Source organism: Chrysemys picta, chromosome 5, assembly GCF_011386835.1.
Source record: "Chrysemys picta bellii isolate R12L10 chromosome 5, ASM1138683v2, whole genome shotgun sequence".
Classification (NCBI taxonomy): Eukaryota; Metazoa; Chordata; order Testudines; family Emydidae; genus Chrysemys; species Chrysemys picta.
The window spans coordinates 56,129,062-56,201,150 of record NC_088795.1 but is presented as its reverse complement, the minus strand read 5'-3'; the positions used below and the strand labels follow the sequence as shown (position 1 = coordinate 56,201,150).

At 39.8% G+C, this 72,089-nt stretch overlaps 1 protein-coding gene and 1 long non-coding RNA gene across 12 annotated transcripts; one reads left to right on the top strand and one right to left on the bottom strand.

The window, feature by feature from the left end:
- Positions 1 to 16,001: 16,001 nt before the first annotated feature.
- LOC101944074 (uncharacterized) lies at positions 16,002 to 26,408 on the bottom strand. The gene is made up of 3 exons (XR_254985.5): positions 26,269 to 26,408; positions 25,201 to 25,357; positions 16,002 to 17,783 (listed from the first exon to the last, which is right to left on the bottom strand). It is a non-coding gene; the product is annotated as an uncharacterized LOC101944074 (long non-coding RNA).
- OTUD4 (OTU deubiquitinase 4) lies at positions 26,149 to 71,394 on the top strand. Of its 11 annotated transcripts, XR_010601796.1 has the most exons (23): positions 26,412 to 26,549; positions 28,401 to 28,911; positions 29,838 to 29,921; positions 32,219 to 32,269; positions 37,320 to 37,366; positions 40,219 to 40,291; positions 40,949 to 41,030; positions 42,021 to 42,156; positions 43,726 to 43,783; positions 44,155 to 44,269; positions 44,551 to 44,615; positions 46,738 to 46,838; positions 50,111 to 50,235; positions 50,326 to 50,494; positions 58,019 to 58,181; positions 59,821 to 59,938; positions 60,852 to 60,949; positions 61,308 to 61,363; positions 61,951 to 62,034; positions 63,222 to 63,357; positions 63,946 to 64,209; positions 65,142 to 65,182; positions 68,699 to 68,844. XR_010601796.1 is itself a non-coding variant. In XM_005284290.4 (22 exons), the coding sequence occupies exons 2-22, from the start codon at positions 28,747 to 28,749 to the stop codon at positions 69,944 to 69,946; spliced, it is 3,381 nt and encodes a 1,126-aa protein (XP_005284347.2). In that variant the 5' UTR covers positions 26,149 to 26,549; positions 28,401 to 28,746; the 3' UTR covers positions 69,947 to 71,394. The 11 variants fall into 11 exon arrangements, 9 of the variants coding, with proteins under 9 accessions (XP_005284347.2, XP_042706209.2, XP_042706211.2 ...); XM_005284290.4 differs by lacking the exon at positions 60,852 to 60,949 and having other exon boundaries at positions 26,149 to 26,549; positions 68,699 to 71,394; XM_024103421.3 differs by lacking the exons at positions 26,412 to 26,549; positions 60,852 to 60,949 and adding an exon at positions 26,563 to 27,380 and having other exon boundaries at positions 68,699 to 71,394.
- The last annotated feature ends 695 nt before the right edge of the window (positions 71,395 to 72,089 follow it).

Sequence of the window (72,089 nt, the reverse complement as noted above, 5' to 3'; positions counted from 1 at the left end):
TGTTAGCTATAGGTTGACTATAGAGCACCAAACCATTTGTATAGTCAGCAGTGTACTGTGGCTTACAGATGTGATTCCTAATAATAGTAAGTGAGCTCATCCACAGTGTAGAAGATTATTCATTAGGGAGAGAATAATGTAAGTGATATGATCATTACATCACCTTTTCCTGTACATTATTCTCAATTGAGCTGACAGGGAAAACATCTCCCAGTTTTAAGTTACATCATTTTCAAATTTTGTAGAATAATGAGTCTAGATACAGACTGTTTTGAAACCACATAATTTTTTTAAAAGTTTCATTTGATAACCTTTAGACAATGAAAACCTAACGCTACAATGTTGGACTGCCTTTATCTGTTTTCTTAGATAATTTCGTCACAGTATTACAGCAGACTTGGTTTTCCTTTAGCACCCTTTTCTTAACAACTGTCATTTTTATTCTCAGATGACCACTTTGAAGAAAACATTTGAGTTCTGTATAATGAAGACTAGTGATTAAAGAGCTATATATTTTAAAAAGCACTGTGAAGGGATCACGCCTTTCAGATTAAAGTGAAATAGATCTTCACAGTAAGATATATAAGGGGAAATAATACCATTTTCCATTTCTAGGAAAATCTGTTTGGATTACATCAAGTGCAGGTTTTATTATTTTAAAAGGTGTCTATGAGAATGGAGCCAATGAAGGAGAATAGGTGGTAGCTCATCTTTCCTTTCTCCCTGCTTTTAGAAATGGAAATTTACATCCCTATACTCAGGGATAGGAAGTAAAGCATCCATTAGGAGCACAAGAGGTTGATCACGATAAAGGGTGTGGCAGATCTGAAACCACCATATAAAGAGGTAAATAATGTCAGGTAATGGATATCCCCCTGGTTTTCAGATTGCCTGGCGCTTCAATTTTTGATTTTGCCACTGTTTCTTCTATTCAGGCCCCTAGTGCCCAGTGTACTAAGCACCTCTTAAAACTCCCATCAGAGCTGAAATCATTAATAACCTATTTTAAACACTTGTTGCCTATGGAAGGAGGGGTGTGTATACATAGATGTATATTCATGAAAACAGCTTGACTGTCGGAAGCTTTCACTAATTCTCAGTGCTGTGTTTATTTTAGGGTGCCCAACTAGAAATGTCTAGTGCCAAATTTTCAGAAGTTGGACCCTCAGCTCCCACTTAAACTTTTCATTTATTCAATATTTGGAAAAGAAATAACAAATCCAGGAGATTCATAAGCACAAACATTAAGCATGTTTGATGTAGACAGCTAAAAAAAGAAAAGCCTTTACATTAACATGTTTAATATAACTGATGACCCTCTATTGCTCAACCTCATATATTTTTATCCTGTTATTTTCTTTTTCAGATAACTCAGGATTTAATTCTGCTGCTTGAACCTGTATGTCTATTTAGTACTTCTTTGAATGACCATTTATCATCATTAATATATTTTTTTAAAATTACTCATTTTTTGGCTTATCATTGGAAAGTGAAATTAATCCAAATATTTAATAAAGGGAAACCATCACTAAATATTTGTCTTCTTTTTGTCTCCCTGGCTGTGTACTTACGTAGCGGGTGTATTATCTTTTCCATCACCTCCAATACTTTTGAGAACCAAGTTGTTCTAGTAGATGGGGCCTTTTGGTTCAGTACCATGCTGTTACTACCATGTGAACTGCTATCAGCCAGTGCAGTATCAACTCACTGTGCTATCTAACTGCCACAGCATCAGTAGGCAATCCACCAAACAGACTAAGTGGTGATCCAAATTGTATGTGGATGTCAAGGTCTATCTATTTATTATCATATCACTAACCACAATTCCCAGTTGCATGGAATAGGCAGGTTTTTTTTTAATGCAGACAAAGTAGGCACTACTATACAATCACCCTTGATGACTATTGTCAGTTGTCTTTCAAGCTGTATATTAAATGGATGTAAGATACTCATTAACTGAAGGTATTATTACAGTGTACGAGGTTTATGACTAAAGAGTTGATACTCTCTAAATGTAGGTTTACATAATAGGCCAGTGGTTCTCAAAGTTCCAGTGGTAGAGACAAAAATAGAAAATATGGTGGGGAATGTTGTGAGTATAGGTGATTCATGAACTTCTCTCCTCCCTACAAAGAGATTTTCCAACTACTGAGATAGATGGTGTGCCCCGCCCCCTAAAAAAATCAAACAATTGGGATCCATTTTGTTGAATTAGAGCCTAGACTAAAACATATCATCCAGATCATGTATATTCCAAAAAATTTCTAGACATTTGTATTTATATAATAGACCAACAGTTAAAAATACAGGACCAAATTCTATCCTTCAAAGCATCCAAAGAGAGAATTTGGCCCATGGCATTAAAAAATTGCTCATTCCTCATACTTTTATGAGTAGTAGTTTTATACATACTCTGACATTATCAATGTATATAAGGAAATAAAAAAAACTTGCACCAAAATATCAATCCTATATGCTACATATCCCCCTCTCCAGCATGAGAACAAAATTCAACACATTTCTTCACCTCCTTATGTTTTTAAAAGTTGTTTTGCAGTCCTGCTTGCTGGCTATATTTTGACACCCCAGAATTAATCAAATTGTGATTAAATGGCTTCTAGAATTCTCTGAAGGAACATACAGGCAGTCCACAAGAAATTAGATAAATCCATCTTTAATATAGATATAAAATGCAATTTTCAATTTCTTTTTTTATTAGTAGGACATACAATAGATTGACTAATGTGTAAAATCAATAGACACCAAGTGAGAACAAACAAAACATACAAAGTAGCTTTATCATCCCATTTTAAAACTCTGACAGTTTAATTTAGAGGAATTTAAATCTGTGGTAGCATATAAACAAATAAAATATTAGTTTTCAAAGTGCACCAATACAATTACAGGGATGGCAGAAAGGCTGTGGTACAAAATATGCAGAACCTAATTTAAGATAAGATTGCAACACCTAGAAATACCAGGTGAGCTGGCAGGGCCTACCTTTGGGGCTCACCCTGAATTATGGGGGAGACGACCCTCTGCAGTGTCAGTGCTGATCAGCATTTCCCTTTTCACAAGAAAGTTTGATTTATACTTTGAAGGCTATCACTAGGATTGAAAGTTTGTCACTGGAATTTTTCCTTAAAAATTATTGGTTATTTACAGATCAGTCCCCCAAGGCTGTTTTTTTGGAATCACAAAGCCACATTGCCATATGTCTTTGGAGGTTTTATTGGTGTGGGGAATTTGTAGGGAAGCTTCAGTTAGGCTTGGTCTGGCAGCGTTAGGGCCATCGGTTATCTGAATTCTCAGCCCTGGTCTACACTACGTGGTTAGGTCGAATTTACACGCATTAGGTCGATTTTATAAGCAATGCGTCTACACAACCAACCCTGTTCTGTCGACCTAAAGGGCTCTTAAAATCGATTGCTGTACTCCTCCCCAGTGAGGGGAGTAGCGCTAAAAATCGATCTTGCTGGGTCGAATTTGGGGTAATGCAGATGCAATTCAACAGTATTGGTCTCTGGGAGCTATCCCAGAGTGCTCCAATATGACCGCTCTGGACATCACTTTCAACTCCGATGCACTAGCCAGGTACCCAGGAAAAGCCCTGGGAAATTTTGAATTTCATTTCCTGTTTTGTCACTGTGGTGAGCTCAGCAGCACAGGTGACCATGCAGTCCCAGAATCGCAAACGAGCTCCAGCATGGACCGAACAGGAGACACTGGATCTGATTGCAGCATGGGGAGAAGAATCTGTGCAGGCCAAGCTCCAATCAAAAAGAAGAAATGATAATATATATGCCAAAATTGCACAAGGCATGGTGGAGAGAGGCTACAACAGTGACACACAGCAGTGCCGCGTGAAAGCTAAGGTGCTCAGGCAAGCCTACCAAAAGACAAAGAAGGCAAACGGTCGCTCTGGGTCAGAGCCCCATACATGCCGCTTCTATGATCAGCTGCATGGCATTCCAGGGGGGGACCCTACCACTACCCCACCACTGTCCATGGACACTGCAAGAAGGGAGTCTCACGCAACAGGGAGGAGGATTTTGTGGATGAGGAAGAGGAGGAGGAGGAGAATGTGCAGCAGGCAAGCGGAGAATCCGTTCTCCCTGGCATCCAGGATCTTTTCATCACCCTGAAGCCAATACCCTCTCAAGGCGGGTTCCCGGACCCTGAAGCCGGAGAAGGAACGTCTGGTGAGTGCACATTTGTAACTACTACAGTACAGGGATTAAAAGCAATAGTGTTTAATGTTTGATTTGTCCTGAAGACTTGGGATGCATTTGCGGACAGTACAGTTACTGGAAAAGTGTGTTAACATGTCTGGGGATGGAGTGGGAATCCTCCAGGGACATCTCCATGAAGCTCTCCTGGAGGTACTCTGAAAGCCTTTGCAGAAGGTTTCTGGGGAGGGCTGCCTTATTTTGTCCTCCACGGCAGGACACTTTTCCACGCCAAGCCAGTAGCAAGTGGTCTGGAATCATGTAGTGAAATGGTCCTGGGTTTTGATCGCATTCAAGCAACATTCGGTCTATATCTTTCTGTGTTTGCCTCAGGAGAGTGATGTGATATTCATGGTCACCTGGTTGAAATAGGGGAATTTTTGTAAGTAAAAGGACCCCATTCATGCTGGGCTGTTTGCGCTTGGCTAAAAGGGATCATCCCTGAGAATAGCCACGCGGTGGGGGGAGTGGTGAAGGGATCATCCCAAATAGCCACGCGGAGGGGTTGGGGGAGGTGTGTGCTGCACATCCATCCGAAAACCTCAGCCCCTCCTTTTAAATGGCAAACCCAACCGGCATTGCTTGCTATTGGAAAGGAGGGCACTGAAGTTTGAAACCATTCCCACATGTTATGAGGCGGAAGAAGCCAACCCCGCGTACCCTTTGGCTTACCATGGCTGTCTGGAAACTGTATTCTGTTGCCCGGCCGTGTGTGAAGTGTCACCATACCGGCAGGCACTCAATATAAAAGGCAAAATGCGACCTTGTACCTAAAGCACATGTGCTGTCTCCTGTGAATTGCTTGATTCACTGTGAAAGTCTCCCTTTTGTTCTCAGAAATGTATCTTCTTAAATTCTATTCTCCCTTTTTATCAGCCCCCCCCCCCCGCAGGTGCAAATGTTTCTATGCTCCCCCTATCATCTCTGTCCCAGAGGTTATCGCAGATTAGAAGGTGAAAAAAAAAAACGCACTCGCGATGATATGTTTTCCGAGCTCATGCAGTCCTCCCACACTGATAGGGCACAGCTGAATGCATGGAGGCATACAGTGACAGAGGCCAGGAAAGCATACAGTGAGCACGATGAGAAGAGGCAGGAGGTGATGCTGAAGCTAATGGGGGAGCAAACGGACATGCTCAGGCGTCTGGTGGAGCTGCAGGAAAGCCAACAAGAGCACAGACCGCCGCTGCATCCACTGTATAATTGCCTGCCCTCCTCCCCAAGTTCCATATCCTCCTCACCCAGATGCCCAAGAACACGGGGGGGGCTCCGGACACCCAGCCACTCCACACCAGAGGATGGCCCAAGCAACAGAATGCTGTCATTCAAACAGTTTTGATTTGTAGTGTGGCTACAATAAGCAATGTGGCCTTGTCCTTCCAGGAAAGTGGCCTTATGTATGCGAAAGTTTCGCAGCCACTGGGAATCATCCCATACCTGCAACACTATGCGGTCCCACCAGTCTGTGCTTGTTTGCTGGGCTTAGAATCGGCGTTCCACTATATCAACCTGCCCCACTGCCGCCATGTTGTCCCAATTGCCACATCCCGTGCTTTCAGGAACGTCTGTGTCCGTGTCCTCCTCAGAATCGTCCTCGTGCTAGCGGCTCCTAGCCAGGTTCTGCACATACTGCAGGATAATGCGTGAGGTGTTTACTATGCTCACAACAGCAGCGGTGAGCTGAGCAGGCTTCATGCTTGCCATGCTATGGCATCTGCACGGGTAAACCAGGCAAAAAGGCGCGAAATGATTGTCTGCTGTTGCTTTCACGGAGAAAGGAAGAGAGGGAGGGAGGGAGGGGAGACTGACAACATGTACCCAAAACCACCTGCGACAATGTTTTTGCCCCATCAGGCATTGGGAGCTTAACCCAGAATTCCAATGGGCAGCGGAGACTGAGGGAACGGTGGGATAGCTACCCACAGTGCACTGCTCCATGAGTTGATGCTAGCCATAATATTGAGGATGCACTCTGTTGACTTAAAGCGCTTAGTGGGGACACACTCAATTGATTATATAAAATCGCTTTCTAAAGATCGACTTCTATAAAATTGACCTAATTTCGTAGCGTAGACATACCCTTAGTTATCAACATGCCCTACAGCCATCGAGAGGGGAGGATAGTGGAGGTGATGGTTTATCTTCAGGTTGCTAGTAAATGGGGTGAAGATGTAGCATGAACCATTGTAAAAAAAGGGTGGAAAGAAAGAGTAGGTTGACAGTCATCCACAGATCTTTCCTTTAGCCTTTTTTATTTAAAATGAGCCAGTTAATTTGATAGGATCCCCAAAATGTATCTTGCAAGGCAGGCCTAATAGAATTTGGGGTTCCTTTAGCATCAGTGATAAAACATCTCCATGAGAAGACATGAAATAATGTAATTGTGGAATAAAATTTAATTTGTAGAGCACTTTCAAAATGAAGAGCTAACAATGATAAATACTTTGTTCTTTGCACTGTGAAAAACTGTGAAACAAGCAGGATTCTGTGGTTTATGTGGGTAAGTTGGTTACTTTCCTCAGCACTGAAATGAGTGATTTACTCCAGCATACTTCTGGAACAAAGTGTGACATACAGGAGTACTAGTAAGAAACTGATTTTTATTAGCTGGTACCAGTCATATGGGTCAGGATTACAAAAGGCTATACTCCTGGTCAAATGGCAAAAATTAGCATCCACTCACTCCAATGGTTACTGTGACAGATAGGGAAACCTGAGGAAAGATATTCTGTATGAGAAAATTGTACCAATTTGTCTAAATTGGTTAAGAAACTGTTTTAAATAGGCGCAACTCTGTTGTTTGGCACACTTATTTCAATTTAAGAGTGTCATATCAATTTAGTTTAAGTTTTCAGCTTCAGGAATTTGGGCCTTTTAAAGCACCTAGATATACTGGATTGATCCACACATTAACCACTACAGTGGGCAACCATTTAAAACTAGGTTGGGAGCTTAGTTACATCTACAATGCAGAGAGAATTTAAAACTGAAAATATTGTAAATAAAATAATAGCTTGCAAGGGTGGTTAACCAGTGGGTGATCCAACTACATGTCTACCCTGATATAACGCGGTCCTCAGGAGCCAAAAAATCTCACCATGTTATAGGTGAGACCGCGTTACACTGAGGTAGGGAGAGGAACCGCTTTTACCGCTCCCCGCCCCAGCTTCTTTCCTCCTTCCCCCCCAGGCTTGCCATGCCAATCAGCTGTTTGGCCCGGCAAGCCTGGAAGGGGGGGAGAGGGGAGAAGTGGCGGCGGTGCGCTCAGGGGAGGAGGCGGAGATGAGCTGGAGCGGGGAGTGGTTCCTCTGTGCCCCCCCCCCATTACTTGCTGTGGCCCTCCCTGCCCTCCCCCCCCCCCGCCCCAGCTCATCTCCGCTCCATCTCCTCCCACGAGCGCGCCGCAGCTCCGCTTCCCCTCTCCCTCCCAGGCTTGCCATGCAAAACAGCTGATTGGCACAGCAAGCCTGGGAGGGAGGAGAAGCAGAGCTGAGCGGCACACTCACGGGAGGAGGTGGAGGAAGAGGTGAGCTGAGGCAGGGGGGGGCCGCAGCAAGTAAGGGGGGGGTGCAGAGGAACCGCTCCCCGCCCCAGCTCACCTCCACTCTGCCTCCTCCTCCCACGAGCACGCCACTCAGCTCCACTTCTCCTCCCTCCCAGGCTTGCCGCGCAAAACAGCTGACTGGCGCGGCAAGCCTGGGAGGGAGGGGGGAGAAGCGGAGCTGCGGCGCGCTCGTGGGAGGAGGCGGAGCGGAGGTGAGCTGGGGCGGGGGGGGTGGGGAGGGCCGCAGCAAGTAACGGGGGGTGGGGGGGCGTAGCGGAACCGCTTGCAGTAACACAAATTTGGATACAATGAAGTAAAACAGCCCCCTCCCCCGGAGTCCTGCTTTACCGCGTTACATTCGAATTCGCGTTATATCGGACTACATTATATTGGGGTAGAAGTGTACTAAAGGAAATGATGGATTCACCATCTCTTGCTGTCTTCAAATCAAGGTTTTTACATATTCTATAGTAATACAAATAAATAATAAGACTGGGTGCCTTGCTGGAAGATATCAAACAAACTATTGAACTCAATATAGGAGTAACTGGGGGAAATTTAATGGTCTGTGATATATAGGAAATTAAACTAGATGATCCAATGACTCCTTCTGGTCTTAAAATCTCTAATCTCTAATAATAGATCTGTGTAAAATTTGACACTTCTGATTTTCAGTGGATTTAAGCATCCATTTATTTTGCTTATTTCCATCTGCATGGGTTTGCATCCCAGAGAGTCCCGTATTATACTTTTTGGATTCTATCTAGCTAAGTGTTTATAACATGTACATCATTGTGGTATAAAAAATATTTAAGGCAAAACTTAGATACACATGTTATGCCTCATTTAGGATTGAAACCATGAAAAACCAAAGGGTTGCGGGGGAGCAGAGGAAATGCAGATTGAGAAGAAGATATAAAGTTAATCATGGCATCTGTTGGGTCTTTCATAGGTCTTTCATGGTAAGAAGAATCTAAGCAGATGAATGCTACTTTTTGTCACAGAAATAAAAATAAACTAGATTATTGCTAACCCCATATGTCCAAAAATCATGAATCAGGTCCCAAAATAAACATAAAATTGGTGTAAAAATAATGATTGAAAAAATATTTGGCATTCTTTTCATTCATCTTTTGTTTTTATCCCTCAGGGTTCACATTTTCAAGCTTTTCTCCACAGCCATGAGAGCCAGAATCTTTCATTTAAAAAATAAAAGTAAGCTGAGATTCTCTTGTAATCACCTGATACCATGATCCTGGCTTTAAGAAAAGCATCAAAAATTTCGAGATTCACGATAAAAATCACAAGAGGTGACAACAGGGAAACTACTCACAAAAATATTTAAAAAAATAAATTGCTGGTCATCTTGATATCTGGGTTGAAATACATTGGTTACAAAAATAGGCTTCAATCATATAAATCTTCACTCATGAGTAATGCCACTGAATTCTATGGACTTCAGGATTGGGCCTATTATTTAAATAAAAAAAGACTGTACTCAATCAATCCCCTTTTGTCTGTTTAGTGTTTAATAATGTGTAGTAAGGCACTTATAGGGCTTCCTTTATTGTAGCAGCAGAGAACCTCCTAATCTTTAATGCATTTCTTCTTGTGACACCCTTGTCAGGTAGGGAAGTATTATTATCTCCATTTTATAGACAGGAAACTGAGGCACGGAAAGACTAAGTGACTTGTTCAAGATTCTAGCCTGGAACCCAGGGTCTCTGGGGCGCTCTAGCCACTGGACCATCCTTCCTCCCTCATTCATTTAGTGAGCTGTGTACACACACACACACACACACACACACACACACACACCCCATTCTGACTAGTTATATCTATTTTGTTAGTTCAATAATAATATTAACAATAAAATTACTAGGAAACCATATATTGATTTAAGCCCCAGCACAAAGATTTTCAGTTGCAACTGTACATTACAAATACTTGGATTAGAAATTGATTTGGGTGTGCACATTGCCTTCCATACAGCCTACCTGTCTCTTGACTTCCTTTCCAATTTGCCCACCTTCTTTTTCCCAGAGACTTAAAATGTTTCTTCCATTCCTCTGAGACAAAAGGCAGTGATCAGCATTAATTAGCCACCTGCACCCACAGCAGAAAACTAAAACTTGTTTGCCTTACATGGTTTGTTGAACCTCAGGGGACCCACTGCATGTGTTGTTTTAACACGTCAACTCCAGTTCCTCCAAGAGATGTTTAACATCTTATGCAATGTTTAGCACTATTAGGAGAAAAAGTCTCTTTTTCCTTGTGTACACAAGTAATAAGAAGGAGGATATGCTCTACGGATTCCATGGAAGAATGAATAAATACCCTCTTATTTCCCTTCTTTTTTTTTAAACTTTTCCCTTTGATTTTCTCTTTTCCTATCGTCTATCTGCGTTTATAATGCTAAGTGACATATATGCCATGAAGGTTATTATTTACACCACTCTTCCTTCAACTGGAACTGTTGCCATGAAAATATGGGCCTTTTGCAGATAAAACTAATACTTAACATTTATGTAGCTTTTTCCCTCTTCAAAGAGCTTTACTTATGTTAATCAGATGTAAACACTGCACTTTATTTCCTATTAAAAACAGTAAGAAATAATAAAACAAGTGTCCTTTTAAATCTTTAACAGTGACATTTAATCAAGTTCTTTATTGTCAAATAATACCTTTTTAATGAATAACTATCTAACAAAGCTTATTTGTTGGAATATTTATAAACATCATTTCACCTGGTTTGCCATTTCTCATTACTGCAGCAGGTTAAGAATGATTTAAAAAAAAAATTTATTCTGCAGGGTTTCTCTCTTAAGGGCCTGATCCAAAACCCACGGAAGTCATTGAAAAGACTCCAATTGACTTCAACAGGCACTGGATCAGACCTAAAGTGCAACAATTTACTTGAATCTGGGGCAAAAGCTATAGACATGAAAACGAATTATTTGTGTGTTACTGGATTACTGGAAGTGCAATTTATGATGTCAGTGTGACACTGGCAGACCAAGTGCCAGCTCCTGCCAAGGCTTTAGGCCTCAGCCAAACACTGACAAATTCATTGCTGGAACCCAGTCCAGCTCACCTGTGTGTTAGTATGGTTACGATGGGTATTGAACTTATAACTATGTTTAGACTTTTTGAAATGCTTGAAAGTTGCTACATGTATTAATCCTACTTATAATATCTGTAGCCCACACTATAAGGTAATACTTAAGTGTTTGCTATATAGCTGTAAAATGAACTATGTAACTCACCAAACAAGAAAAAAAAAAAACATTACCTATACAAAATGCTAAATCCCTATGGACAGGTCTACACTATGGGGCTATGTCGACCTAAGTTACGCAACTCTTGCCCATCGGGAAGGACTACCAAAATTAAATGGCCATTGTGGAACACCACAATACCAAGACTTTGCTACTCGCCCCTGCACACCTATGAAGAGGCTATGTGCAAAAGGGCTTGTCCCATAAGCTTGAATTCTAGAAGAAGGAAATAAAGATAGTTGACACGAAATTTTTTCTTCTGTTTGCTATAAAGGACACCAACAGGACCAGAGCTATGAAACAGAAGCAGAGATCCCCAGGGTCAACACAAGTTAGCCCTAAAAGACATTCCGAGTTGACAGATTACTACAACTCGGTCACCTTTTAACCCATAGACTGACTCATTTGTGTATATATGTTTGCTAGCTGTAACCTTGTAATAGCTCTCATTTCTTTTTTCTAATTCAGTGGTTCTCAACCCACGGCCCAATTAGCACACAACTGCAGCTCAGCTGTGTGCTAAAGGCTGCTGGGCCCACGGGATCGGGACTGTGGGCTATTCCACCGCTTGGCACAGCTGGGGTCCGCTCCTGGCCCCACTCTGTGGAGGGTCTGTGGACGGGACACTGGGCATAGGGGTCTGTGGAGGGTTTGAGGGAGGGGCGCTGTGGTTCTCAACATGCAACCCATGTAACACATTGTGGGCTGCATAGCATCCCACAGTGATAAATAGGTTGAGAACTACTGTTCTAGTAAATAAATCTTTAGTTAGTTTATTAAGGGATTGGCTACAAGCATCTTTGGTGAAAGATCTAAGGTACAAATTGACCTGGGGTAAATGACTGGTCTTTTGGGAGTGGTAGTAACCTGAATATTTTGTGATCTTTGTTGTATAGTAACCAACTATCACAAAGGGCTTGTCTACACTGGCAATTTACAGCGCTGCAACTTTCTCACTCAGGGGTGTGAAAAAACATCCCCCGGAGCGCAGCAAGTTTCAGCGCTGAAAAGCACCAGTGTAGACAGTACACCAGCGCTGGGAGCTACACCTTTCGTGGAAGTGGTTTTTTTAAGAGCACTGGGAGAGCTCTCTCCCAGCGCTCTGCCGTGACCACACAAGGCACGTTAAAGCGCTGCTGCGGCAGTGCTTTAGCGTTGCCAGTGTAGACTAGCCCTAAGTCCAGCTTGCCTAGGTGGCAAGATAGTCCCTAATGCATTCCAGTCTGTCTGTGACTCTGTGGTAAGGCTGTTACAGTGCTTTAGGAGTTCACACTTGTTACTGCACTGGTGAAATATAATTAAAGAACATACAATCAATCAGTATGGGGTCTCTGCCCTGGTTTTTGACAGTCTGCCCTGAGGTTGGCAGTCAGAGTCATGAAGCACTCCAGACAGCATGATAGCCAGAAAAATAATAATAGACAGAGACAGACTGCACAAGGCTTGAGCCAATTTTTTCTCAAGTGATCTTAAAAATATATTCACAGAATGGGGAATACTCCAAGAACAGAGTCAGTCTTAGGCCTGGTCTACACTTACAATTTATGAGGAGTCCGGTGGCACCTTAAAGACTAACAGATTTATTTGGGAATAAGCTTTTGTGGGTAAAAAACCCACTTCTTCAGATGCATGGAGTGAAAATTACAGATACAGGCATAAATATATATTGGCACATGAAGAGAAGGGAGTTACCTTACAAGTGGAGAATCAATACAATGTTGAAGGCCAATTTAGTCAGGGTGTATGTTGTCCACTCCCAATAATTGATGAGGAGTTGTCAATATCAAGAGAGGGAAAATTGCTTTCATAGTGAGCCAGCCACTCCCAGTCCCTATTCAAGCCCAAATTGATGGTGTTAAGTTTGCAAATGAACTGCAGCTCAGCAGCTTCTATTTGAAGTCTGGTTTTGAAGTTTTGTTGTTGAAGGATGGCTACTTTTAAATCTGTTATTGAGTGTCCAGGAAGATTGAAGTGTTCTACTGGCTTTGGTATGTTACCATTCCTGATGTCTGATTTGTGTCCATTTATCCTTTTACATAGAGACAGTCCAGTTTGGCCAATGTACATGGCAGAGGGGCATTGCTGGCACATGATGGCATATATCACATTAGTAGGTGAATGAGCCTCTGAAGGTGTGGCTGGAGTGGTTGGGTCCTATGATGGTGTCACTAGAGTAGATATGGGGACAGAGAAGGCAACGCGGTTTGTTACAGGGATTGGTTCCTGGGTTAGTGTTTCTGTGGTGTGGTATGTAGTTGCTGATGAGTATTTGCTTCAGGCTGTCAGTAAGCGAGGATTGGCCCGCCTCCCAAAGCCTGTGAGGCCTGTGATAGTTTTCCAGAATAGATTGTAGATCGTTGATGTGCTGGAGAGGTTTTAGCTGAGGACTGTACGTGATGGCCAGTAGTGTTCTGTTATTTTCCTTGTTGGGCCTGTCCTGTAGTAGGTGACTTCTGGGTACCCGTCTCACTCTGTCAATCTGTTTCCTCAATTCCCCAGGTGGATATTGTAGTTTTAAGAATGCTTGATAAAGATCTTGTAGGTGTTTGTCTCTGTCTGAGGGATTGGAGCAAATGCGGCTGTGTTTTAGGGCTTGGCTGTAGACAACAGCTCGTATGATGTGTTCTGGGTGGAAGCTGGAGGCATGTAGGTAAGTATACCAATCAGTAGCGTTTCCGGTATCGAGTGGTGTTTATGTGACCATTGCTTATTTGCACTGTAGTGTCCAGGAAGTGGTTCTTTTGTGTGGACTGGTGCAGGCTGAGGTTGATGGTGGGGTGGAAATTGTTGAAATCCAGGTGGAATTCTTCAAGGGCCTCCTTCCCGTGGGTCCATATGATCAAGATGTCATCAATGTAGCGCAAGTAGAGGTGGGGCGCTAGGGGAAGAGCGCTGAGGAAGCATTGTTCTATGTCAGCTATGAAAATGTTGGCATACTGTGGGGCCATGTGCGTACCATAGCAGTGCCGTTGACTTGAAGGTATAAATTGTCCCCAAATCTGAAATGGTTGTGGGTGAGGACAAAGTCACAAAGCTCAGCCACCAGGTGTGCCATGGCCTCATCAGGGATGCTGTTCCTGACAGCTTGTAGTCCATCTTCTTGTGAAATATTGGTGTAAAGAGCTTCTACATCCACGGTAACCAGGATGGTGTTTTCAGGAAGATCACCAATGCACTGTAGCTTCCTCAGGAAGTCAGTGGTGTCTCGAAGATAGCTAGGAGTGCTGGTAGCATAGAGTCTGAGGAGAGTGTCCAAATAGCCAGATAATCCCGCTGTAAGAGTGCCAATGCCTGAGATGATGGGACATCCAGGATTTCCAGGTTTATGGATCTTGGGTAGTAGATAGAATACCCCTGCTCAGGCTCTAGGGGTGTGTCTGCATAGATTTGTTCCCGTACTGTAGCAGGGAGTTTCTTGAGCAGATGGTGTAGTTTCTTTTGGTACTCCTCAGTGAGATCGGAGGATAGTGGCCTGTAGAATGTGGTGTTGGAGAGTTGTCTGGCAGACTCCTTACAAATTATATCACTGTAAATACATTGCTCAGGACAATGAAGAATTTTGGGCCCTGAGCACTGTAGTTAGGTTGGCCTGACCTTCGGTTTAGATATGGCTAGGTTGACAGAAGGATTCTTCCATTGACCTAGCTACTGCCTCTTCAAGAGGTGGATAAACTATGATGACGGAAAAACCCCTTCTGTTAATATAAGAGACATCTACACTATAGTGCAATAGCAGCACAGCTGCAGCGCCGCAGCTGTACCACTGTAGCATAGACATACACTTAATCCCAGAGCTGGTGGAGGGAAATTGAGTAATTTGACAGACAATTAAGTGATTAATCTAGCAGTGAGAAGATGCTGGCTGTCTCACTTAGTCACCACTCTGCTGCCTCAGACTAGCCACTGGGATGATCTAATTGTCCCTATTATGTCAGCAGAAAGCTGTCACTGCAGCAGTCTAAGAGAGGATGCCCCTCTGGAAATGCTTAGAATTCCAATGACGTGAGCTGAGTGCAAAGATGAAAACAGATTCTAGGTGCGGTTGCTGCCAGAAGAATAAGGATAAGGTGTTAAAGTGGTAAAGAGAATTAGATAGAAAAGGCACTTAAAAAATCAAGCTAAAATAATATTAAAAATGAGTGTGTTGGTTTTTTTTTAAACTGAATATCCTGAGCCCTATTTACCTAAAGGTTTTACTGTCTGTATGGACATGTTAACCAATATACAATGAACGAAGGATGTGTCGGAATCCCAGCTACTCCAGGCTTGCTGAAATCTGTACATCTCAAAATCTGAGTTTGGCCTTGTCTACACAGAGGAAACTGACCAGCATAGCTATTCCAGAATAATTTAGCTATTCTGAAATAACTCCCTCATGTGGACACTTATTCTAGAATAGTAGAGACTTTATTCTGGAATAATTACCTGTTTTGTGAGCACAATAATTATTCCAGAATAAAATCACTTTTATTCCTGAATCAAGTGTCCACAAGGGAGAGTTATTTCGGAATAGTTAAAGGATACTGATTTCATTCAAGCTGCTCTCTACAATACATATATTTCTGTATATTTCAAATATGCTGGTTAACTGTCTACAACATTCACAAACCAACAAAATATTAGTATTTATGTTTACACAAGATATTTTATAAGTACTAAAAAATGTTAACTGGAGGGATGGAATGGGAATTTAATGCAGATAAAGTAGCATTATATCAGAGAGAAATATTACAGCATATACTATGTAACTAAAAGACAATATTTTGTTTTCATAAGCACAGGAAATATTTTCAAATAGTAAGAATCATATTTTAAAAATCAGAAAGATGCACATTGAACTTTACAAAATAATTCTATGGGTCCAAGTTTATGCCTTGCATAACTTCAGTTAACTGATTTATTTCTGATTGATTTTAGTGGAGTTATAGCAAGGATGAATTTAGTCTGGGATTTTTATTTTTTGTAACTAGAGCTGGTAAAAATATTTTAAGTGACTTTTTTGGACATAAAATGGCCTCTCTCAGAGTCAGCATTTTTTGTGAATTTTTTTTTTTTTTACTCAACTGGAAAAGAAAAATTGGTGTCTTTTTACTTTCCTCCTTTCTCCATTTTTTCACCACCCCCCTGCTTTTTTTCAGTGACAAAAAAGGAAGTAGAGGGAAATGGTATAAAAGGAAATAAGGAGGAAAAAAAGAGGAAAAAAGAAAACCCCCAAATTTTCAAAAATGAAAGTTATTCCCTTTTGAAATCTATGAACAAAAAAAAAAGGTCAAGAATTTTTTTTAGGGGAGGGGGGATTTTTTCCTCAATTTCTCTACCATCTGTAGTTGTAACCTGCTCTTTGCGGTAACACCTAGCCTCCCGTTATTTGTTCTATCAGACATGCTGTTATGGCTTACAAAGGATTCGATTCTGTGAGGTGCTGAGCACTTTGGCCCTGATCCAATAAAGAGTTTAAGCATAGAAGTTTCTGGTTATCAGGGAATAACGTACAGATTATCAAGGGGTGCAAAGTTCAGTTTAAAATCAGATGGCGTAAGGAATACATAATCTGCAATATCCTTGATTGGGGGTAAAGGGTTAATGGGCCAAAGTACAGACATTGAGATATGAGGGTATGTTGTTCATATAAAGGCTATGTTCAGGTGTGTAGTATAATGAGTGGATACAATGATGAGGATGGATTGACCCTCATTTGGTGAGATTTAACGTTCAGTGAGTTTATGGCTCTAGTTCATATGGTCCAATGGACAAAGTCTCTCGGTCCCTTTCTCGTAGTCGATGCACGATGTCGCTCCGGCTCACGCCTCCTGGTACTGTCAGTGGCCAGTGATGTGTTAGGTGTAGATGTCCCTGGACCATCGGATGGTGTCTGAGACCATGAGGCGCTGCATCAGCCGTGCGTAGCGTCGACTGATCCAGCAGGTCCGCAACATACGCTCATTGCAAGTTATGCAAGGTGCCCAGGGCTCCGACGATCAGGGCGTCCATCTGCACCTCGTAGCTTTTCGCTCTCAGGGTGTCAGCCAGGGGAGCGTACTTTTCCAGCTTATGAGCTCGGAAAGGCCGGGGTCCTGTTCTCAAAGGAGACCGTGACGTCGACGAGGATGATCTTTTTCTGGGCCTCGTCGATGATGACGACGTCAGGTCGCAGCTGGCTGTCAGTACCAGGAATGGTGCAGTTCACGGCAACCTTGCCCAGGCACGGTGTGATGGCTTTCACCAGGCGGTTCTGGATGGCGTTGTGGCACAGTTGCCAGGCTCTGGAGTGGGGCTTGCTGCTGCACAGGATGTGGGACAGGGTCTCGTTGGAGTAGCCACACTTCCTGCAACGCTTGTCTTGGTTCCCGTGGCGGACAGCTCCAAACCAACAGACTGTAAACTGATGCTGGGGCTTTTCTTATCATTTTGTATAACACTATAGAAATATTTTTGTAGAAATTTCATGCAGGACTTGTGAAGAGACATCTTCCCAAATAAAAGTGATTTATTATACGGAATGAAAGGTTCTGTCAAAGTCTCAATAAAGGTTTAGTTAAATTTGGGAGCCAATGTGATCTAGACAAAAAGACAAGGAGCCAGAAGAGTAGAGAATTTTCAGGCAGGGTGAGCCATTGACTAAGTGACTTTGGGCTAATTACTTAACTGCTATGTTCCTTAGTGAAACCAGATGTAATACTGGGTCAAAACATACATTCACACAAAATGTCATTGAGAAACAGATGCTGAAGTCTGGTTCAATTTTCCAGAGTAAATAAATTACCAAAAAAAAAAAAAAAAAAAAAAAAAAAAAAAAAAAAAGGAGAGAGAGAGAGTTAAACATGGCATTAGAACAAGACATTCCTTTAACAGCCTTACTAAGTCAAACTCAGATGTAATTGCAAAGAAAGCCAACACAACTGCAGTGTTTTATATCAGAGAGCCAAAAGCCAGCCAGAGATACACACTTCTCATTTGTACTTTATTATGAAAGACTCATTTTAGAAATAAAGGGCCAAATTCAGACTGGTGTAAGCAGATGCAACCTCACTGACTTCATGAATCCCAATGAAATCAATAGAGTGGCATCTGAGTACATGGAGTCTGAATTTTCCCAAAGTGACACAAAGATAAAAGAAGAAATGAATGTTGACAATGTTGCATAGATTCTTTGTGTGTGTGTGTGTGTGTGTGTGTTTCAACACTGTTAGGTCATTTCAGACCTTTAAAATATTTTAAGGTCTTTCTTCCAAATCTGGACCTAGAAATAGGAGAGAGAATTTCTTAACACTGCATAGGACTCCTCCATTGAACAGAACAACTACAGTAGTACGTGAAGACCCATGTTAAATGGAGAATTAGCCTGGCAGTTAAAGCACAGGACTAGGAATTGGGAAACCACCTGGGCTCTATATTCAAATCTGACACAGACTGTGTGTGTGACATTGGACCTGCCACTCCATCTCTTGGTGCTTCAGTTTCCACATCTGTGAAGTGGGGATAACACTTCAACAGTGTGCTTCAGTTTTAAAGATCTTTGAATAAGAAGGGCACATTCCCAACTATCATAGTCGGAGTCCTATTCCCCAACATTTAAGGCATGTACAATAGCATAGCGTTAAAACAGATTCTATGTTCAAGGGAGTAGAAAGGTGTACAGCATTACAATCCCTTAAGTGCTCCATCAACTGCATGTATGATGTAATTTACATAAAATGAACACTTGAGCCCTATGCTTAGAAAACATGCATGAGTCCAAAATTAAATAGAAAGGTCATATACTGGGAAAATAGTTTAAAACTCCATTTTCTAGAAGTGGTTCGTACAAGATCATGTGCAGATGCGCAACTGTATTTTCAACAAAAGTGTCTTGTGTGTTACACTTCTTTTTACCATCTTAATCTTGGATCCTACCTTGTGCACCCACTTTACACACCAACAGCAGATCTGGACCTACTATGGCATAACCAGCCATTGAAGCATCACTCTAGCATACAAGGAAACTCTGATGGCATAGATCCAGCATAACAGCTCAATCTTACGCCTCCCTGCAGCAGACACAGGGAGAATGGCGAGGGGAAAAACGGGGTATAGGTGGATCCTCCCAGTACTCTGGCAATCCCCAGCTGCTCTATTTGCTTCTTGGGATAGTTAACAATTGGTGCAATGCCTGAGGACTGACCTAGTCCAGGATTGCCTCCTCTGAACCCTACACTCCTGAATCGTGCTGCCTCCTTCTTGCCTGTAGCCAAGGATCTAGGCCTTTATTTAATACTTATGGTTTCCTGTCAACAAGTATTGGCTGCATTCCTTCCAGCAAAGTGTCTAAAGTTACTGCTGTGCCCATTTACCCTCATCTCACACTTTAATATGGTGAGTGTTGTTATTTTTCTAACATGTTAAAGGATCTAATGCCATCTAAAGGATAAAGTATTGAACTACAAAAATACAGTGCTATTAAAGACTGTCAGAAACACATGACCCTAAGGAAGAATATATATCTGCAACCTGTCTACCTGGAACTAGAGATTGTTACTGTGGCGGAGAACAGGATGAGTGCCAAAAGACTTGACTCTGGGTGTCAATGGGATGACAAGTACAGTTCTTATTAGCTAATGAGATTGCCTCACTGGAGTGTTATCTCACTTGGACACCTGGCAACCCTAGAGCTTTATCAGCAGCCTGAAATTTCTCCACCCTCATTTTAAAGGTATTAGTGAATTTTACTGCATTCCCACTTAATTCAACCAAGTCTGTGTTAGCACTAACTGCTGCCCATTTAAATACTAAAAGGAAATAACATCTACACAGACCATATACATTATTTTAAAAAAGAGTATATGCTCTAGATGTGAGAGGACAGATATGGGAACACAGTAGTCAGAACACAGACATGGGAATCAGAAGATCTGGGTACTATGTGTGGCTCCGTCACAGCCTTCCTGCATGAGCACTGGCAAATTGATGAAAATCTTTCCCTCAGTTTCCCTACCTGTAAAATAAGGATAACAATTCTTAGCTGCCTCTTAAAGGTGCTGTGATCCTTAATTATAGTTTGCAGACTGCTTTGAAATCCTCAGAAGAAAGGCTCTTAAGAAGTGCCTAAATCATTTTCTGTATGTCTCACTAATACGATACAAGCGTATACGCTTTTTAAATTTTCTTTGAATCTTGTTCAATTACATTACCAGGAAAACAATAAATATTCTGCAGTGGCATTAGACACAAATATGATTAGATATATTTGAATCCATTTTTGTGCCTTTCCAAGTAGAAAGTCTCCTCTAGTCATCTATAGCCTTCCTGATCATATCCAGTCTGTGGAGAAAAGCAACTTCTCCCTCTTAGCTCTCTACATACACTATCACAATTGTCAAAATTTGTTAGTTCTCGGGTAACTTTCCTGCTTTATAAAATAGGTACCTGTCCACAAACTTTGGGTACGTGGGGGAAGAAACACTCTCCCCTTGATCTCAACACTAACTACTACCAGATTTCTCACCTTCTGTTTCTTAGCACAGTACTTGAAAAACTAACCTTCTTGTATCTTATGATCTTACACATAATATCCTAGACTGATTCAAGCTGGATTTTTTTCTGAACAGGAACAGAAATAGTTTTTAATCCACATAATTAAGATCAAATATTTTGCTGAAGATTACCTCCCTTTTCTCCTCTCATTTTCCTTGGCCTCAATATAGCCTACACACTGTGGAGCATTCCAAACTCTTGGGCTTTCACCATTGCCTTTATAAACATCCCTCCTCCCACTACATGTTTACTCATTGTATTTGTATAGATTAAACACATCTCTTGGCAGAAAACTTGTCTTCTTTTATGTTTAAAGTGCCATTAATACCTCTAGCACTATATAAATATAAACATTTCTCTCTTGAAATGGCTCTAGAATCTGGTCATAAAATAAAGTTTACAGAAATGAGCATGAAGTTGTCATGTCCAGTAAACGCCTAGTTAGGCTTTTTTTAAATTAATACATTCCATTTCATAATGGCAGTAGGACAACTTTACACAGGATTATTGCTATTTTAAAGTTATATTAAAAAGGTCACTGAGCTTCTGGACATGTGTATTACAATTAATCTGTAATTTTTTTAGAAATACATGGTGCGTAGTTTCTTAATGATTAATTTATATTAAAACATAAATAGTACTTACTCCACCTACAAGAAAATACCACTCATTATATGCCCCAATCAAAACCAAAATAGTTAAGTCTAACCAAATGCTGTCTGAGTTTTAATTTATTGGGGATTTTGAAAAGTTAAATAGCCACAAATGTGCATCTTTGAAATTATTTCCTATTCTTCTGTGAGAAATAATGGCTTAAAACTAGTAGTAAATAGTTATTGATTTTAGTTCAGGCTTATACTACATGCGCTTTCCCTCTTTATTAGCCAATATAACATCAGCAAAGAAAAAAAAAAAAGAGGAAGTGAGATAACCACAAACAGCAGAACTGCCAAACAAAACCTTTGTCACTTTAGATTTAGGACATGCACAAAAGTTCGGATCTATGCTAAGTTTGGACTGCTCTGATGCTCTAAAGTAAAAGGCAGTGTTTTTCCTGGCCAATGGTGTACATGTATTCCTTAAACTCTAAAGTAAAAAGTTTTCCATGAGAAAAAATGAAGTTAGAGTATCTTTAAGGAATTATCTGTTTTCTTTTTAGTTTTCAGGGAGCTGAATATATCACTTTTCTAAACTTCAAATACTAAAACTCAAGACATAGTTTTTGAGCCGTCCCTTTATTAATATTCTGAACATGGACACATTATTGATTACCAGATGCTTCTGATTTTGATAAGATGAGAAAAGTAAGTGTGCCCTTGACAATTGAAATACAAGAAAATTACTTTCCCCAAATTAGGGACTGATCATGAAATGGGATCAGACCTTGCTATTCTATTCAGATTCTTACACTACACCCTCACTGTGGTATCAAAGCGAATGAAATGCTGTGTCTAGCATGTCTCATGTAGTTCTTTTCTTCTCTCTTTTCCTGTCTACTTGGAACAGAAGGTGATGATGTTTGTCGTGGTTCTTAGCTCTAACAGGAGTTCATTGTACGTCTTGGCCCTTGTAGTACAGTTTCATTGTGCCCAAGGAATAGAGTTGTTGACTGCAGTGTTTGTCCCAGAGCTTTAAGTAATCCTTTAAATATTGCCCAGATCATTAAGCTCCTTAAAAATAAGAACTGAGACCTGAATTTGATTTTGATATTCTATAGGGAGCCAATGTAGTGAGATGAGAATAGGTCAGCAGTGCCTGCAGTAGCCCATGTTGAGGAGGTAAACTTCTGCAGGTTATACAATTAGTAGTTTTCTGAAGGCTGATGGTTTCATATCCAGGTAGAAAGCACTGCTGTTGTCCATCTGGAAGTAACTAAGGTATGCAAAACTGAGAGTACATAGGTTATTTTTAACCTGGATGGGATACCGACTCCGCAGACGGTAGAATTATTCTTAGATCCTCCGTATTATTATTATGCAGTTTTCATCAATGTAAGCAAGAAATCCAGGCCCTTTATCAAGGGCCTGCCTTCCTCTCTGACAGAATTACAGAAGATGTCAGTGAACACAAAGAATAAATAATAATAGAATAAATTCTCTACACTGATTGCTTTGCTCCTCTTTCATGTTTTAAGTCTGATCCAACACCCTCTGAAGGCAATGGGAATCTTCCCATTGCATTCAATGGGTGTCACAGTGAACCATTTGTTCTACTTTAGAGAGTTATGGAAAGGATTTAATCTTTTCCATCCATTTTGTTTACAGTTAATAGTCAGTTCAGAAAGGTTTGAGGGTGTGTCAAGGCTGATTCCCCATTCTGGCACTTTGAGTGCAGAAGGTGGGGGCCCGCAAGGATTTTAAAAATACTTGCCACTCCAGGTTTGTATTAAACTCCCAAGGTTACAGCTTTTCTCTGACATTGGCTTGGTAAACGTTGCCACCACCCAGGAAGACACACTTGGGAATTCCTTCTTATGGGGTACCCTCAAGCCCATCCCCCCCCCCACCCCGGGAAAAGCTGAGAAAGAAAACAAAGGAAATTAGCTGTTGCTACCAGCTAATTAAACAACCTATGCACAACCCTTTTAGGACACCAAAAATCCAATCCTGTTCTTTAAAAAAAAAAAAAAAGGGTATTTTTTATTAAAACCAAAAAAGAAAGAAAATACATTTGGAACTTAGGCTTTTACTAGATTTTAAAAGAGCAATTCCAAAAATTAAGCACCCAAAATAGTTTTCTTGGGAGTTCAGCTTAAAGATTACAAGCAAACAAAAGCATCTGGAGTCAGCACAGAGGAGTCCATTAGCCATAACAAATAAACAGAAATAACCCTAATTGAGTCTTTCTAACCATTTCTGATCTACTTACACATTTGGGAGTTCCAAATAAGTAGTTCTAGGTATGCTCTAATGATTTATGATCATACCTGGCTTAAAGCTTCTTATAGCATAACTGCTCCCTGTTCCCTCTTTCTTAGAGAAAGAACAGACAGAAAGGGGAAGTTTTTTCCCCCATTTTAAAAAGTTCTAGCCTTCCCATTGGCTCTTTTGGTCAGGTGCCCACTCCCTTTCCTTTACCTGGGGGACTCTGTTAACCCTTTACAGGTAAAGCAAGCAGAGAACAGCCACCAAGAGGGACTTTATAGCTAGCTGGCTGGGTGTCCATTAAAGGGAGTTACCCCACTTCCCCTTCATTTATCACAGTGTGTGTGTACAGCAGTTCAAAGTATTGTATGGGGAGAAAAATACTGCTTTTTTTCAGTAGAGGATCTCTATGCCATCCTGAGTTCACCCAGAGCAACAAATTTTTGGAATCTGTTCTAGACATTAAAACCAATGAACAGATAGATCCCTGATTCATCAGCATGTAGTCTTCTGTTGAGGGTCAGTATTCAAAAGGAAGAATTACACTCAAAATTTAAAACAAACTCTTCAGATTTGGGAGAAAGTTTCTAGGAAAACCCTTGCTTGCTATTTGTTGCATTCTCAACCTGCTAGAAACATATGACTAGATAGTGATAACCTTACTCACATTGAGAAATACCTTATTCTAAAGCATGAGGGTTGATAACCCTATTAACATTTTCCTAGGTAGTTTAAATGATTATATTGGTTTCCACTACTTTCTTGATTCCTACTGAACTCTTTGGCTCATTAATATTTTGTAGTGAATTCACAGGTTAAAGACCCTTTAAAAAAAACAACCAACCTTTTATCGGTTTTAAATTTGTTTGTTTTAAATTAATCAAATGGCCCTTTGTTCTTGTGCTACGAGACAATAAGTGTGTCCAATTGACCTTCTCAACACCATTCATTATTGTATATATTCTACTACTTATTTGTCTCCTCTCAGCTAAACAGACTGGGTCTTTTAGATTCTCTTTATAAAGGAAGCCTTTTCACATCTCTAATCATATTCATTGCCTTTCTCTGGATCTTTCCTATTATTTTTTGTCATACAAACAAAGATAAAGATTCACAAAGAATCACCTCAAGAAAAAAAAAACTATTATCACACTAAAGATATTCTCTTGATCTCCTGTCTAGAACTTCCCCTAGTTCCATTTCTTCCTGTCCTCCTACTACAGATTTAAAGAAACTGTACCTATATTCTCACATTCTTACTGAGAAAGGGCAACCAAAATTAGACAGAGTGCTCAGGATAAGAAGGTACTGTCTATTTGTGTAATTACACTTAAAATGAGAAAAGAAAGCTAAGGTTGCAAAGGCAGGTTCTCAAAAGTAAGAAATGCCAGATTTAAGTCTATCCTTGCAACCTTAATTTGCTCCCTCATTGTTACATTAATTACATAATTGCATACTATCCCCTACCTCCTTATACAATCTCAGTCTCCCACAAGCATCCTTGCCCCAGTCTGTCTCAATCTTCCCATATCTCCCACTCCTCCTACAATCTCAGTCCTAGGCTCCTTGCCCAGCCAGTCACAGTCTTCCTCACCTCACTGTGATGTCCATAGTGATACCCAGGTCTTTTTCCTGTGTGAATATTTTTTTAGCATATATCAATATGTATAAATGGTTCAAATTGTTCTTTCCAATACACGTTACTTGCACATCTACATTGAATTTCATCTGCAGTTGCCTTGTCCCCAAAAGAAACAAAAACAAAAATTTGGTACCTAATGACATTTGTAGATCATCAAATTGTTCACTCAGCTTGTAGGTCATATCCCTTCCCCACAACTCTTTGCCTTCAGCAGGGACTCTCTCTCTCTGTATGTTTGTACCAAGCCTAAACAAAGGGGCCTTGATTTCAGCTGGAGTCCTTAGGTACTGCTGTAACACAAATAAGTAATAATAAATAGCTTTGTTCCATCCCTCTGGAAAGATTCATACTCTTCTCTAGCCTTGATTAACCTAAAGGTTTTCTTGCTGCTTTTCACTAATGGCTTGCTACATAGGAAAGTCATACCATGTAAGCTAAGGTGTGAATTGAAATCAATAGAGTTAGGCTTGGAAGGATTAGATTTTTGTTGGTAAACATTAATTCCACTGTATCCATATAAACAAAAATATATTTCTATAATAATCATTTAAATGTACAAATAGGTAAAGTAAGAGAACTGCTGCTTGAGAACTTATTAGTTTGATTTAAGGCTATTTACTTAGTATGTTTTGACATGTGATGTTGACAATTTGTGTTTTAATAGTTACCAAGCTTTTACTTCTTGAATCTCAACATCTACTGTCATTAAGTAATTATTGTTTGACTACCCATAATGTCCCAGGGAAGGGAAGTCAGACAATTTAAATAAATATTTTTTTAAAAAAATGCTTAAAATAAACATCATTATTAGCCGTTAAAGTTATAAAAAATAAAAATCAAATTCTGCCAAGCTTAAATACAGCAACAACGAATAAAGTCCCAGGCGGACACCCAGTCTCTGGTGGAAGACACTTTTTCCCATTCAGTTTATGTTGTTTCGGAAGGGATTTAAACAAAACAACAACAAAAGCTACTTTAAGTGCAGAAAAAGAGCGCGCACCCAGGGGATTATACTGGTCTAACTATATCAGTTTAACTTGTAACATGTGCCGTGTAAAGAGCCCCCCCGCAGTAATATCCCAGGCCAGGCTAATCCTCCAGGGATAGCTCCGGCTACTCCCCGCTCCATCTAAAGCCCCTCACCCGGCACTCCGCATTAACTAGAGCGCTCAGAGGGAGCGAAGCAGTCTGCGGATTGTACCATTAGCTGCTTCCGTGGGGGTGCGTGTGAAACACCCGCTTCCCCACGCTTACAGGGGAACAACTCGACTTGCCACCGCGCCCCGCAGACCACTGGTGCAAGCTACAGCCACCAGCACAGGTGTGACCGGTGGAACAAACCAACAGCAGGCGACAGGGGTGCCGGCAGCATCATAGGAAGGCGACGCGGGAGATTGAAGTGGTTGCGCCGCCGCTAGCCAGGGGCCCTCGCGAGGGGAGGAGGCAGGAGAGTCCGAGCCTGCTGCGCCCGCCTCTCCCTCGGTAAGTGCCAGTCACTGCGCAGGGGCAATTCAGGGGGCTGGAGCCAGCGCCTCGCCCGGCGGCTCCCCGCAACTGGGGCCGCCCCCCCTCCGCCCGCATGCGGGTCCTGCTGCTGCTGAGTGTGGCCAGGGCCCCGCAGTGACACACACGGCACCAGCCGCCCGGCCCGCTACGGGGACAGCCCCGCTAGCCCGGCCGCCGCGTCTCCTGCGCTCCGTCTGTGTCCCAGGCCTAACACCCCTACCCCTCGCCCTGGCGTGCAGCCGCGCCTTCAACCTCAGCGATCGCTGCAGGCAGAGCCGGGCGCTGCTCCGGGGCGGCCCAGGCCCGTCGCGGAGCGGGTGGACTCTCTGACCAATAAAGCAGAGTGTAGTCGTGTGTCTTTTTGGGGGTGTCACAGTGTTTCAGCCGGTGTTGTGTCCCTCGCGCCGCTGTGTCTGCTGGGTACTCCAGCGTTAAGTTAATTCAGGTCAGAGGACTCCCGTTGTAGGGAGACCGGGCTGCTGCTTGTACGGTCCCGCAGCAGACAGGGTTTATTGGCCTTGGTGCCTAGTTCGATGGATTGCAAGCCTTAGTGAAACTGAAACTTGGATGGTCTGGCTGTTCTGGGTCAGTGCATCTACTTATTCCTATTGAATGTAGGATACCTTGCCACCTTTGTGACTCCAGAGCTGCTTCTGTTTCTTGTAACCCCCGCCCCAGTGTTCTCAAATATTTTTATTGGTCTCTGTACCACTAAGATGATGATGTGCTGGCTAGGATTTGCCTTTCCTTAAGGCAAAGCTCGAATGTGAGTGAAAACACTTCAGGGGAATGAAAAAAGGAAGAAAGGTAGGATACTGGTCCTGAAGAATACCAAATAAAATGGGAGGAGCTCCCAAGGAACTTTATGGATTGTTATTGTAATTTGCTAGGCCTCAAGCCAGTTGAAATGTCAGAGTAGAGTACAATATAGCAAAAATGCAACGGACCCTTTTGGTAGAGGACTGATTGTTTTGCACAGCTTTTTGAGAGCACCCTACTTGGAATATCATTAATTGTTGACATTGCAGGTTAATTTATACAATACTTACTCTCCAACTATGCTACCGTATACTAGTTATAGAACTGAAAAGAAAATTGGCCTTTCCAATTGTCTTGCTTCTGCTCTATTTTTTTTTTAAATAAAAAAGACTTGTGAAATGCCCGATGAAATTTAAGCCATTTAATTGTAATGGAGTTTAGCTGAGGAACTATACCCAGCTTGTATGACAACGACCGAGACGCATATTGCATTTCTGATTGATCTGATAATCATGTGCATGGAAGTCCCAGCAGCGTTTTGCTGTAAAAAGCAAGGCAGAAATTAGGCAAGGAAAAAAGTCTCTGTGCTACAAGATACATGCCTGTGAAACGACTCAAACAGCTCCCAGCACTAATGTGGGAGGAGTAACAAAAAGAATCGAAACCTAAAGTGCACTAGGCAGATTGCTAGACCTGATACTGAAACTAGAGTCCTATTTAGAAAGAGGGCGGTAGGAGTTTGATACGAAAGTCTAGTTCGCTTACTGGTGTATGCATTTTGCATCGGAAAGGGGGATTGTATGCTGTCTCCGCACGTCATGCCAGGGCTGCTTGCTGACCTGCTCATACCAAGTACGTCCCTTCTCTCCCCCTTCCTCCAGGAGCCTTTCTGGCTCGGAGGGATTCCCCTCCTCAACCACTGTGCTTCTGCTTCCTGCTTCTGTAGAACTACAACTCCCAGTAACATCTGTGGCAGCGGTTTGAAAGTGAAAACAAACTGTAGGTTACTATTTCTTGGCAGTAGTAGCAGCAGTACATGTCCTTTCTCTTTTGTTTTCCGCCTTGCAGCTTGGGTGTGTACAAGAGGAGCCAGCAGTAATCATCGCCCTGAAGAAGGGGTCGGATCTGGACCCCTCGAGTTACTTTCCAGGAGCAGTTGTCAGGCCCTCTGGGGAGGCCAGAAAGCGACTCTCTTTAAGGAGCTAACAATCCAGGTTATGCAGTAAAAATCCGCCCATGAGTCCCACATGCAATTTGACAACGTAAGGCCAGCTGCTGTTCCTGCTGCTGCTGCCCCGATTGCTGCGGAGGGAAGCGCTCTTCAACCCTATCGGCTGCGGCGGTTTCCTTTACCTACCCGTGGGGCAGTCTTGCCATGTGGGGCTAGGATTCGCTGCAGTATTAAGCAGTAAATATGGAGGCTGCTTGCAAGCCAGATGGCGGGGAGCAGAGTCATCCCAGCAGCGGCGTGGAGGCTCCTGGGGACGCTTCTATGGACAGTTACTTGCGATCTCAGGGTTTATATAGAAAGCGGGTTGCCAAGGATGGATCCTGTCTTTTCAGGGCTGTGGCCGAGCAGGTAAGTAGTTATTTAATTTAAGTAACCAGAAGCACTTTAACGATGGCGATATCTGGAGGAAATGAATCCCATTAGTGGGTGTTAATGATGAGGGTGAAAAACGGGCGAGTGGGGATTAAAGGAACACTAGTTTTGCCATGGGAAAGCACCACATCTCAGAGAGGGAGGAATTCGACATATTGGTATGTGTGCACAATCTTCCTGTTCCAAATAGGAAATTTAGGTTGAAGTTTTGAACCCCCCCTCCTCCCCAGCAGTACATTTTTAGTGTAAAATTAGTGAAAACTGGGATTAGCCATCTGGTATGAAAACCATCCAGGAAAGTCCTTTAAAGCCCTTCCTTCCCTGCTTTAGATTGTGTGAATGAGTTTGCTGAAGTTTTGGAGTAAGATGATCGTATCTTCATGTCACACTTCCCCCCTCACTTCAGTGAAACAGCATTTTGAAAAAAGTGTCTTACATACAAATAGCAGTGGGAGGACTAGTGCTGCAGATTCTGACCCAGGTTTCCTGCTCATTTTGAGTGTTGGTACATTACTCACATAATTTTTCTTCCACTAAACTAAAATTTGGACTCTAATTCTTTGTTTAAAGTTATTCTGATAGTGGGAGTTTTCTTTTAAGGTGGTGATACAGGAAAAGGGGGAAACAAAGTCTGATGGACAGCTACTATGCTGTCATTCTGTCAATAAATATTCATTTCATATTAAATATTTTCTAAATTTACCGTAAATTTTTACTTGACATTTAATTTTCAATAAGTAGCCAATTTAATTTTGTACAGTTGTCAGTTCTGAAATAAATATTCATCCAAATTGATTCTTTCCAAGCTCACATTTAACCTATATTCATTACATCATCCAATCATTAACTTCCATCAAGAGTCTTAAGAAACTGCAGCTTCTCTCTTCCTTCCCCCCCCGTAGGTGTTACACTCACAATCTCGGCATATTGATGTTAGGAACGCCTGTATAAATTACATTCGCAAAAACAGAGAAAAATTTGAAGCGGTGAGTAAATGCTGTTTTTCTTCCTAAGTAGAAGGGGGAGGGATAGCTCACTGGTTTGAGCATTGGCCTGCTAAACCCAGGGTTGTGAGCCCAATCCTTGAGGGGGCCACTTGAGGATCTGGGGCAAAATCAGTACTTGGTCCTGCTAGTGAAGGCAGGGGGCTGGACTCGATGACCTTTCAAGGTCCCTTCCAGTTCTAGGAGATGGGATATCTCCATTAATTATTATATTATTATTTTCTTTCTCTTTATTTTCCTAGCTCTGCCCTGCTGTTTTGTAGCAGGGCTTCTAATAACTTAGATTCTACCTAGGTAGGTGTATAAAGCAAGTGACCCTAAAAAAGAATTGCTGCTTGTTAACTATGTTGGGTGGACTGTGCTTTCCACCCACCAATTACTAAGCTTAACTAGTAAGAAAATTTTAGGGCAGTATACCACCACCTTAATGAAGCATAAATAAAACAGAGCAGGATAGAGTAATGGTCAGTTATCCAGTCTTGGGGTGCCAGCAGGCTTTCTGTCATCAGGTTGGATCTGGGGAATGTTCTGCATTTACCCTCCCCCCATCCCCTTTGTTATATATACATTCTTTATATCTTGTAACATCATTCAGGCACAAGTTATTAAAGCTACCGTATCTTTGAATATTCTGTTCTAAGTATATTGTCATACATGTATCATAACTCACCCCAAATCCTTCTAATACATTATTACTTATTCTGCTAGAACTCTAATAGATAAGAAGATGCCAATTTTTTTTTTTAACCTGTGCTACCCTCCTCCTTACTCAATCCAACCATCTTTTCCATGCTTTAATGTGTTCCGCTATTTCTTAAAACAGTTGTCTTATTCTTATGTATCTGTTTCTTGTGGCCTTGGAGTTGCTATTTGGCTATTTTTCTCCAGTCAGTATCCATCCTCCCTAGTCTGTCTTACTAGGGAGTTCCACACCCGGCTAGTAAATCACAATCACGCTTTGCCTCATTATCTACACAGACCAAGAATCTATGGAAGATAAGGCACAAACCATCTTTATGATTTGAAGTGTGTATTTTTTTTTTTTTTTTTTTTTAGCAGATTTGAGAGCTGTGCCAACAAAACATATACAGAAAGCAGAAAAATTTGCTTTATGTTTTCTTGTAACATTGTTAAATATATAATATCTACTTTTCTAACACTGTTCATTATACATTTCTTTACAACTAATAACTAGACTCCATGAGCTTATTGGAAGATCTACATTTCTTGGAAGTGGCCCCCCCCCCCCCCCCACTCTTTTAAAAAATGTGTATTTACCATACTAAAATAAAAAGCTATTGAGCTGTAGGTTTTCTGTGGTATTGCTCCAGACTATTAATAGATTGCTGAAGAGTATTACCACTTACTTTATAGCAGTCATAATGTAATTATGTAAGTAAATTCTCACATTTTGATGAAAATTAGATTTTTACCATGACTATGACTGAGATTTGATTAATAAGATGTCATTGATATTAATGGATTTTTAAGTGACTTTTTAATTTTATTATGTGGTATGATCATGTTACATGGAGTTTTTCAAAGATGTAAGAAACAAAGATCCCCAGTAAGGAGCCTACAGTCTAATTCTTACAAGTAGCTTATCGTTTTATAAGGAATGACATGTCTGTGGATGTAAATTCTGTAATTGCAAATCCCTGAAAAAAATCATGGAGCATGAAAAAAATCATGGAGCATAGTAGCATTTGATTATTGTAATTAAAGGTGGTGTCAGTGGCATTTAGAATTCATTTAAATTTGAGAAATATTTGATAACTTATTATGATAGGTCAGTGCAGGAAAGAGTACACTCTGTTCATGCTGTTATTGATGTGTAAAGGTCCCCAGTGGTAAACTTAAAAACAAAGGTTCCATTGCCCATTTGTTCAATTTTCAAACAAATACCTTTATGCTTTCTTCCATCCTGCCCCATGTGCTTGGGAGTTGCTCCTTGCAGACATTCACAGATCTTCCTCATTGTTCTTCTTAAACTCTCCTTTGCCAAGATGCTTACAAAAAACTTGACAACAGTTAGACTTTGATATGCTGAGACCTCTACCTATCCTGCTGACCAATATTGTCTCATTGTTTCTTTGTACTCCTACATCTGTCTCTCAGTATCCATCTGTTGCTTCTTGTCTTGTGCTTAGTCTGTAAGGTCTCTGGGGTAGGGACCATCTTTTTGTTCTAGGATTGTGGGGTCCTGGTCCATGACTAGGGCTCCTAGGTATTATGGTAATTAATAATCTAATAAACCACTTGCTGTCATATTTTTACAGTTTATAGAGGGGCCATTTGAAGAGTATTTAAAATGTTTGGAAAACCCACAGGTATGTATTACTTAATTAAACTTGCATTATAGAATATAATATCTATTTATTTTGGTTGACTGAAATTAGTTTAAGATATCTCAGTGCATTATATGCGGCTATATAGAATGTGTGTACAGACACATTTGATATATACATACACTGTTTTGGAGTTTGAATTTATTTGAAAAAAATTCTCTTTCAGAAATGACAGTTTTGAAAGATCATAAAATTACATGTGGCTAGATCAGAGGTTGGCAACGTTTGGCACGCGGCTCGCCAGGGTAAGCATCCTGGCGGGCCGGGCCAGTTGATTTACCTGCTGACGTGGCAGGTTCGGCCGATCGCGGCCCCCACTGGCCGCGGTTCGCCGTCCCGGGCCAATGGGGGAGGCGGGAAGCCATGGCCAGCACATCCCTCGCCCACGCCGCTTCCCGCCACCCCCATTGGCCCGGGACGGCGAACCGCGGCCAGTGGGGGCTGCGATCGGCTGAGCCTGCCGCGTCAGCAGGTAAATAAACTGGCCCGGCCTGCCAGGGTGCTTACCCTGGCGAGCCGCATGTCAAACGTTGCCGACCCCTGGGCTAGATGCTCACTTCTGTATTTGTTTTCTTTTTGTGTGACAACAGTGTATGGAAGAAGAGGACCATGGTTTCTGAAGCAGTTTTTGTTTCAGTCTCTGGCTGCATTTCCTTTTTCCTTCTGTCATAGTCTCTGTCACCACCACCAGCAGTGGTACCACAGTTGGCACATGTGCTAGGCCTCTGCTTCCCACATGATGTATCTCTCTTGATGGTGTGTGATACCTATGGAGTGAGAGAGACTGCTGTTCAAGGGAGTATTAACTTACCTATAGTACAATTGTTATGTAACCCTGAAAGGGAAACCTATATTTTAAAAATGAACCAAAACAGTTGTGGTGTTTCTTGTTTTGATTTTAAATATTCTTTTAAAACCCAAACCTTGCTGCCTTGTGCTAGTGGACAAGCATCAGAAAATGAAACTGACCAGTTTTTCTTTATACAAGCTTAAGGAAGTACAAGTGGTAAATTAAAACCCTAAATGGAAATTCTCTGTTTGTTATCTAAGGTGCTAATAGAGGTGAGGAGATTTGTTTTTTGAAAATCTGATGTTGAACTCTCCAGAGTATAGGAAAACAAAATAAAAAGAAAGTATGCAGTAACTACATTACTAGATTACAGAGTGGTAGCTGTTAATCTGTATCAACAAAAACAACGAGGAGTCCTTGTGGCACCTGAGAGACAAACACATTTATTTGGCCATAAGCTTTCGTGGGCTAGAACCCACTTCATCAGATGCATGAAGTGGAAAATACAGTAGCAGGTGTATATATACATAGTACATGAAAAGATAGGAATTGCCTTATCAAGTGGGGGGGGGGCAGTCTAACGATTAACAGTAGAATACCAAGGGAGGAAAAATCACTTTTATAGTGGTAATGAGGGTGGCCCATTTCAAACAGTTGACAAGAAGATGTGAGTAACAGTAGGGGGAAATTAGTATGGGGGAAATTAGTTTTTATAATGACCCATCCACTCCCAGTCTTTTTTCAGGCCTAATTTGATGGTGTCCAGTTTGCAAATTAATTCCTGTTCTGCAGTTTCATGTTGGAGTCTGTTTTTGAAGGTTTTTGTTGTTGAAAAATTGCCACTTTTAAGTCTGTTATTAAGTGACCAGGGAGGTGTTCTCCTACTGGTTTTTGAATGTTATAATTCCTGATGTCAGATTTGTGTCCATTTATTCTTTTGCATAGAGACTGTCCAGTTTGGCCAGTGTACATGGCAGAGGGACATTGCTGGCACTTGATGGCATATATCACATTGGTAGATGTGCAGGTGAACAAGCCCTTGATGGTGTGGCTGATGTGGTTAGGTCTTATGAGGGTGTCCCTTGAATAGATATGCGGACAGAGTTGGATTTGTTACAGGGTTTGGTTCCTAGGTTAGTGTTTTTGTTGTGTGGTGTGTGGTTGCTGGTGAGTATTTGCTTCAGGTTGAGGGACTGTCTGTAAGCAAGGACTGGCCTGTCTCCCAAGGTCTGTGAGAGTAAGGGCTGGTCTACACTACCAGGGGGGATACGAGAATAGCGTAGCTGAAGTCGACGTATCTTAGATCGATTTACTTCGCGTCCTCATGGCGCGGGATCGACGGCCGCGGCTCCCCCGTCGATTCCGCTTCTGCCTCTTACCTTGGTGGAGTTCCAGAGTCGACGGGGAGCGCGTTCGGGGATTGATTTATCGCGTCTAGATGAGACGCGATAAATCAATCCCCAATAGATTGATCACTACCCGCCGATCCGGCGGGTAGTGAAGACGTACCCTTAGGCATCGTCCTTCAGGATAGGTTGTAGATCCTTGATGATGTGCTGGAGAGGTTTTAGTTGGGGGCTGTAGGTGACGGCTAGTGGCATTCTGTTGTCCTGGAACAAACCCTGGTGCCAACTCTGTCTGCATACCTTTTCAGCTCTCAGTCCTAAATGAATTTCAGTTGATTTGGTTTAGTATGAAATTAAACTTTAAAAAAAAAACTGAAGAAGAAAAACTAAAGGTCCAGTCACATGTCATGTGAGAGAGTTATTGGACAATGCATTAGAGTGGTAATGAATACAGGAACTTTCACTTCTTAGGGCTTGGATAGATATACACATAAAAATAACACCACGGAACAATGATTGTTGTTTTTGTTGGCAATCTCTGCAGATAAGCCAAGGGAGTGACTCAACAGGGAAACCTAAACTACATGGTTATCTCTGAAATGGTCCCTCCAGTTAAGAATTAAGGCACTCCACCAGTCATAGTGAAGAAGCTTGTGTTTGTTTTCTGTGTCTTACTTGGAATTTGATTAAACAGAAGACTTGAATTCCAGGACACTCATTCCACTACCTTTCCTAATAACTACATTAAAGAACAGAATTTAAAATGCGGGTTTTGAGTGCCAGGTTGCTCTGATACTACTTCTCTAAAGGAGAATCTTGGTAACCTGTTCAGATTTGTTGAAGGAATAATCAAGGGTGGATTAAAGAGAGCCATTAGAATTAATTTGGACTTTCAAAAAGTCTTTGTAAAGTTTCTCACTGGAAAATATTGGCGTGTCAGAATTGCTTCTCTGCTTTCCTCTTGCATTGGGTAGGGAATTGTGGAAGTTGGTAACTTACTGAAGTCCAAATGTGCCCCCTCTCCAGTTATTTGTGGCAGGGAAGTAATGGCTGCACAGAATCTACTGTCCCTCTTTCACATGGACCCAAGGTCCAGGGATGCTGTACAGGGGATTGAAGGTGGAGAGTATGATTTAATCCTCTTTACATCCTGTCTGGCTCTGGTAAGATCACCCTCAAGCTGCAGTTACACTAGAAAGGAACACATTTTGCTAGGGATGTCAACTATTGCACTGCAGGAGAGCAGGCCCCTAAATGCCTGATCCAACACTCACTGAAGTCCATGTTAGTCTTTTCATTGATTTTAATGGACGTGGCTCATGTCCTAACTGCCTGGAGTTAGGAAGACTCTTCCCTGCCTACATAGGCAGCAGTATTGTGTAAGGCTATGCCCTCACTATGGGTGTGTGTGTCGATTTAAGATACGCAAATTCAGCTACGCGAATATCATAGCTGAATTTGACGTATCCGAGTCGACTTTGCTGCCGTCCTCACAGCGGGGTAATCGACCTCCGCGACTCCCCCGTCGACGGCGCTTACTCTTACCTGTGCTGGTGGAGTACAAGCGTCGATTCGGGGATCGATTGTCGTGTCCCGACGAGACGTTATAATTCGATCCCCGAGAGATCGATTTCTACCCGCCGATTCAGGCGGGTAGTGAAGACGTAGCCTAATTGTCCAGTATGGGTGATTTATACTTTCTTGTGAAGCATCTTGATGCTTGCAAACAAGATACCAGACTGGATGGACAAATGGTTTGTAGGTGGAGAGTACGACTTAATCCTCTTTACATCCCGTGTGGCGGTGGTAAGATCGCCCACATCTGCAGTTACACTAGATGGGAACAAATTTTACAAATGGACGTTATGTGAATTCCTATTATGTTACGCTTTTTAAAGCATATTCATATGATACTGAATTTAGAACATCTATTAAAAAAAAGAAAGGCATAGCAGGGAAAAATGAAATGAAACTACTAGTTAAACACTGATGGACACGATTTTCTTATCTTTAGGGTAATAATCATGCAGGGCTTTGGAGCAGTGCTCTGGCTCCGCTCCAGCTCCAGGTAAAAACCTGCAGCTCCACTGCTCCGGAGCTGCTCCAGCTCCGGGCTCCACTCCAAAGTCCTGTTAAGTCATGTACTCTTTCTTCTTGCTGATTACCTTAAGGGGTAGGGATGGAAGACAGCAGATTCTTATCTCATTGTGATACTTATAGGTGAATGTATGCAGCAATAGCAAGTGGGCAATAATTGGCTATGATACGTACAATAAGTTGTCTGTCCTCTTTCCCACCTCTCAGTGGCAGTAATAATTGGTTAGGAAACAAAAGATCTTTCAGGGTAAAAGATTTTCGCACTGTCTAGGCCATAATATCTTCATGCCCGCTTGTATTTAGAAATAACAGTACGACACCTCTCGGAATGGGTGCTTTTAATTTAAGACCTGCAAGGACAGTTTAAAGGTATTGGGTAAAATTTTCAAAAGCACCTAATAGACTTCGTTTAGTGGGAGATAGGCTTCAAATCAGTTTTCAAAATTTTAACCACTGCTTGCCTAGGTTGACGTACCTTTACAACTTTATTTTTATTACATTTTGATGCCAGATTACATTCTCTTATGCATGATGAACTTTCATTCTCTAAATTTGAGTAGAGAACAACTATGAAAGACCGCTTCTATACACTATTCCAAGTTACAAAATCTATGATTTTGCTGTTCCATATTACAAAATGAGTGTGACTACACAAAGTAAAACCTTTGGCTGAAATCCAGGCTTAGAATGTTACGTATTATCTCATGGTAGTGGATTTTTTTTGTTTTTGTTTATCCAAATGTGCAATAAAACTTTAGTTTATTTGAAAGAATTTCTTTGTTTTACTTTTTCAATACAGGAGTGGGTTGGACAAGTGGAAATAAGTGCCCTTTCTCTTATGTACAAGTAAGCAAAATTTGAATACTATTTAATGAGTCATATAATGGGAAAAATGTAACCTATTTCAATTAATCAGGTGCTTATATAAAGTATTTGGCTAATTTAAACATTAATTGAAATATTAGCTCTTAAAATAATGGAACGTTCATGTTGAAAAACCAAACTGTCAATGAAATATTACTTTCAAAGTACTTCGGTGAGCTTTAGGTGCATGAAGTTGCATGTTACTTTGTGTGAGGTTCTATGCAGTTTACATTTTAGTCTGTCAGTGAGACTCTGTTTTAAAGCCATGAACTCTGGACAGATGTAAGATGATTGAAGTAGTCATATTTAATCTCTAAGGACAGGCTGCTGGTGGTCTTTTTGCTGGCTAGTTATGGGCCAAATTTAGCGCTAGTGTAGACAGGTGCAACTCCATTGAAGTCAGTCATTTCATTTGCTTGCACCAGGACTAAATCTGGACTTGCGTCTCTAGGCAGAACCACTTACCAGCCCTCATAGCTGGAGGGGGAAGTCTAGTGGTGAAATAAAAATAGATAAATTGCTTTGAAGGCAGGATATATTTGCATCCAGGACCCCAAGTGGTAATTAAACACCAAGACAGACACATATAAGGGAACCTCCTCTTCTCATTAGCAAGTGGTGGGAGGAGTGTAGTGCTTGTATTTCCCTACAGAGTGAAAAATGCAAGAATCTTTTCAGTTTTGCAACCCTACTGGGAAAGGGGCAGTAGCAGAGGCAATGGCATGTTTAGAGGGGAAACCACCACCTCCTCTTTCTGGAGGAGGTGGGAGGAAAAATCGTGTTTCCCTTCCCCCTTTCTGAGAGAAGAAATGGAAACAAGAGGAGGTATAAATTTCCAGGCATAGGGAGGGATGACAGGCTACTCTTGCCAGGCACTAGTCAAGAAAAAAATGGAAGACCAGATCAGTTTGTGCTCCACTGCAGCCTTTGTTACTGACCTTTTGTTGGCTGGTGTCTGGTAATTTTTTCTAGATGTCCAGAAAAGAGATGGCTCCCCTGAAAGACAGAAGAACTTAACAATCAAGGAGATTTAGAATACATTTTTCCTTTCCAAACGATTTCTTCTAGATTTGTTTTTAGAATAATTTTCTATCTCTAAAAATTTACCTATGAACACATGACTTAATCTTGCAGAGTTTATTAGTAGTCTAATCAGAAACAAGAGACGAAGAAATTGAAAAATAATAGTGATTACTGAACAAAGAATTAAAATAGGTGGGAATTTTATCCAAAGGATAAATACAAAGATAATGATTAAAATAAAGTTAAGATTATGATGACAGAGATTGATAACAACTTGGAAATGAAAAGTGAAGATTGATATTCTCTTTCACTCATGCTCTTGTGGAATAGTAAAGGCAAATAAGATAGCATGGGGGTTTTAACTGTGAATTTTCAAGTTCTTGTTAGTTTGTATCACATTTGACATTTTATGTGCTACTTTTTAAGGTAATAAAATAATTTTTTTTTAAATGCAAATTTGGAATATGCTAAGTTATAATATGGAATAGGCTCTTTGTGTGTTTGTGTTGAATCCTTCTAAGTGTGATATGGCAGAATTATTTCTGCTTGAAAAGCCATCCCTGCAATTGTGCAACATCTACTTGGCAACACATGCCTTTGTAAAAGATGAATCTCAGTGCTCATGCAGCATGCTGGGTTGACAGCTTTGGAGATGGAAATCCTCGAACTGCACAACAGTTCAGTGTGGCACGGATAGTCAAAGCTTCCTCATGTTGCTTCAACTCTGTTATAGGAATAAGGAAGCAGCCCAGTCTCCATGCCCATTAATATATTATTATTTGTATGCAAAGCAACAAATAAGTTGCAACTGGTTACCATATTTTATTAGCCATTTGACAAGAAATGAAACAAAATTACACTGTTATTTTTACTTCTTGACTATAGTACTTTAACCATTGTAAACTAGTGGAGTGAGAAGCTCTATGAGAATTTTGAATAGTTACCTGGGAGAGAAAGGGAGAAACATCCTGACTTAAACTACCTTCTGCATTTGTTGAGATTGTTAATGCTTTGATATTTATAACACTGAATTTTGTGGTCTGATGTTTCTAAGTTTAACTTTTACTGGTTTTGTACAAAGAGATTCTGAGTTAACTGTGTGTAATGGATTTATATATCATGTTAATTCTTTAGAGGAATAGTATTGTATCCATCTGCAAGGTTCACTTGTACTTTGGGCTGGTCGGAATTCTCTGAATGTGTTTTTGGGCAGAAAATTGAGGTTTTTTGTTTTTGTTTTGTTTGTTTTTCTTTAGTGCCTAGTTTCCATAGTGTGTGTGTGTGTGGGTTTCTGTTTTTTTTTAACCTGAAAACTGACACATTTTGACTTAGAAATACTGCTGTGGTACTGCATGGAAGTTATAGTTCAGTTGCCTCGTGACCCCATTGTCCTCTATGGCCTGGGTTTCCCCAAGACGTACCATGGCCTAGGATCCCCATGATGCACTGCTTTCCCTCTCCAGGGGGGTGAAGGACCATAGCGCACCATAAGAGATGTAGTCCAACCAGAGAGCTTGGCCTATAGAGGAAAATAAGAACATGAGAAAACCAAACTACAGCTCCCATGAGGTACTGCACCAGGAGTTCCAAAATATTTTGGTATTTGAATTTCTGCTGAGAAAATCAAAAATTTCTGTGGAAAATAAGCCCATTTTTTTTACTAGCTCTGCTTATACTGATATTAATCACTATTCTTTTTTATTTTTTTTTAAGGAGTGTTTTTTTTTTTTTTTTATGCTTAGATAGTCCTTGAATTTTCACTTGAATTCTCACTCTGAATATATTTTCACTTGAATTCTTGTTTTTTCTAGGAAGGATTTTATAATATATCAGGAACCAAATGCTTCTCCTTCACGTGTAACTGAAAATGACTTTCCTGACAAGGTAAAACAAAACCAAACAAAAATATTTTTATGACTAATATAAGATGCAATTATCAATTAAAATGTTCTTAAAGCAAATAGGTAATCACAGTTCTCATTACTCAATACACAAGTAATATATATATTTTTAATAGCCTAGGACTTGTTACAGTTTGAGAATGTCACAACAGTCTTCTCTTTGTAATGAAAAATGAAACAACAATAAAATGTATAAAACAGTGTGGCCCCTAGTTTTGGACATTTAATGGAACAATAGAGTGAAATAATAACTTATGTCTACAGAAATAACTCATTGTAATATGTTGTATGTTATATTTGGTAGCTATTGTTAGGTACTAATATGTAGTTGGTTTATTTAAAAAGGAGTCTTAAATTCCTTATTATTGTACATGTTTATAACATCAAATTATCTGCTACAAATCAAACCTCTTACATACATTTTTCTGTATTAGCAGAATTTTTCTAGTTGACTAGATCCAGTATATATCCACAGAAAGTTGTAGTATCTTTTTTTCTCTCTAGTGATTATGAAGCCCTGAAAATTTTGCAGCACAGTATGTGGGCACATAGAATTGCATTGAAAAAGATGCTGTTAACTTTATAAAATCATCACATGACAAAGCACTTGTTTAAATATCCTTTCTCTCCTCTTCTCTAGGTACTACTGTGTTTTTCAAATGGAAATCACTATGATATTGTTTATCCTATAGAGTATACAGAAAGAGCTGCTTTGTGCCAATGTAAGTACTATTTTGGTTGGTAAGCTTTGCAGTAAAGTATATGGTTTCACCAAAGGCCCAAAAAAGTGATTGCTATTTGTTTTGCACTATTAACAAATCTTCATCTAGAGCTCTTTTCCTTTGCTTAAAGTATAGTTGTACCTAAACCTACCATTGTAGTGATGTGGTTTTCAACTCATGTAGAACTAGTCAACAAAGGCTGCGTCATCCTGACCAGAGATTTGGATTATGATCTTGTCATCTTTTGAGGCATGATGAAATTGATTGCATATAGTAAAGGAACGAGAGAGATCAGTATTTATGATTTGTAAAGCTAAATGCAAAAGAAATAGAAAAAGATGGCTTAATTCCTCTTTATTGGGCCTGGATATTCTATCATTGAGACTTCAACCTCCTAATTCACAGTAATTGCATTATCACTTGGCCACAATGCCAGTTTTATATCTGTACTCTAAACAATAAGAGAAAGTTTGTCAGTGTTAATCTTGGAGTTCTTGCATGTCTGAATTTCCACTGAAATCAGGTGTGTTAATGAGCATGAATGAGAATTGAAGGGTTAGGCCCCAAGTAAAATAAACTTTTTTGTCTTTTTTTACTGGATGTTTATTTTTTATTGTTGCAGTAGTGCCTAAAGTCCTCTGTCAGGTATGAGGGCCCATTGTGCTAGGCACTCTACAGACATAGGCCTTGGTTCTTCAATCGAGCACAGTGTGCATGCCCATTCAATTGCACGATTGGGGTCAAAGTCACTATCCCAAAGAGTTGAGGGCTTAGTTTTCAGTAGTGCTGAGTCCCCACAGTTGAAATCAGTGGGAACTTCAGGGGCTCTGCACTTGTAAAAATCTGGTGTTTATAATCTGTAAATTGTAACTCTATTTCTTCTTCACCTAACATTTCAAAAAGTTTTCTTGACACTATTTAAAATAACCTCTCAGATGTTGAGTAAAATCTCATTTGCAGTCATTAAATCCTAACTGATTTTCCCCCCAGCTCTTCTTTATGAATTGCTGTATGAAAAAGTGTTTTGTACTGATGTGAATAAAATCCTAGTGGAACTAGGTGTGACAGAGGAAAATAATGGTAGCAGTGAAGTGTCTGATTCAGATTCAGAAGACGACAACTGCAAGTAAGGGATATTTTAAAATTAATTATTAAATTATGGTTGAGCAATTCACAGTGATTAGATAGTCAGTAGAGCTCCTGGCAGGGAGCGAAATACTATGTGTCATTTTAAAAATAGTTACTTACAAGAGGGAGGAAAAGGTCGAGGGTGAATTGTAATGCTCATGAAAGTATGAAATTTGTACTGTTCACTAGATCTTACATAGGATTTTGTGGTGCCTTCTGCAATCAGAGGGATGGTTTTGCCTGCATTCCAGGTTTGGATCACCTGTAGTAGAGGAAGGTCTATCACTGCTGCATGCCCCCTCTTCCTGTCAAACCACAGAAGCCGCTTTATGGGGAATTTGACAGTGTTCCAGCTTCATACGTGAGGGAGGGAATGTAATGAGGTATGGGGGCTGGCTCTATTGGATTCTCCTCATGCTGAAAATCATTGGAGGAAGCTGGTGGAAGCTACCACAGAAAGAAGGTCAAATTCTGATCTTGTTTAAATGTGTGTAAATAGTGAGTATCTCCATAGACTACAGAGGAATTACTCCTGATTTACACTGGTGTAACTGAGAGCAGAATTTAGACAAGAATCTGCTTCAATTTATGCTGCTTCCTTCTCTGTGGATTGCCCACTGGGAGGGGGTCCCAGGGCAATTGGGGGAGCCCCTGGCAGCATGGCTTTTGCAATGTATCAGTTTTTGGATCCTTATGAGCATATGATGCTAAATAATAAGGCATTTTTGTAACTGAGAGGGCATATAGTCATTTGAGACTAGATTGAGACCACCAAACGCATTACCAATGTGAGAAAGCTAGAACAAGTAACCTTACTCCTGTCTCAACACAAATTACATACATTTTGCTGCTTTCGTTAAGCAGTATTTTAAAATTATTTTTCTTGTTTTTAGGGAAAAGTTGAGATTAGTGTGTGTGTTTTCTTAATTATTTATCTGGAGCGAGTTTTATATTTTTTTTGAGGAAGAGTGAATTTAATTTTATAGAAATTAAAATTTTGCCATAGCTGCTATTATGTAATGAAGACAGCAGTAATCTGTTCAAATGCAGAAGATCTCCTTCAGCTGCTCTTAGAAACAAATGATGTTTTTTACCCTCTGTTCATGGGAAGCAAACTTTCCAACAGCAGCAGGTGTAGAAGATGAGGGAAAATGAGAATGACCAGACTCAGGCTAGGTAATAAATATGAGTTGATTAAATGGCCTCATTTGTTTCTTCAGTTGAGTCGGGTTGTTTTCTCTCAGGCCTGATTGCTAAAGTCTCATCTAAAGGACTTACATTTCCTGTTTCAAATTTTTACTGGGTGAGTTGCTAAATCTGATTTGGAACTGTACAGTCTGTACTGAATTTTATTTGTGAATATAACAAAAGAATAACTTTCAATTTGTGGAACTTCATAATTATGCTTCTAAGAGCAATATATATTCACCATTGCATATAGCGTGAAATTTTTTAGCTTCATTATGAAGGTTAGGGGTAATTCTTGTGTACAATATGGAAGGTATTTCTGATCAGTTTATGAATCCTAATTTCAGCTACGTCATTTAAAGCATCTTATTCTTTACAGAAGTAAAACTGCTGCAGTTAATGATATGAATGGATTAAAGTCTCTTTCCAGCAACAAGGTATTTTTACATTAACACTTCTTTCCTATTTAGTTGTATTTGGCTGTATTTTACAAAGGTTAATGTTTCTCGAGTAACTTGAGTTTCTTCATTTTTAAATATGGTACATTAGGAGAACTATATAGTTCTTACAGTTGTATTCAAATTTGCATTAGAAATCTCAGGGGTTAGGGGCCATCCTTACTGTTGCTTAGTGTCTAGCTTTGTTGCTGTGTGTTGAAAGGAAATTCCCTTTCATAGCTGTTAATGCTTTTATAAGCATCTAACTGCTTTACATTCCAGTTTGACACTTGTGAGTGATCTGATACTAAATGAGCGGCTGTAAATCTGTATGTATTTGGTCACTTGCTACTTTGTTCTGTTTTGTACAGCACCTTAAGAACAATGGAAATCCCACCTCATTTTTGCCTAGAAAAGTACTTCAGTCACTCAATCCGTCAGTTTACAGAAATGTTGAATATGAAGTTTGGCTAAAGTCAAAACAGGGTAAGTTAGTATTTAAGGCCCCATCCAGAGCCCCTCTCTGTCTAGCTGATCTATAAGGGTGGGCTCTGTGAAGTCCCAAAAATGCTATGAGCAGGTGCAGGGATCTGCCCACATGTGTCAGCTTGCAGATTCAGGGCCTAAATAGTTATTTCAGTCCCAAGATACTAATGGGACAAAAATTAAGTTAAATTAGATTGTTCTTTGTTGCAGTGCCTAAACGATTTTTATAATAGGTGGAAAATTATTGTAATCTGACTGCTATATACTGATGTTGTTTACAGATCAGCAAAAACGGGATTTTTCCATTGCTGCTGGCATGCAATATTCAGTTGGAGATAAATGTAAAGTAAGTAGTTAGTTGAAATAGTAACTTCTATGCCTTGTGTCCTGGAGACCAATTTTTTCCTTGGCTTTTGGTTTAACTGCATTGTTAATATTTTCTATTTACATTTTTTTGCTTACATTTAAATGAGTATGCTCATTTATTATGTGAATACCCTTAGTTGGAAACTCTGCCAATAAAGATGCAGTAGGATATGCTTGGGGAGCATAAAGTGTGATTAAAATTTATTATGCAAAAAGGCCTCAGTCCTGCAGACACTCGTGCTTAATGTCCCAAGTTACATTCAGTAGGACAGTTGATGTGCTTAAATTGAATCACATGCATAAGTGTTTGCAGGCTCAGGGCCTGAGTCCGCATCTAAAAACTAACACTTGTGCCTGTCTCACAAACTTTTGCACCCAGTCTTAATTTTATGATTTATTTTAGGCCATTTATTGTAGAATAAATTGGTTTATTTAAAAAAAAATCAGTTTCTAACTAGGAATAAAGTAGTGTTGTTTTGGGCAAGAACACTAGGGATATCCAAGTGAAACAGGAAGAAGACACTGAAGCAGAGTTAAAAAGATGGATATTTTGCTGTAGCAGTGTTCCTAACCATGCCCTCTGGATTCTGTTGCAAGTAATGGAAAGTTTGTTCATCTTATGTTTTTTATTATATTCTGTACTAACTTAATTAAATGTTTTAATATCCAGGCATCACGTTATTGGAAAGGGGAAAAATGACAGCCGTACTTCTGAATTTCTTGATGAGGAAAAAATAGTGATAGGATGCTTAAAAACAATAAATCTTGACATAAAACAAAGTGGGGGAAAAATCGTAATACTTAACCGTATTTTCATTATGCATCCAGTATTATTATTGTAGTGCCTACGGGACCATTTGGGATTCAGGGCCCCATTGTGATAGGCACTTCACATGGACGCGCACACACAGACTCTCTATGCTCCTGCGATTTTACAATCTCTGTATATGGTAGGATAATGATAGCTGCATTTAAAAACCAAACCAAAAAAACCCAACAAACAAGTGGGATCGGGACAACAGGATAAGGATAAACAGTGAAACATATGTGATTAGTGTGTTGAGTAGCCTCAGCACATAAAATGCCTATACACATTTTATTGTTCCTTAATCTTAGGAATGTAAACGTTATGTCTGCAGAAACCAGAATTAATCATTATCATGACTATTTTTTTTTTTTTTTTTTACAAAAGAATGAAATATGTATGTTTTTATTTAAAAAATAAAAACACTGACAAAATGATTGTTTCAGGAGGTAAACTTTTGAAAGGACTGGTATTAATATCCCTAGTGAGACTACATTAATAAAGTTCCATCTGTGTCAAAAAATGTTCTGTGCTAGAATTTTAACCAAGCTGAGCATACTTTTCAAAACAGTATGTTGCTATCCTGTTCTCTAATGCATTACTTTCTTTTAAGTGTTATTCCAGGTTGGTTTGAAGGCTGTGATTTCTCCAACACTGTGTAGAGTAATGCTGTCGGGGAATCTTTTGATTTATTTATTTATTTATTTATTTTTGGTATAGGGTCATTCAAATAAGTAGTAGGGGTTAAAGTTTACCTTTGATTATTTTTAACACTATCATGGAAGCAACATTTCTTGATGTCCCCCAGGACTTCTGTTATTGCCAAGGGGGCAGTTGCTAACATTGCTGGGTGTTCAAGGGTTAAATCTTCCCTTTAAAAAAAAAATAATAAAGGAAAAATATATGGAGATATACCTATCTCATAGAGCTGGAAGGGACCCTGAAAGGTCATTGAGTCCAGCCCCCTGCCTTCACTAGCAGGACCAAGTACTGATTTTGCCCCAGATCTCTATGTGGCCCCCTCAAGGATTGAACTCACAACCCTGGGGTTAGGAGGCCAATGCTCAAACCACTGAGCTATCTGTCCTCCCCCCACCCCCATTTTGCCATAGCACTACTAAGGTGGAGGGATAGCTCAGTTGTTTGAGCATTGGCCTCCTAAACCCAGGGTTGTGAGTTCAGTCCTTGAGGGGGCCATTTAGGGAACTGAGATAAAAAAAATCTGTCTTCTCTTTTCTTTGAGTGTTCTTTATGTACTACTCACAACGTCTTTTTTTCCCTGATAATTTTTCCACAGGTGCGCTTAGACCACAATGGGAAATTTTATAATGCCCATATCCAAGAGGTTCGCTCTGAGAATGGACCAGTTATTGTTTTTGTAGAAGAGCTTGGAGAAAAGTAAGTAAACTTTTCATATATAAGTTTATCATGTAGAACTTTATTAATGCAGGTTCCCCCCTTTTTAGTGTTTGACATCATCTGCTTGATCATTTTACCATAGCAGTACTTCAGATAAAGGGCTGGTTGCATTTCTACAGTAACTGAAACTGTCTGAACAACAGTTACATTGCTATTCTAAAAGTGTGAACTTACTCCCCAACCCTATCTACACACAGCATAAAAACATCTTGTAGGTGTGTACCTCTGTAAATTATGGTATATTTTAGGACTGTCAAGCAATTAAAAAAACGAATTGTGTGATTAAAAAAGTTAATTGCGATTAAACAATAGAATACCATTTATTTAAATATTTTTGGATGTTTTCTACATTTTCAAATATATTGATTTCAATTAGAACACAGAATACAAAGTGGACAGTACTCTTTTTATATTTATTTTTCATTACAACGTAATACAAGTACTGTAATGCACTCTCTATAATAAAGTTGAACTTACAAATATAGAATTATGTACAAAAAATAACTGCATTCAAAAATAAAACCATGTAAAACTTTAGAACCTACAAGTCCACTCAGTCCTAATTCAGCCAATCGCTCAGACAAACATGTTTGGTTACCATTTGCAGGAGACAATGCTCCCCACGTCTTGTTTACAATGTCACCTGAAAGTGAGAACAAGTTTTCGTTTGGCACTGTTGTAGCCAGCATTGCAAGATATTTACGTGCCAAAGGTGCTAAAGATTCATATGTCCCTTCATGCTTCAACCACCATTCCAGAAGACTTGTGTCCATGCTGATGATGGGTTCTGCTTGATAACGATACAAAGCAGAGCAGACTGATGCATGTTCATTTTCATTATCTGAGTCAGATGGTGGCTTGGGTTCCGTAGTTTCTGCATCAGTGTTGCTCTTTTAAGACTTCTGAAAGCATGGTCCACACTTCGTCCTTCTCAGATTTTGAAAGGCACTTCAGATTCTTAACCCTTGGGTCGAAGTGCTGTAGCTATCCTTAGAAATCTCACATTGCTGCCTTCTTTGCATTTTGTCAAATCTGCAGTGAAAGTGTTCTTAAAACGAACAGCAACATGTGCTGGGTCATCATCCAAGACTGCCATAATATGAAATATATGGTAGAATGTGGGTAAAACAGAGCAGGAGATGTACAATTCTCCCCCAAGGAGTTCAGTCACAAATTTAATTAACGTATTATGTTTTTTAATGAACATCATCCGCATGGAAGCATGTCCTCTGGCCGAAGCATGAAGGGGTATACGAATGGTTAGCATATCTGGCACATAAATATCTTGCAACACTGGCTACAAAAGTGCCATGCCTGTTCTCACTTTCAGGTGACATTGTAAATAAGAAGTAAATAAGAGCATTATCTCCCGTAAATGTAAACAAACTTGTTTTGTCTTGGCAATTGGCTGAACAAGAAGTAGGACTGAGTGGACTTGTAGGCTCTAAAGTTTTACGTTGTTTTGTTTTTGAGTGCAGTTACGTAACAAAAAAAATCTACATTTGTAAGTTACACTTTCACGATAAAGAGATTGCACTACAGTACTTGTATGAGGTGAACTGAAAAATAGTATTTCTTTTGTTTATCATTTTTACAATGCAAATATTTGTAATACAAAATAATATAAAGTGAGCATTATATACTTTGTATTCTGTGTTGTAATAGAAATCAATATATTTTTAAATGTAGAAAAACATCCAAAAATATTTAATAAATTTCAATTGGTATTCTATTATTGAACAGTGCAATTAATCACAATTAATTTTTTGAGTTAATCGCATAAGTTAACTGTGATTAATTGACAGCCCTAGTATATTTATTCTTTAAAAAACTCAAATTAGAGCATTTTCTGTACAAACTCCAAACCTAGACAGCATGATATTTTCCCACTAGGGAATTACTGGTAATGCTTCTGTAATTGGATGCTAGAACTGTGGCTAACTTTTACGTTCAAAGTGTTGTGAAAGGGAATAGCAGACTTATTTAATCGCTAATTAACTCTTTAGTCTGCCTGATTTCATACAGAAAGAGCTGTGTGTTGATTGAATTAATACTTATGTCTTTATCCCCAGATATCAAGGCAACAAAATGGCTGTTATCTGAGCCATCTCCCTTAAGTTGTATTGCGGGTGCTGTAACTTCTTCCTCACAGAATAACTCCTGATCATGTGATAAGGGTTGAGGAGAGTTGTTGAGGGAAATCTCTCCAATGCTAAGGTTTGAAGAGAGGAATCCAGACAGGGAACACTTTCTCCAGTCATAGCATTGGGACGGAAGGAGTAAGACACTTGGCAACTGTGATGTCATCTTGCAAAATTGTATTTTATTTTGCAAATTTGCTATAGTTATATTAGAACTGCCTTTAATAGGTGCATGGAGTAACAGTCAGTTACAGTTCAAGTTTAAACCAGTACTCATCCACCCTCCCCACCAAACTGAATATCTTCATATCAGATAATTCAAATGCCACTTTCAGTTCATGCTGCCTGCCTAGATAAAAGCAATCAATGCTCCGTAATTTAAAGTTCGTTTATATCCCTGGCTATATCCCTAAATCTGTTGTCATGTTCCTGACTAACACGGCTGCTACTCTGAAATCTGCCCAGTGTGCTGCTCTTTGTGACATTCTGTAAAGATGGAAAAGCCCTGTAGTTTCCAAATCAAGGACATATGTACGTGTTTGTCCACAAAGCTTTAGAAAGTGCTGATAAGTTGTCTGTTTTCACTTGATATTTTCTTTAGTTTGCTTTAAAATGACTACTTAGTCAAGGGAGGAAAGTAGACATAGTCACTGGTCTCATTAATAGAATGTTCTTACTATCCCTCTGCCTTGTCTTTGTGTCAGGATGTTAAAATATCTATTTTATACGTAAAAATCAATAAGCTATTCTCCCTCCCCTCAAAAAATATATTTTTTTTAACAAAACTTGTTTTTGGGTTATTTTCATTACAAAATAGCATCGTTATGAGTTAAAATTGTGCATGTTCTGTACAAATTGTTGAAAACTGTTTCAGTTTAGAAGCTTATTTCTGTTTCTGAGAACTCAAAACTATAAGACCTTTAACTGTTTTTTTTTTTACTGTCCTCGTTAAGCTCATGCAACATATTAAACACAAGAGCAAAGAAAACTTCAATGTATTTCTCCCAGAAACAGAAAAGAGCCTTCTGTCATAGTAAACATTTGGTGGTGTTTATACAAACCCCAGTCCAATCTATAGACCTCTATATTTTTTCTCTTTCTGTTATGCAGGCATGCTGTCTCACTGAAAAGCCTTAAACCACTTCCACAGGCATCTCCTATGGAGGGCTGGAATACTGTGTCAGGGAAGAAGATTAAAAAGTTCTCTACAGCATGTGGGCAAAATATTCAGCCTGGTAGGATTCTTCCCTCTTCTAATTGCAGAAACATTGTCTCTAGTAATTGTGAGAAAAATCTTATGAAATGTTTCTGCTTCTGTGACACAGATGCAGACTGCAGAGGGCCAAAGAATCAAAGCAAGCCAATAAAAACCCAGTCAGTGCTACCTCCTCGACAACAGTATGCTGTGGGAACCAGACTGCATCAGTTCTCACAGTCTCAGCAGACATCTACTGAGCACAAAACTACGGGCAGGAATCCCTCCCAGTCTGTAAGGTAAAATGAGAAATAAGATCTTCATTATCTTGGGCCTTGGCCATTTACAGCTCAAAGGCTTGTTTCTTGTGCATCCCAGCTGATGTTCAATATCAAGTGTGACAGATATGGCAATATCCTTGAAAGACCTTACTGTATTAAGTTTAAAAATATATATATATATATTTATTAGTGTGGGCCGGAATTGTATGTAACCTCTTTAGAGGGGAGATGTTGGGAGTTCAACAGACTATACTGAAATTGTGCCAGGCAAGTATGGACTTTTGGGACAATAAGTGTTAAGTGGATTTTCCGGGGAATCTCTAAAGAGGTTAATGCAAATTCCCCAACTCTGGTTATGCAAAAATGTAGCCTTTTGAAGTTACTTCCTGAGGAGAGGGTGATTATCTGCTGATTACCTGTTACAGAAGGCCAAGATCAAAGGCCTGAGCTGCATAAAGAAATGGCTGATCTGCCCAGTCTGGGATCTGTTTCTGGATCTAAAATAGATGGACTTGTAATCATGGGGAAAATCCAGTTGTGGGTTTTGAAGGACTGAAACCAACCAGATCCCTGTGTTGGAGCTGGGTGTGATGTCTGGTAAACTTTTTAGCATGCGTGCAGGCTCTTTTATTGTTTTCTCTGTAATGCTTTTACCTTAAGAATAAATTTGTTTGCTTAGGAGAAGAAGTGTGGTATCGTATAACTGCAGGCAATATAGTGGTCATAGCCCTCAGAGAGAAAGCAGAGCACAGGTGCTGGCTTTTTTAGGCTGTCTGGCTTGCTGGGGACATCACAGTGTAAGGCAGGGAGCTGTGTAGCCTTAAAATCTCTGGTCAAGGGGAAATGAGATGTGGGTCTCCACCATATAGAGGTGATGGCCAGGAGCTGGAAGCCTAAAATGGCTGCCCTTGGAGGACCATGGGCCGGGAGGGAATATAGTGTGTCAGTTTCAGAACCCATTACATGGAATCTATGTTAATTAAGGCAAAGAATTCAAGAGGATGCTAGTGTTTTGTTTTGTTTTTGCTGGCACTTTTATTATTATTTTATTAATAGTTTATGGTAGTGCATAAGGGCCAATCAAGCATGGGGTCTCATTGTGCTAGATGCTGTACAAACACAGAGCAGTAGACTGTTCCTGCCCCAAAGAGCTTACAATCTAAATAGGACAAGACTGACACAGGGTAGGGGAAGATATAACATGCAAACAATGTGATGGCAGCAAAAGTCATTGTTGTGCCATGATTTTATTTATTTATTTATTTTATAGTTAAAGATTGCCTTGAGAGAGCCATTTAAGTTTCCATCGTAGCCATTAGGGAAGAGAAAAAATAGAACTTTCAAAAGAGAATCCTTAAGTATAAAGTTAATCTCCATCGTAGAGGTAGGGCTATGTGTGTGGATAGGTACAGATTCTAAAGTAACTGCCAGTATTCGTAACAGTAATAAAATGATTAATGGCATTTACATAAGTTGTTTTCAGTTCCTTAACTTGTGTATTGTTTGCTGTCCTGGTCTTTTGATTTTGCTACTGTGTGGAGGAGCACATGTACTATCCCCAGATCTGCTTTTGTTTTTGACAGCAAATGTCTAAAATCACACTCTAGCTATAGATTAAGTACTTGGCAGATAATTTCTCTTGGGTTATGACGACTGTTTTCAGATGTTATCCAGAGACAAGACACACAGATTTTATTTTGTAATTAAGTAGCAGTTTCAGTTGGTGAATTCAAAAAGTGCAAAGGATAAAACAATCTTTAGAAAATATTCTGCATTTGTCTATATTGTTTCCGAGTAGTACTCTGTTACCGAGAAGTAAAAATAAGCTTGTAACTGTCAAACTGTACATGCGTATACTTAAGCAAGGACGCATATAAATCTTAACATACGGAAAGAATTAATAGGAAATGTGGCTTTGTTTCCTGAAGATTTTTTTCCCCCCTGTTCTTATGACATTGATTCAGATTCTTAAATGTAAAAATTCTTAATTTGATCGTGTTGTCAAACTGCAAAATACAGAATCTTTTTAGAAGCACTTCTAACTTTTGGTTCTGTATACTATTATTCATCTTTATTTGACTGAATTTATTAGGTTACGAAATCTTGCTTTAAAGCAGTGGATCCCAAACCTTAACAACCTGTGAACCCCTTTCACTAAAATGTCAAATCTCGTGAACCCCCTCCTAAATATGAATATTTCCAGGGATTTTCTCCTTTACATGAGTATAAATTATCAAAGCAGTGATCTTGGAAATATAAAATTTTGTTTTGATGCTATGCTTATTACACACTATTTATTATTATTAATCATTACAGTATTTTTATTACATTTATTACATCTTCCAAGATCTCACTTTTGTAGCTTGTATCACTTTGAATAAGCCTGTTATAAGACAAGGCTGCTATGTTTCATCAAGGAGTATCAGATGTGAAACCAGCAAGAAGGTATTTAAGAAGCCAACTTAGAGTTTCTCCTACACAAGCATTCAGGTCTTGAGCAGTCCAGGCAAACAATGCACATTACAACAAAGCTTAAACTTGTTCTTCATAATTTTAAAAACTATACTAGCTGCCTATTTAATTTTAAAAACAGCAAAAAATATCCACCTCCCTTTCCATTTCTTATAAGGAGTCTTGAAGTTTAAATCTCTTCAGTGTGATTAAATATGCTTGCTTTGATCTGCTTAGCTCTTGGAAGTCCATGGGCTGCGGGCTGCTGGCCCCATGGTGCCTGGGGTCCGGGTCCCTAGGGACAGCTCTGTCCACTATTAGGGAATTTTTTCCTGAGAACCCCCTGTAACATTTCACGAACCCCAGTTTGGGAACCACTGCTCTAAAGCGAATCTTGTGTGCAGGTTCATCACAGAACTTTGACATGGTGAAATGTTTGCTATGTTACATTTTTATGGAGTAGTCTGGAAAAGAAGGTTTCTGTATCTTTTATATAGTGAAGAAAAGTACATCACACTAATAAATAACATTTCCGGTGCTGCCTTTATCTTAAATAAAGGATAGTGTATACCTCCACCCTTCTTAGGGGATATGAAACTAGCATTTCAGCCGCAGGGGACACTCACCAGCAGGCCAGCTCTGAACCACTCTTCTACAGCAGAGTTTCTGCTCACCTTTTTTTCTCACTTGGATATAGTGGGTAGCTTTTAGTCACAGATATGCCCCAGAATCCTTTGTTCTTTCTCTCTTGGTACCCTCTTTGGAGCACAACTGCAGCTACAGCAAAGCACTCAGATGAATATTTGGGAATTATAGGCACTTCTTGCATATGATTGAGCAGAAACAGATGTTTTTTTTCAAGGGGAAATGAGTTGGGGGAGGATGGGAGTTATTTAGGCAGTGGAGGGGCATTCATTTCTATCAGTGCCTAGGTAGCAGTACATCTAGGACAAGCCTTTGGTATTACATCATTTCAGAATAATTTAGAAAATATTTTGAAGCCCTCTTTCTCCAAGATTCTTAAGTATTTTCTCCATTTAAAAGTTGGACTTGAGTAGTGTTGTAGTCCAATGACCTTCTCAATTAATTTTATATTTATCCTCACTATCAGAATTGTCAAAGTGCGTCTAGTCCTTCAGCTTTACTGAATCTCTTTCAATCTTGCTCTGCTTTTGCCAGCAATCTTATGTAACTTGCATTGGCTGACAACGTGGGATTCCCAAAAATACTGAAGGGCAAAAGACCATTCTGAGTTGGCATTGAGATTTAATAAATCTAATCCACCTTTTGAATTTCTAATGTCTATGATTCTATGGGTTTTGATTTTGGTATCTGAGAGAGAAGTCATCCTCTTTTCAAAGCACACAGCACAGATTGGCCAGAAATGTAGCAGGTGGTGGGCATTACTGAAAAACAAACTAATATTCTCTTACTGTTCATGACCATCAAATAAGGGCTTAATATGAAGCTTTTCTCAAATATGGGAGTGCTCAGTTGCTTTTCCTTAGTTGTCCTCAATGTTTTCTGACCAATCTAAAAGTAAAAACATTTAATCAACTCAAAATATGAAGTAAGTGTTTTTCATTTCTCAGAATGGTGAAAGCTACGGCCCACATATTAACAGAGAGGTACTCCCCTCCCCTCCCCCATTTTTTGTCCCTGGATGGACAGAGGAAACTGGGCCTGTTGAACTGGAAGCAGTTTGTCAGGATATTCAGGGCTATAATATTCAGTTTGGATTAGGCACTTATGACCATCTAAGTATCAGAGGGGTAGCCGTGTTAGTCTGAATCTGTAAAAAGCAACAGAGGGTCCTGTGGCACCTTTGAGACTAACAGAAGTACTGGGAGCATAAGCTATCGTGGGTAAGAACCTCACTTCTTCAGATGCAAGTAATGGAAATCTCCAGAGGCAGGTATAAATCAGTGTGGGGATAACAAGGTTAGTTCAATCAGGGAGGGTGAGGTGCTCTGCTAGCAGTTGAGGTGTGAACACCAAGGGAGGAGAAACTGTTTCTGTAGTTGGATAGCCATTCACAGTCTTTGTTTAATCCTGATCTGATGGTGTCAAATTTGCAAATGAACTGGAGCTTAGCAGTTTCTCTTTGGAGTCTGGTCCTGAAGTTTTTTTTGCTGTAAGATGGCTACCTTTACATCTGCTATAGTGTGGCCAGGGAGCTTATGCTCCCAGTACTTCTGTTAGTCTCAAAGGTGCCACAGGACCCTCTATGACCATCTAAAGTAGCTTATTAGGTGTAGAAATAAAATTGTTAATGGGGCCAGTCAAAACTTAGACTCCAATAGCCATGAATTCTTTCCTCTTGGTGGACTTCTTAATCTACTTTACCTGTGTCACCGTGCCTTGGTGGGTCACAGCTGAGGATGCCAGATTCAGGACCAACTGTGGAGAAATTCACCCTCACCCTAGCCTGGTGGTTATTCTATCATTTAATTATACAAAGCCAGTAATAAAAGTAAAATTTCTGTCTCACCACACAAGAAGCTAAAGATGCAGTCTCCTTAGGCCTTCCAGCCCTTGTCTCACCACCCAGACATTGGACTCTGAGTGGTTACTGAAAACCAATTTAATCAAACATAGGGTTCTTCTAATCCCAAGAGATCAGCCACATAGCCACATCAATATTATTTAACCCAGATTTTATCCAATAATCATGCTGAAGCCAATCCTTTTAGTAACTAAAAACTAAAGGTTTAATAATAAAAGAAAAAAGAGTTAAACTGTTAATAATATACATACAAATAATTGCAAAGTCCTTATATCAGGTTTGTAGCAGTGATTGAATAGACTGCTGGCTTGTAAAGTCTCTCTGATAACTTCCAAAAGATTAGAAGGTCCTCAGTCCATAGTTCAAAATGTTCCTTTTAGTTGTAAATCCACAGTCCAGAGAATCAGGACAGGAAAGAGGCAAAATGGAGATACACCTCTACCTCGATATAACGCTGTCCTAGGGAGCCAAAAAATCTTACTGCGTTATAGGTGAAACCCCGATATATTGAACTTGCTTTGATCCACCGGAGTGCACAACCCCCCCTCACCCCGGTGCACTGCTTTACCGCGTTATATATGAATTCATGTTATATCGGGTAGCGTTATATCGAGGTAGAGGTGTATCTCAGGGGTCTTCTCTAGCCTCTGGCATGTGCCTGGAAATGTACTGTCCCAAACAAAGCCCAGAGCCGCTGCGTATGGAAAGTTACTGTCCCAAGATGGAGTCCAGAGTCACATGAGCATATCTCATGTCATTACATGCTTTAAGAAGAACAGGAGTACTTGTGGCACCTTAGAGACTAACAAATTTATTAGAGCATAAGCTTTCGTGGACTACAGCCCACTTCTTCTGTAGTCCACGAAAGCTTATGCTCTAATAAATTTGTTAGTCTCTAAGGTGCCACAAGTACTCCTGTTCTTCTTTTTGCGGATACAGACTAACACGGCTGCTACTCTGAAACCTGTCATTACATGCTTTGACTCACAGGGCAGCCATTGTCCACGTTCTTGCTGAGGCATCCACAGGAAGAGCTATCTGGGCAAAAAGAGTTTCTTCTATGGCCCATAGTGAGAGCTAAGTGTCCTTGATGGGCCATCAATACATAGCTGTCTGGCCTTAATGTAAATTTTACCTGGTGGGTGTTACCCAGGAATACAGCACATATGTATGATGCCTGTATGTAGCCAATATTAATAACTTCAGATATGAAAATGAAACAGGCATATATAAATAGGATAATCCTAATTAGAAAATCATAACTTTTTTCCATTGACACCATGCATGACATATGTTGTACAAGACTTGTAGCTATTGTATAACAATTGGTAAAATCAATGATATAAATGGTCATATTCAATCATATATGATCACAACCTTTATATTTTATCAAGTATTCAAGTTTTTAGCCAAGAACAGATTTACAGAGTTGTTCACAAGTCACTTAACTTCCACATGTTGCACAATAATAGTTGAGTAATATCTATCCCAGTATAAGTGCAGAACCACTACAAGAAAGAACCAAAGCATCCTCTATAGCAGTGGTTCTCAACCAGGGGTCCGGGGCAGGTTTCAAGGGGTCTGCCAAGCAGGACCGGGGTTAGACTTGCTGGGGCCCAGGGCGGAAAGCCGACGTCCCACTGCATGGGGCTGAAGCCAGGGGCCCTGAACCTTGCCACTTGGGGCTGAAGCCTGGAGCCCTGAACAACTTAGCTTCACAGTGCCTCCTGTACCATGGGGCCCTGGGCAATTGCCCTGCTTGCTACCTCCTAACGCGGACCTGCCTTTTATATGCAGAAAACCAGTTATTGTGGCATAGGTGGGCCATGGAGTTTTTATAGCATGTTTGGGGAGCCTCAGAAAGAAAAAGCTTGAGAACCCCAGCTCTACAGTGTCTCTGAAATTGTCTCTCAGACAAACATTCTGCATTCTCCTGTGGATTTGCCATTGTCTTGAGGCACCAACAGATCACATGTTCTTGGCCATTATGTTTGCTGTGGTGTCGCAGTGACTATGGAAAATTTGGAAGACTTAGTCAAGAAAGAAAAGTTATGAGGGTTTTATGTCTTTTAAGACTACTTAGTCTTTTACTATCTGGCATTTCACAGAGAGATGGAGTATATTTTGTTTATATGGCTTCATCAGAAGTTCAGAATAATGCAAAATAAATTTAATAGCATGAAGAAGAAAAACATGTTGTGTATTCTTTTATTGAAATGCATTTATTAGCACTTGAATGTATATATTTGCCCTATGTTAGGATGTATAATAATACCATGTGAAATAACAAAGGGAGAACACCTTATAAATTATAGGAGAAAATGCACATGATCCAAACTTCTGTTATAGTACCACCTAGGAAGAAACTAAAATGGAATATGTTGTAGATGGAACACACTTTTTTCTCTTAATCCTGATATTTGCAGTTACTATTTTACTATAGGCTTCATGGGACCTGAATAGCTAGTACAGTATGCTGTATTCTCTCAGCTTTCCCCAATTGTAATTCTGGGGTAGCTGAACTCTCACACTTGGTATCCATTTGACTATTTCTGTGACAATTTTTTGGTCATCTTCCCCTACAGAAAACCAGACCGGGAGAGAGCTGAAGATCTGGACTACATTAGCAGAGATTGTAACTACTTTGGCCTGTCTCCAGAGGAACGCAGAGAGAAGCAGGCCATAGAAGAATCTCGCTCACTTTATGAGATTCAGCAAAGGGATGAACAAGCTTTTCCTGCTCTTTCTGTATGTATGCTTCATTAATTGTAGGTAATAAGCTATTTTTAGTGTAGTATTTACAACCTGCCAGTGAATTATAAATTTGAAATTTAGTTCTCTGCACTTGTGAACTTTTCTTATTACTGTTGAAAAGTTAAATGTCTTGTCTTGCATCTCTTCTGTATAAAGTTAAATAAGTACAATATATAGAACTGTAGATCATAGATCAAGACACTTAGCAGTTTTCCTTAGAGAATTACAGATCTAAGCATTGGGATGTAATGACTAGAGTGGTCACTGAAGCTGAAGCCAGAGAGCTCCTTGCTCCATCCATGTAGAAATGAACCGTGTTCCAGCAGACCCTTGAGGCTCAGCTCAGTTTCCTGCAAGGAATTTGTACATCCCCTGTACAATTACCCAAATCCTGCCTTTCCTTTGTGTAGAACTACTCTAGTTCTGCTGTTATGGGCCCTCTGTACAGACAGAGGTGGGAGCAGGATTTGTTCTGAAGTACAGTTCTACTCTGACTATAAAAATATCAGTGTGGGTTATAAGACTGTCTGTCTCAATTTGTCCAAGTGAAATCTGTTTACTTAGAAGTAAAACAGTGGGTTTCCTAACTGCCAGTTCTGCAAACTGAAGCTGGGATCTGAAAATCAAGCAGTGCTCTAACTTGTTCATGTATCGTCATGAGTAATGAAGATTCCTTAGGTTGAATTCTGCTCTTACTTACAAGGAACTCAATTATCTTCAGAGGAGTTGAATAGGTTTAACTAAGTGTGGATTTTAGTCTTTCATTTGAAATGTGGTTGTCCCTTCTGTTGATGTATAAGTCAGGATGGAATTCAGCCTCATCTCCAGTAGCTTGTTGCCTCTGCTGAACTAACAGGAGTATAAAAAACATGCTTTGCTTTCTAAAGTAAGCAGATATAACTCTTAATACATACAGGGAACAGATCTGCTGGATAAGAAGCTGTTGTCTTCACATAATCAGTCTTTGGAGTTTGTAGTTTGATTTTTTTTGTATTTCAGTCCTGCAGAAAACAGAAGTAGGGGAGACAGGCTGAAATACTAATAGGTGTTAGATTGTGAGGGTAATGGGATTTGAGAGAGACCTTGAGTGTCTTGCTCTTTGGGGACGACAATTTCCAGGCAGAGGGGCTGATTCTGCTTATCTTAAACTTTTCAATGGTGTTATTCCTGACTTCCATCGTTATTCATGAGAAGAGAATCAGGCCCAGGATACCTTTCTGGAACCTCCTGATGAGTAAAGAGCAGAACTAGACTGGAGGAGACCACCATCTCTTCGTTGCAGTGTGGCAAATGCTGTGATGCTCCTGCTCAAATATGGAGAAATATTAAGAATTTAAAATGGAAGAATTTATAGATTCTAGAAGTGGAATAAAACTCCAAAGTTTGTCCATGTAGCCTAATAACCTGAGTTCTTGACTCAAAGGTGAGCCCCACCCTCTCAGAATGCAACAGTGAATTGGTTGGGTAGAAAATTTGAGATTAGAATTCTTTCCTCTGCCGCCTGCTGAAAATAAGCTTGCATTCATGGAGGCCAAGTGTGGTAATTTTAGATGATGGCACATTGTTTTATACATTTCTATAGCCAAGCCTTTTTATGTGAAATGCTGAATTTTGTTTCTCTCAATTTCTTTAGAACCATTTAGTTTGTCAGGCTGCTACGCAGACTGCTGATACTTGCGTAAAGCTCCAAGCTGGTCCTGAGAAAAGAAACAGCAGGTGGAAGGGAAATATGGAAGAGCGAAAGGATAAAGGTAGGGTAAAAGAAAATGTTTTCTGGACTAAGCATTATTAGCTTTTATATTAAGTAACCAAGTCTGGGATTTTCAAAGCTGGGGATGTGCCTATATGTGGATTTATGCATCTGACTGGGTACATGAGGGTAAGTTTTGTGACAGTGGTCAAGTGCAATGTAGTTGTATGCTTTGGGGGAGAAGGTGCTTGTTTTCTTGATTTATGGGTGTGGTCTTTGGGTCAAACAACTTTATAGGAATTTTCAAATTATGTGGGAGGGCACACAACAGGAGCTAACTGCTGAAAAGCTAGGTCTTCTGATCCACATCAAAGTAATTAGGTGCCGGCTCATACTGAAATTAGTGCCAGATTAGCATTGCAGAAACTGCTGATCGAGAAATGCCTGAGATACTTGCTCAAGTGGAAAGAGGGTTAATCTAAGAAAAAGCAAGTAAAAGGGGTTGGTGCCTAAAGTGACTTTATCTAATAAAATTGTAAGGGCAGGGAAAGAAATTGGAAGAAAAGTGTGTGAGTGAGAGATTTAATTTAAAAGTATGTTTGCAATTCAGTAGTGCTGGAGAAGGGTGAGAGGTGTGAGATTTCCTTCTCCCATATTCCTCGCAATTCTTCGCATATTTGTAAGATATCTCCTGGAGGAAAGATAGGGTAACTAAGCTCTCCTACTTCTGGTGAGGTTCATTTTGTGGTGGCGATGGGGAAGAAGGTTGCAGTTGTCTAGTGGGAGAGCAGGCAATTGTTGCGTCAACACAAAATGCATCTGCTTTCTGCCTGTCAGTCTTTCCCCTGCTTTCCTCTTCTTTACTGCATCATGTTGAAGCTCCTTGGTCTTGCCTTCAAGGATCTATCCTTCCCCATGTACCTATTTTTGCCTCTTTTCACCTCTGTCCCCTTTTCTCCTCTGCTCTGATAAAGACAAATAGGCATTGAAGCGCCTACATCTGATTCACATTTTTTGAAAGTCCCTGCATCAGGCAGAGCAGGGACCTGAACTTAGGTCTCCCACATCCAAGGTGAGTGACCTAACCACTGGACTATTGGCTTTTCTAAGCTGAGTTGGTCTCTCTTTTTTGTGAAAATTTTCGTAAGGTCTCGCTTTCATCCCAATGCAGAATGAAAACAGATTCCGAAACCTTGAAAATGTTTGTGAAACAGAAATTTTGTTTTCTGGCCAGCCCTACTTATTTCGGCTTATTCTGTTTTCCACGTTTATGCTATTTTGAAGTAACGTATAATTGAGCTGAAGTAGAAAGGTCATGATAAATCTGAAGATTTAACTTTGGAAAGACAACTTGTTATATTGACTGAAGTTGTGACTATTATAAATGATTTGATGCTTCATTTACAATGTTATATCTTTTGGTATTACAGATTCAAATTCCAGGCAGGTCCACTTCAGTCAGAAGTTTGAGTCAAATTCATCTGAGGTAATTTAAAGAAAAGACCAAACCAATTCTTTCTCCCTCTCTTGCCCTGTCTCCCTCCCTTCCGTATATGCAGTAAGCAGCACAGCATAAGGTGGCTAGCAGAGAGGTAGATGTCTTCAGAGCCAAGGCTGCTGCTGCTTTAGTACTTTTTTAGATTATTGTAGGAGGGAGACTTGTCGTATTTTCAACCTTCCTTAGAACCTTTAAACGTCTGTGTATGTAGTCTCTCTCTGCAATGTAAATTCCACAACTTGGGCTATTAAAAGTGCTTCTGAACCTGGAACTCTATTTGCTAGTGTACCCCATATGTTCGCAGTGTGGGTTTCTGTTCCCCTCTAGTGGTTGTACTTCACAGGTTTGAGTCTGCATGGTTTAGGATCTAGAGGTTCTCACTGTGATCCCTGCTGCCAACAGGTCATCAACAGGCATCACAGTAGGCTTGCCATAGTAGCAATCTGACAAACACTCATCTGATGGCCAGCCCACCTTTTAACAAAGTGTTGTGTGCTTAATATCTTTAATGGCATTAAAAAAAAGTGGGAAAAAAAACAGAATAGCACTGACTCTTCATTTTAACTTTGTAATAGGTGAATGGTGGAGATGACAAGTATCCAAAAGCTTCATCTCCTTTGAAACAAGGAAAGACACAACCTCAATCTCCTGCTGAACAAGTAAGGAATGTTTGTTTAACCTTTGGGTTTTTCAGTCATGAGGCCTCAGTGCATTCTTGCCATCACAGCCATGTAGCTATTGAAGATAATTACTTTGTATTGTGGTAATGCCCAAAGCCCCCCAGTTAGTATTGGAAACCCATTATGCTAGGTGCTATATGAAACCTCGTCCCTATCCGAAAGATCTTGCAATTTAATTGTAAGGGTCATTCCAGGAGTTTGAGTAAGGGGTTAATCCACATCCACCTTTTAAGTGAATGCTGCTTGGGTTAAACACTTTCTTTTTTCCCCCTCCAGCTATTTCACCTTCTGGGACTTTCCCAGAGACCAATATCCTTCCTTCTACAATATTCCCAGCTCCTGCTGGTCTAGAAAATTGTTTAAACAACCTTGGTTATGTTTTGATAGCACCAACAGGCTTTGTGGTTGTTACCATCCTCTGATCTGTGCTATTGTAGCACAGTATCATACAAGATGAGTATCTGAGCAGGCCCACTTGCTTCATTTAGTCAGTGGCTTTTCTTTTTTGGAGGTGAAAAACAGTAAATCCATTTATAGTTCTGAGAGTTGCTGAATTTACTGCTTGGAGATGGAAGCCTGATATTTATTCATGGTATCAGTACAACCTTTTCTGGAGAGGTCACCCTAGGATGAGAGGGTAGTTCAGTCTCTATGCACATTCAGTGAATAAGACCAAAGGTGGCTATGCAATTAGGATTCCTATTTTGCCAGTAGCTTGTTAGCTAATGTTACTAGATGTTGTTTTGCTACTGTGACAGTGGCAGCCTGGTTAAGTCTAGATTGTCAAACCTTTGTGAATGGAATAGAATTTAGGCTCTTATTCTAAGGGCAGGCCTTCACTACAGGGGGGACTCGATTTAAGATACGCAAATTCAGCTACGCGAATAGCGTAGCTGAATTCGACGTATCGGAGCAGACTTACCCCGCTGTGAGGACGGCGGCAAAATCGACCTCCGCGGCTCCCCGTCGACAGCGCTTACTCCTACCTCCGCTGGTGGAGTAAGCGCGTCGATTCGGGGATCGATTGTCGCGTCCTGACGAGACGCGATAATTCGATCCCCGAAAGATCGATTTCTACCCGCCGATTCAGGCGGGTAGCGTAGACCTAGGCTAAGTAAGCATTATCTGTGAGCCGTACTAACTTCACTTGTCTCTTTGCTTTATAGAAACTGACAGAACACTTACCATGTGTAAATCCAACTCCCCCTCCTCCCTTCTCTGAGGTGCATTTGCCTCCTACAGTGCCTTCTATTCCAGCCATTGTGCCAGCTTGGCAAAATGAGCCAACTTATCGACCAACAGGTTTGAAGAAATCTTCTTTGGTCTATTTCAGAGACTTCTCGTACCATGTTCAGAACAGTCTGTGTATAAAAATGACTTCAAATTGTCTGTGGGTGGGATTTTGAAAAGCAGACATTGAAAGATAATTAGATACTCATCTCTCCTAGTTGCTTTTGAAAATCCCAGTTAGCTTCAGTCATCCGTATAAATGTGTCATTGCTAATTAAAATAGTTCACATGACCCTTTGCCTCTTAAGGGGTAGAGGGTTGGGGGAGTATTACTATTCCATTCCAGCCTGGGTCACTTAGAGATTCAGCTGTAAGATTCAATTCCCTTTTGTCTTCTGTAAGGGTATTTTTAACTAATGCAAGTGATAAGATTTTTTTTACCACTTTTGGATAGACTCAGTGCTTTTCTGAAAATTGTTCTTTGAATTGAGCCTTCATTTTCCTTCAGCTTCATTTCTGGACTCCTACCCTTCTGTATCACGCTACATAATTCATCTTCCTGATGATTTAATCCTTCAGTTACTTGCTCTCATCTCTCTCTATAATGTACTTTAGCCAAATTCTGTGCATTCATTTCTTTCACTCTTCCCTCTTTCTTAGGTATTCCAACCCAAATACCTGTTTCTTCATTGATGCCGGCCCTGACAACTGGACCTGATTCTGTTGTATCCCAGGCAACATCTGCTCCAGTTGCCGGAGTTCCTGTGTCAATACAAACAGTTAACCAGCCTTTGATGCCTTTGCCTCAGACACTGAATCCTTATCAGGACCCATTGTTCCCTGGATTCCCTTTTAATGAAAAGGGGGAGAGAGCCATTGCACCACCTTATTCCCTGTGTAATACTGGGGATGATCTGCCTAAAGGTAGGACACCTTTATATTTTACATTCTTTCTAATGGAATGTCTTTGTTTAAAATCTGGATGAAGGAGAGTGAAATGTATTCCTTTAATTTATTTCTGTAAGTGTGGAAAGATTTAACAGTTGCTGTGCTACCATTCTTTGTATAAAAAATAAGTAGATTGTACTGTTCATTTTTAGCTTGTGCTGCTAATGGTAATTATTTTAAGTGGTGATATTCATAACTCTATTGTGAACTTTTCATGGCTCATAATCTGATTCACCAATTCACTTTCTTGCATAAGAGAGAGTTTCGTTTTATGGAGCATATATTTAAAAAAAAATAAGATTTCCTTGACCATATTATAGACATTTGTTCCCTGTTATGGTAGTGAAAAATAGCAGATGGAATCTCATGTTATTTTAATCAGCAATTTTCTTACTGGTCTGGGAAAAAGCATATTTTAGCATTTAAAAAAGAAAAATACAAGGAGTTCATGTAGAACGTACCACACCTGACTGAATGGTGTGTTCATTTTGGTAACATTCTCTCTTACATTTATAAACTGAGTTTGGTTCCTTGAGCTATTAAAACTGGAATTTAAAACTGCAGTTGAGTTTCAGATCATCTTATATCAGTCCAAGGAGAGTTGAACCAGCTGAAGTAGCAATATAAAGTGTTGAATTTTGCTCTCCTAGAACTGTAGCTGAAAATTTGCACAGGATGAGATTGATTTCTGGATGGGAGGAAAAAGTGTGTGTTAGGGTGACCAGATGTCCCGAATGTTATAGAGACAGTCCCGAATTTTGGGTCTTTTTCTTATATAGGCTTCTATTACCACCCATCCCATGTCCCGATTTTTCACACTTGCTGTCTGGTCACCCTTCTGTGTGTGTGTGTGTGTGCATGTGCATTTTTCTTAAAGTTTTAATTGACTTTTTTTCTTTTTTCTCTAGATAAAAGTATTCTTCGATTTTTCTTTAATCTTGGTGTGAAGGTAATTATCCAAACTCTCATCAGTGAGATTTTTTTTTTTACTTAATCTCCATCTCCCACATCCCAAAATGGTAACTTTAGTAGGGGAAAATCAAAAACTGATTAATTTTTTTTTAATTAATAGTAATGATACTACTTTATATGGGGATTGAGTGGCTCAGGGTACTGGTAATGAAAAACATAGATCTGCTTATCCCTGAGTTGCTGGTTTAAAACCAGTCCAAATCAAAAGTGACTAAATAGCATTACCATTGTATGGCTGTTTGGTGACCTGTGTGGAAAGGAGCTTGGTGGACAGTTCTCGGAGGACAGATGTTCATGTCACAAGTCACCACCATCACAATTCACAATAATTGTGACTTTTTTGGCTGGCAGCTGAGAGACCAAAGATTGAATAGATCATGGGGATGGAGCTCTGTGACTCCTAGAACTGGTCCATCTATGTCAATGGTGAGACATATTGACAGGGCAGCATGGAGGAAAGCTGTGCTGCTGCTGTTTATGCTGTACCATTTGTGTGGTTAGAGGATTTCAGTCTTTAGGATTGTCAACTGGAAATCCTTCATAAGCAAACAAAATTCTTATAGATATATAAAATCTATATGGAACGCTACAACTTGTTCAAGTTGTTAATTTGCGGGGGTGGGGGGACGGGCCCTCTGTTATGAAAGTGCTATATATTCTATCCATAAGTAAGGCTAAGATTTTGCTCTCCATTATGTGCTTTTTCTTTTGCACATGCCCCCACTTCTAAAAGTCTCAGTCCTTTCCTCTTCAAGTTGTCTCTGGGCAACAGACTCTATTTTTACCTAAATTAGAAATGACCTGGACAAGTTGTTCTTAAATACGGGACTGGGGGGTGGGAGAAATAGGTGTTAATCATGTTTTGAAAGGTGTTTCTGTTTGATTTTGGATGTCTTATCTCAAATATAACTTCTTAGAAACTTCAGCTACGGTTTATTCAAAAGATTTTGGTGAATGAGATGTAGCACACAAGACTAATGTTCAGGTTTCTGCCTCTGCGAGTTGTTTGTTTGAATTCTATTATCTCACAAATGGCTAGCTGAAATCATTCAAATTTGAGCAAGATGTTCTCTGATGGCAGCAGGCTACATGTGCAAAATTTGGAAGTGAAAGGGGTGTTCACGGAGGTTTTTAGTGGTGACTCCAAAATCAGGCATATAATTGAAAGTAAGCCTCAAATAAGAATAGGCTACTCTTTCTCCTTTACCATGTTTTGAAAACCTTTCTCTTATCTCAAATTTTATATCAAATAGTTTGAAAGATTTTGTTGAGCTCTCATGCACAGCTCCACTTTTGAGACCGGAGAAGTTATATTTGGGAAATTAATTCTTGGTCAATTAAATGTGTCAGAATAATCCATTTGGTGCTGAACATGAAAAGGGAACCAAAAGACTGAAGACATGAGCTCTCTTTCTCTTTCTTTTCAAAGTCTATCTTTTAGCTGGAGTTAAGACTGCAAGTATGTGCCAGTAACTTACAAGTTAAACACGTTATAAGAACGTTGTTGACGCTTTGTATTGCAGTGGCATGAATCTGAATTGGGGTCCCATTTATCAAAAAGCAATTGTTAGAAACACAGGGAATTTAAACTTTAATCTTAAATTAAAAGAATTTAAAATGTTTTTAAAATTTAGACGTGCGCAGGTAAGACACCCAAACAAAATTCAGTTCCTGTATTGAGGAACAACCAAAAATTCTGAACTGTATCCCTCAAAAAACAGATTCATCTTGTTGGTGTCCACAAACACTAGAAAGCTTTGATTTGAATACTGCATTGGTTGAACTTGCTCTAGTTTTTATCATGGCCATAAACCGCCCACAGAAGACATTCTTTACAAATTGACAGTTACACCAGTATCATACTGAAAAGGCAGTCATTCCCCACTCTTCATTAAGATTGCACATGCTACCAGTTATATCAGTGTCATTACATGTTAGTGTGTCAATATATGCAAATATCATAGGCCCAGATCAGGAAATCATAATACTTGCATAAAAGAGTAAAAGTGTTGTTCTGGAATAAGTGCCCACATGGGAAATTATACAGCGCTATCTAATCTGTCTATCTCAGTAAATTTTCCCATATATTCAAACCTTAAATCACCCCCACGCCTGCCTATTCTACCCAGTTTAAGTTAATGACATATTCTCTCAATTTTAAATCCAGTTTAAATAAAGATTTTTGTTTAACTAGAGAAGCACCATGTATACCATTGTAGTAAGTGCTATATAAGCATTTCCATTCTGCACTTAAAATTTTAGGGAAGGTAATTTTTCAAACTTTATTGTAAAAAATTTGCTCTGGTCTCAAACTTGGTACACCTGACTTCATTTTACTCCACAGATGGTTTGTGGGGGTTTTTAATTACCAAATCTGGAAAAAAGATCTCTTTGGCTATCATAATTTAAAGAATGAAAAGAGAGAAGTTAGTGGTTTTGATAACTTTGTATAACTAATCAAAGTCTCTGGTTTGGCAATAGAAAATTAGCTGGCCATTAGTCAATGTTGTTGCTATGTATGTTCAAAATATGCTTTCATTTCATAGACCCAAGTTTGAAACTCACTTTGTGGATCATGATATGATTTCCATTGCTGGCAGTGTGCATTATTTAGGATGTAGTCTGTCATCTTCTGCGTAAGAACTATCTACTGGCTGAAGTACCATAGATCACTAACCAAAGAGTAGAATTGCTGACAACCCTTGAGGACAGATACGTCTTTCTCTCATATAGCGAATCTCCTGGTCTGGAAACTGGCTGTTGGGTTACCATGCCCACTAATGCCACAGAAGTAGCCACTGGTAAAATTCTTGGTGTCCTATAGGCTCCTTCCATATAGGCCTGGAAAACATCAGCACCTTTAGTGGACATGATAATCCAGCAGCTCCCAGACCAAAGGAGAATACGTACTTGCAGTAAGTGCAAACTGTCTATTTTCTGTTAGTGCATATTAGGTGGTGACATAAATTCAGTTAATGGTCTGCAAAAATGTGACCTCACTTAAATATGGCTTTTGAATTTTGTGGGAATGAGCCTCATTTCAGATGTCTGCAGATCTGTATGTGCATGTTTCAAGATGAGGTAACACTGTTTTTTCCTCAGGATTTTGAGAGAATGGATATGTGGGTTAAGTGTCCTTTTAACACCTATGATTCAAGAGTATCTAGAAAACCTGAACACACTTAAAAAGCATAGCTACAACTTAACTTGTTCTATTATGCTTTCTGTTGGTCTGTGTTTAAGCATTTTGACAGTGTTCTTTCTGTATAGTTAAACTGTTTCCCCTTTCACATAGCAATAGGGATTTTTTTTTTAAATGATTGTAAAGCCATAAAAATAGGTCAAGGGACTTGAGGGCAGATATTGTATATAAAATTACTTTTATCTCTTTTAAAATAAATTAACCGGGTTTCAAGTTGACAAATGACTTTACAGTGTGATATTTTATATCTGTTTTAATTCCTTAGTAGACTGAAACATCTTTGTTTTACAGGCATACAGCTGTCCCATGTGGGCACCACACTCTTATTTGTACCCTCTGCATCAGGCCTATCTAGCTTCTTGTAGAATGTACCCAAAAGTTTCTGTTCCTGTATATCCTCACAACCCTTGGTTCCAAGAGGCGCCACCAACTCAGAATGAAAATGAAACTGCACAAACAGACAGACACTTTTCTATGCAGAATGAGGCCAGATCTGATGATCAGAGTCTGCAAGTTGACACTAGGTCTCCATCATTGCCTCTGTTTATATCTACAGCTCAGGTGTCAGAAAGTCAAGGACAGGTCTGTGTAGAATCTGAGAACCCAGTGCAAGCTCTTCAGTCCGATCAAGATGAATCAGTGAGAGGAAAAAACATGTTCCTGCACCCACCATTTGGACACAATCAATTTTTAGGAGCTGTTCCAATAGCACCTCCTTTTTTCCCTCACTTTTGGTATGGGTACCCATTTCAGGGTTTTATGGAAAATTCAGTAGTGAGACCTAATGTTATGTCACCTGAGGACAAAGGGGCAGCTGTTAGCCCCTCAGCAAATGTATATCTGGCTAAAGAATGCAGTTCTCCAGTTCCAGTAGCAAACTGTGTGGAGCATCTTCAGAAGGTAGAGAGTGAAAGTAACTCCAGTGCCATACCTCTCCCTATGGCTAGTTTGAGCAGCGAATGTGATGTACTGAATGAAACCTCAACCAGGATGCCTAAGACGGAGCAAATATGTACTGCTGTTTCTCCTGCTAAACAAGCGAAGGCTGCACTACAAAATCGTTCTACACAGATGCAGGGGATCGAGAGGCAGACAGTGGTGTCACATGCTTCAGTAACAGAGCCACCAAAAAATGAAATGAAAAGTAATATTCCTGCTCATAAGGAAAAGCCAGAGAAAGCCAGAGATTCCAAGGCTACTGATAATTTACAGGCCAACTTGGTAGAAAGCAGGGTACAAAGAACAAGGGAAGAGAGCTCTGAAGATGAAAATGAGGTGTCTGATATGCTGAGAAGTGGTAGATCCAAGCAATTTTATAATCAGACTTATGGCGGCGGCAGAAGGCCAAGAAATGAATGGGGCTACCCATCTAGTAGGGGAGGATACCAGTACTCAAGAAATGAAGAAGCCTGGAAAGGACCACCTAACAGAAGCAGAGATGAAGGTTACCAATATCACCGAAATTTTAGAGGGAGGCCATATAGAAATGATAGAAGGAGGGCAATCATGGGAGATAATCAGAGGGGGCATCTAGCATAAGCATGTCTTACTAGAAAGTTTCAAATGCCAATACAAATTTCAAGGAGAAACTTCTAAAATCTTCCCAGTTTTTTGTTTTGTTTTAAGATAGGGTACAGTTGTAACCTCAAAGTAAGGCCTAGGGGGAAACGAACTCCTAGTCCTAGCATTAAGTTTCTTGGCAATTAAATATGAAGTTTTGGTTTAGGAATTTTTTTCAAATTCTGGAAGTAGAAAATAAAATTATTGTTTTAAAGTATAAAAACAATACAGTTTAATATTGAACTTTTTCCTTAGAGGTTTCAGTTTGTGATACAATAAAATGATAAATATTAACATGTTTACTGGAATGACACAAATATAGTATTTGACATGATCTAGGTTCTAAAATTGATGTAGTGTTGCACCAAATATAAAAGTATATTTTATCATACAATGCCTTAGTTCTAAACTGAGCTAAAGGAATTCTCAGCCTACCGCACTGTTGTTTTTGATATGCTTCCAACCCAAAGGCCTTTCATCTCAAAATCTGTCAAACTTGAATGTTTCTCTTTAGTGTGTTACATCTATGGCAGTCAGCTAACTGTGTCTTAGATATGCTGTATATAATTCTTTTAATATTCATAGGGTATATTTTTGAATTTTAAAAAGCATTTGTTGAAATCAAAATTGAGACAAGCAGTCAAAAATAGCTGTGTGTGAATTGATAGGAAATTCAGTGGAATGGCTGTTTCCACCAAGAATTCTTAACACTGGTGTGACTATAATGGTGCCTATGCCAATTAAATATTTACAAAGACAATAAAAAAAATGTAGATGCTATGCATTTCCAAGATATTCTGCATCTGTTATAATAGCAGAAATTTTTTAATGCCACTTTAACACTAATGCACTGACAAATCCTAAATATTTTGTGAGCAGAGATGCATAAAATACATGTTACATTTTTTTTTTAAGTTTGTATGATGAGCTACTGTTGAGCTTTTTTGTTGTTGCACTGTTGATGCAAATTGGTTATGCTTTGCATGTACAACTCATTGCTGGAATTACCTTTTAAAAACAAGATAGATGTGGTTTTCAAAATATATTCTCCAGAATTCAGAAGAAAGCGGCTTCTGCCTTATATTTTTACACTGTGTCAGAGTTCTGATTGCTGTTTCTTCTGACTCTTAGATGATCTCTGCAGTGTTCCTGATTATTGCCTTTGCAGTTGGGATATTCAGCTATCCAAACTCAGAGAGAGTGCAGTGTGCACACTATTCACTCAGCTCTGTTGCTTTGTAAAATTAACTGTTGTGTATATTTTTATATCTCTGTATATACCAGTGTAAAAGGTGATGGTGCCCTTTTATTCATGTCTATGAGATTGTATACCTTTGATCAGGAAACTTGAGTGATACTGTTATACATGTGACGAAGCAATTCTTTTCAAATGCATGCCATGTATAAAACACCTAATTAAAAATAAATGTTTGTGCGTTCACTTTCTTTTTAAACTATATAAAACCACTCATGTAATAACATGGTCAATCTTCTGGTTCTGTTGATATCTACAAATGGCGTATCAGTAGAACTTGGTGAATTGCTACTATATTTGTGGCTACTGAGATGAGCTCTTAATCAGCACTGAATAGCAACTAACATTTAGGCGCTTAACAAAATATACATTAGAGTGCATTTATAAATGGAAATTGTAAAGGCTGTACTGTTTTTACCTGAGCAAGAAAAATATTTAAATCAATTTGAGTGGAAATATATTTAGAAATTAGGTTTAGTCTGCAAGGGTGCTATTAAAAACGAACACTGGAGGGATGTATTAACTAAGCTTTTTCTTCCCTATTCATATTCAGTGATTACATAAAATAATGGGGTGATGGTTAGCTAATAAGGTTAAGGAAGCTACTCTTCACATTGTGTACCTCTCTCCCCCCTGCTCCTTACAGTGTTGCTCTTTGAACTCAATCCAATGCTCACTGAATTCTAGGGGCATTGGAACAGATGCGTAGTCATATATGCCTTTGTATGTATTATGAGGTTTGAGTAACATGTGATTTAAATTTCTCTCAATATGTGGAAAAGTGCAGTTTCTAGAGAGATTTTCTCAAGGGCTGATGTTAAATGGAGTGTGATAGCATTGGTAGGAGTGGACTTTTCCTTTGAAAAG

Coding starts and splice junctions, on each gene's coding strand:
- OTUD4 (XM_005284290.4), top strand. CDS start 28,747: ATGGAGGCTGCTTGCAAGCCAGATGGCGGGGAGCAGAGTCATCCCAGC. Junction 46,839..50,110: donor GTAGAAGAGCTTGGAGAAAA/GTAAGTAAACTT, acceptor TCTGTTATGCAG/GCATGCTGTCTCACTGAAAA. Junction 58,182..59,820: donor AAGCTTTTCCTGCTCTTTCT/GTATGTATGCTT, acceptor CAATTTCTTTAG/AACCATTTAGTTTGTCAGGC.